The sequence below is a fragment of the Aphelocoma coerulescens genome, chromosome 6, assembly GCF_041296385.1.
Source record: "Aphelocoma coerulescens isolate FSJ_1873_10779 chromosome 6, UR_Acoe_1.0, whole genome shotgun sequence".
NCBI classification, from domain to species: domain Eukaryota; kingdom Metazoa; phylum Chordata; class Aves; order Passeriformes; family Corvidae; genus Aphelocoma; species Aphelocoma coerulescens.
In genome coordinates this window covers 20,321,951-20,394,039 of record NC_091020.1, presented here as the reverse complement: position 1 = coordinate 20,394,039, position 72,089 = coordinate 20,321,951, and the positions used below count along the sequence as shown (strand labels likewise).

The following is a 72,089-nucleotide window of genomic DNA, read 5'->3' as shown; positions in this document are numbered from 1 at the left end:
GCAATACAAAGAAATTGGTCAACAGTTTACTGTACTGTAAAAGAAATAAATGAGGAAGAATAAAATAAAAATTATTTGCCTCAAAGGTGTTATTGGGGAAAAACCTCTGCTATCTCTTCTTATTTCAGGTCACTGTAATATTTTATATGCTTTTGGACTTGCAGCACCTCAAACCTTACTTTAAGGAGCAACATAAAAGCAGCTGTTGCTACAGACTTGCTGGCGTTGAGAGTGTTAGGGCAATTTCCCTTGCTTGCAGAAATGGGAAAACAAAACAAAACCTTCACACAGCAAAACTCCCGCTCTAAATAGTCCACTCATCCCTGAATCACACACATGACTGTAGTTAAACATAAAGTCACATCTGTGAAATTGTTATACCAAAAGCAAGTAGTTAAATTCTTTTTTTTCAAAAAAATGTCTCTTACTGATATCTCTTTGAGAAAACAACATTTTAACAGAGGAATTCAGAGTATGCAGTAAGTATCATTAACTGAAATCAGGGGCAGGTCAGGGTGAGGTTTTTTTTTTTGAGTGGGTTCTTTTGGTTTTGTTTGTCTGTGGTTTTTTAAGTGCTTTTCTTCACAAAGCTTTGTCTTTTTCTCCTGCCTTCTCACTCACAAACTCCCTCCAGTTTTCCTTGCCTGGAGCTAAATCAATATTGAATCAGGATACAAATAAATTCTCAAAGCATGCAGCTGGCTTACTTTAGCCCAAAAGTGAATAGAATTTATAGAGATATACAAAGAAATCTCACCAGGTCTCAAACACAAACCCAAAATATACCAACAAAGCAAAAAACCAAACAAGCAAAACCCCCAGTCCTTGTTCTCAATTTAAAGCTAATTACACACTGCAGGTCTATCAGGTGAGGTGTCAAGAATGTTATGGTACAGCACAGACATCTTTGACTTGGCTCTGAGCACCATAGTGAATCTACTGACCCTAGGAAAACAGATCTGTCCATAAACTCAGAGTTCGGTCACAACCATCACCAGCCACCCCTCTACCCATCAGAAACTCAGGCCACACACTGATACAGCACAGAAACACACACGAGCTGCAGAGTTGGATGGGGTGAGTCAAAGTTGATTTTTGTGTTCAGGTGACACAGTCATATGTCAAATACTGATACCCTTCAAACTCTCCATCTAGCAAAGGCAAGTAATGGAAGATCTCCTAATATTTTCTGCTCCGCTTTATTGTTTTCTTGGAAGAATCACACTCTTCCATAGGCCAAACCAGCCTGTGGTCTTTGTGTCTGTAACTATCACCTCAGCAGCCGCACCACCAAAAGCATTTAATTTGCTCTGCATTGGGAGTCAGGAAAAGTTAACTTCCAAACCACTCTCCCCAGCCCTTGAGTTTCTTTTCCTTTTTTTCCTATCAGGCTGTAAAATCCTCTTTTTCTTACCTCCCATAATCTTCTGAAAGACCATGGGTGTCTGAATTTCCAGACAATATCACTTTCAGAGGTCTGTCATCATCTTCCTTCAGGAAGGACACCAGGCAGGGCATAATCCCAGCACAAAGGAACCATCTGCTGGTGCGGAGATGACCCCAGCAACCGAAACAGGTTGAGTTAGGATCAGTCACAGCTCCAAAGGGCAGGAGCTAAAAGCCACTTCCTGTAGCAGGAGATAGAAATGATGCTTTAATGATAGGTGTTATTGCTGAAGCAAATCTCCTGCAAGCCTGATGTCATCCTGGGGTGGTGGGTGAGTGCTGCACGGGCAGCACCTGAGAAAAATGGGCATAGCAGGTGCTGCTTGTATGGCACACATGGTGGTTATTTGCTAAATAACAGAATTACATTCCTTCCCCTCCAAATCAAACCTTTATCATGCTGAAGAAAAACAAAAGGCATGTTTCACAGGCCCCTATCTCTGCATTCTAGGTGTACTGGGACCAGTTGCCCAACTTTGTGCATTGGATCATGGCGAAAGCATGAAGTCAATCACCAATGGAGAAGCAGCTGGGGCTGTGCTGAATGCAGTGCAGATCCTGCTGAAGTAACAGCTATGGTACAGAGCATCCCTATCATCTGGAAGAGAGCAATCAGGCAATACTCTCCATCAAAAGAGTCTGCTCCTCTATTGCAAAATCCGTGAGCAGCTGAATACTAAAGAACTTAACTCTGATACTCATTTTAGCTAGTAATTAGAAAAAACCAGTATTTTTTATTTTTGGTGAACTGCAAACATCAATTATTGTATTATTATTCTCAAGGCCAGTTACATAAATAACATTGCATTTTATACAGTGAAAAATATGTTACCTCAAATATAAAATGTCATACAAATGCTACAAGTGTACCTTCTGGGCATGTGCAAGTTAAGGTGTCATGTAGTTACAGCCTCAAGCAGCTGACTGACAGAGAAGGTTGTGCTGGATTTCTCCCCCTCATGCTTCAGTCATTACTCAGAAGAGGGAAAAAAAGAGGGATGAAAAGTGTTTCTGTGATTGCATCTTGCTAGCTGGTTATTAGAACTCCCATCTTACTCCTGCCAGCTCCAGGATAATGCCCAGGGCAGGGTCATGGTGGCCATGAAGCCGTTCACCCTTGTTTTGTCTCTTGTGGTAGTATGGGAAGGAATTACTTTCTGTCAGCATGGCAGTGATGAAGAACCACAGAATCAAAGAGAGGTGATCTGAATCACAGAATCACAAAGAGAAGTCACGTGTAGTCACTTTATATAATCAGTCACCTTTCCTGGACTAAAAGCTCCTTAGAGAAGGAAAATTTTACCATTTAGGACCTGTGGTTCAGAGGTAAGACTTCCTCAGCCACTGGTGAACATATTGCAATGCCTTTACAAGGAATAATTAGGCAGAGATATACATTTATAGTTAATTATCATGTTAGGGCAGCAAGAGCAGAGTGAGTTCCAAATGCAAAATATTGCCCCCCCCCCTTTCCATATAGATTATTTTAGCCCCTCTGGTGTTCGCTTATCCCTCTTGGGAGCCTTTTCAAAGACTTCTCAGCTCTGAGATTTAATGCTGGCATTGCTGATGTGCAGAATTAAAAATGTAAAGCGTATTTACTACCTTCTGTTTTTAGATTAGCAATAGAGAAAATAGTCCTTGACCTGCACATAAAGCCAGAAGGGCCGAAGGGACACAGCTGCAGTGTGAGCAGAGTGAGGAGAAGAAAGCCCATTGCAGGGCAGCCCAGAGGGGTGGAGGCAGAAGTCCGTCTGGAGCTACAGGAGCAACTGGAGGAGAGAAAAGCTATGGATAAAAGCCTTGTCAAATGCTCATTGCTGGCATGGAGACCTGTTGAAGTGTTATTTCAGGAGACAAGAAAAGAGTGGTTCTGTCTATAGGCCAGGGAAAGGATTGGGTCACAGCTTTACTGATATCTGCAGTTGTTAATGATGCAGTGGTTTGAGGAAAGAGTAAAAACCCATGATTTTCACTTGATGCCTCTGATGTACAAAGCTAAAAATAATTAAAACAGTAAAGAGAATAAGAAGAGTGTTTTTTCCACTCTTACTGGAACATGATTAACAGCTCTAGTTCTTGCTTTTTGCAGTGGCCTAGAGATATTTTCCAGACACTCTTCTACCTGTTTTCCAATTTGTCTTGTTTACTGAGCATTTTTTAAACCCTCAAGGCATAACTATTAGAGCAGTACTTGCAAAAAAAGTATCTCATTACATTTTTGAAGGATTTTCTCAGACAACAGGGTTACCACACCACTCTTGCGTGACTAGAAACCAGAATAAATTCCTAGTATTTTAGCTTTATTTTATACTGTTCTTTTGGTAAATAGATCAGTGTCATTCACAGGTACATAACCTGAGGCTTAGGTGCCAGAAGCTTATTTGCCACAGGTTTAAAATAATCTTGGGACAGTGGTGGGTTTCTTTCATCTATGGTTTCAATTTTTGTCAGAGCAATTTCTTGCCTTTCCTGCTGTGAGTCACAAGTTTGTGAGAACAGAAAGTAGCTTCTGAAGTAATTTATGTAAGGGTTTATTTGTGCACCTTTCTAGAGACAAATCTGCAGAGAGGTTTGGGATGCCTTCTTTCCCAACTGAAGCTCTAGCCTCCCACTAATAACCTGTGATGTTACCATGAATTTGCTGGGTTTGTGACTACACTGGTGAGGGAGAAGTGTCAGTAGGGCAGTTCCTCTTAAGCTCATGCCAGTCCTGCTGAAAGTGACTTCGACTCCTTATGTTCAAGCATCTTTTGTTCTCCAAAGGGCATTCCTTTTCAACACCACGATCCCACATGATTTCTTGGACACTTTGGATTTTCCTTTGCATAATGGTGCAAATTAAGTGTCTCTGGCCTTCAATAAAATTGGGGTATGTGTGACTGCCTCTCAAACTGGCAAGAAGCACAAAAGTGAAAAAGGACAGATCGTGGACTGAAGTCCCTGGATATTTTCCACCATCCGGCTCTTGATGCTTGCCATAGCTCCTCGCTTCCCACGCCGGCTGCCAAGCAGAGCCCAGTCAGCTCCAGACACAGGGATAAGGGGAAGGCTGAGTAGCTGAGGGCTGGGGTGCAGCTCAGTGCTTCCAGAGGAAATATTCCTCTGCTCTAAGGAGATGCTGAAATAGTTGTACTGCCAGCATCTGCTTCCTCTTAGACATCTATTTTACTCCTACATTTGACAGATGGACCAGTGATGGGGAGATGAGTATTGAGAGCCTCCAGCTAATTTCACTGATTTGGAAACATAACTGAGAAATACATACATTTTTATCCCTCACTTCTTTCACAGGCGTTCTACTCCTTCATTCAGCAAGGGCTACAAATCAAACTTAGATTTTGTTTAGCAAGGAGTGGAGTAGAAGATAGAGGTGTGGCTGATTGAAACCATTTCACCTGTTTTCATGTTTCTGCAGGCCTGAATATTTCAAAGACAATTAGCAAATATATTCTTGGTGCAAAGACTGCTTCTGAAGTAGAAGGAGCTATTTTTCAATTTCCAGCTGAATTTCCAACTCTATTCTGAACATTCAGTAAACAGTTAAGATTTTTCTTGGATATCTCTCAGTTCTGTTGGCCAGGGGACACAATAATTCTGCTATTGTGCTTGCCCCTGTTCTTGGGCTTCCTGCAATTTTCCTGTCATACACCCTCAATTCCCAAACTTGCAGTGGAGCTATTCTCACCTCCTGCACTGCCTGAAATTCACAGGCTGTATGTGCTAGTGTGAGTCAGCAGAAATTACACTTCATCTGTAGGAAAGACAGTGGTGAAGGGGTTGGAGGTGATTCAGCAGAATACTTTATTGGCAATGTCACTCTGGAAATCACCACACCTGGGTCCTCAGGTTGAGGGCTTCACAATCACAGACCATTGTGTAAAAGACAGCCATCATAAAGGCTTTCTGCAGCAGTCTGAAATTTGCTATCCCATCATACTTAGACCACAAATGGAATCACTGTGGCAGGGCAGGGATAGCACCTAAGTGCTGTGAGAAATTTCACATATATTCTCCCTGTCAAACGTTCTCTTGGTTCTCACAAAACACAGCACTGTAGTTAGAAATCATTTGAATCTGATGAGTCAGTGCACATCGTATTATTCTGGCACAACTGAGGCACTAGCAATTAAACCTTATTCTCCAGTTGTTCTGCCTTTTTAATCACTGCCAGTTCTCATGTGTTTCTGGCTTATTGGTTGCTTTGAAGGAACTGGAAGCAGACAGCTGATCAGGTATCACAGATGTGCCATACTGATGTCAGTCTAACTGCAGAGTTAAAATCTACTGTCTGATCAAAAATGATTTGATTTATAAAATGAATCCACCATGGGGTTATGGTGCCACATTCATTAAAACAAGAGCAAAACAGCACTGCATACCAATATCATAAAAGCAACCAGCAGTTAACGGTGTGATTGGCTTAGTTAGTGTTTGTTATAAATTACAGTAATTAGCAGTGTAAACCAAAGTCAAAGTAATTTCTTCCAAAATGTAGCTATTTCTAATTTCTTTTTAGCACTGTATGGCTGGAAATAGCTCTTTATGAGGCTGAGGGTGAACCCTCACTAGACTGGGCTGCACAGATAGGCTGTTCTGTGGGACATGTTAGTCTGCATGGAGCTGGGGTGTGGCATCTTCCCTTCTGGTGTCCCCTTCCAAACAATTTCCTAGGAATTACATGATGCTTTGTAAAAGATGAATCAGTAAAGGGTCAACACAAGAACAAGAAACTCCTAGTTTGTGGCTTAAGGAATGCAACGCTTAGCATATTTCTCCTATTTTACAGCAATGACATGCTGTCCTCGCACTGCATTATAAGGTCAAGGCAAGATAATCTTTCCTTATCTCCTAAATATGTGTAATTCCCTGAAGAGAATTTGCAGATGTTAATAAAGACAGTATATTTTATGGATGTTCTAATTTTACAAAACCACATTTCATTATTTGTTTGTTTAGTATAAAGACACTCTCCAAATATTCTCTTTAAGACTGAAATTATTTTGAACACATCAGAACTGAAGTGCTGGGGTTTCAATGTAAACAGAAGAGACTGTCTGAAGGCCAAGTAGGGAAAAACGTGAGTGGAATGAGAGTGCTGTGGCCATGCGGGGGGGGGAGGGGGGTTGGGTCACATTCGAGAGCAGATGTGAAAGCTGCTAAGCCTATTACTGGATCTTAAACATGTAACAACTTTTCCCTAAATTCAGAACTGAGACTACCTGTGCTCTTCCTAAGGGGAAACAAGGCATTTCAGGAATAATTCTGTAAAAGCTACATGGTTATGGAAACCATTCAAGTTAGCTGATATGAAAGTGTGTCAAGTCTTGCTCCTCTCAATAACTTATTTTACTAAATTGTACTTCAAAATTTTCTCTTAAGTCACTGCTGCCAAACGCTTTGATGCTTTTGGTTTTCCATCTTTTTCCTAAAAGCCTGAATTAAAACCTACACATCTCCTTTCAAGATTCCCATTTCTCTCAAATAAAAGGAACAGAAAGAGGGATATAAAGATACCAGAGAGAGACTTAGATTAAATGGAAGTGGGATTTTGGTAGCTTGGCTCATTTCCTCCCTCTTTGCCTCTCAGGGACTTAACCACGAATGGGTCCTTCTGGAAGCACAGAGTTACTGAGTTTCTGCTCAGCACTTTTCCTTCCTCCAGGACTCTGACAGCACTGCAGGCATCCAATGCTGTAAGGAGCATTCATAGGCATGGAGCCAGTCAATGCCATCATCACCATTTCGGTGCTGGCTCTCCAGAGACCACACGGAATGGAGGATAATTCAGATGGAAAATTTGCCTTGTGGAGCACAGACTGAGGGAGCTCCTGCAGCCACTGGTGTCTTACACCCTCATTGTTAGATTGTCCCTAGCTACCTCAACCCCAGTAGAGGACACCCAGTTTGATTCCTTTTCAAATCCAAGAAAATAAATAAATATTTTCCAGGAGCACCTCCTACCCACGAGCGAATGTTCCCTTTGGAGCTAAGTGAAAATGCTTGGAAACAACATTTTCAGGGTATTTCACCATGCATTATAGACAGAAAACTGCCTTGCATATAATAAAAAAAGGAATATATTGTAACAGTCTACTGTTTAAAGTATTAGCTTGGCTTGCCCTGCCCTATGAACACTTAAATATTTTTAAATTGCTATTGGATAAAATACACAAGCAATTCCTGAAGCTGTCCAGGGGGAATATATTCCTCCACTTACCTGCAACAGGAGAAAAATGGAAGAATCTCTCTCTCAAATACATACACAATTTGCCTTTTCCAGAAAAAAAAACAGAGCAAATTTCTTTATATGGTTTTGCAGAGTTTCTATACAGTTCTTAGCTGTGAAAAGTTACATTTTTTCCAAGCATGTATAGATTTATTGAGTATTTAACAATGGCTAGAAACAGTCAACACTGAAGCATGTGTCTGAGCTCTTGATAAATAACTTGTTTAAATGTAGTTGAGGTACCACAAAATGTTTTCCCTAATAGGAGATAAAACACAGTCATCTGTTCTAATTGCAGTGATGCTGATGTAGCAAAATACGTATTCATAAATTCACTTTATCAGAGAGTACGGTAAGGACATGACTACCACATTTCCAAGGAGATCCCACAACAGATCACATTTAAACAACGTTTCAACTTCATTTTCAATGAACAGGATTTTCCTTTTAATTTAAAAATGAGACATCATCTGAAATGTACATACACTTACTCAAGCTGTGGATTAATGAGGCCCTGCCTCCAGCTGATGCCTCTATTATGGAGTTCATAACAGAAACTGTTTTATGCCCACCTCAAGCAGAGCTTCGCCTACTTTTGGTTAAAACTCTTCTTTTTAGAGAGCTGACAGCAAGGGTGAACACACTCAGTATATTCTTACAGCTTCATTTACATATTTTTTATATCAAAATTCTTTATCTAGGCTATCCCACCTCACCCTTTTTCTGAATAATTGGGCAGCGAGTATTACCCAGAATTGGGTAATGAAAAAGAAGTGTCTCAGGAAAAGATTGTACCCCCAGTAGCTTCCTAGGGACCAGCAGACTCTTGGGCACCACAGCCACCTAAGTCTACACAAACAGAGGGGGAAAAGGGGGGGTGTGTCTTCTGCCAGGCCACCCTATAGAACAAAGACTATTAAACCCCCAAAATATGCAGGGTCAGGTTGAAGGTTTAAAAGCATAGATATGAGGAACATGAGAAAGACCCACAATTTTAACTTATTGAAGAGTCAGAAAACAGGTGTGTTTCTAGCCTTTAATCTTTGAGAAATGAAGTGTATGAGGCCTTATAGTCTGCCCCCTGGACTCTGTGTGCTTTTGGGATCTAGTAGTCATATCTCTCAGACACTAAACTGGAACTAAATGAACCTTTAAAAAATAATAGAAGAGCAGTTTAAGAGGTGAGGAGAAATGCCAGAAGTGTCAGTGCTAGGCATCCTTTCCTATCCCCAGCCCACCAGCTCTGCTCAGTGGGAGGTTTTCCTTGCTGGAGCTGCATTAAAACCACTTTGTCCTGGACTTGATTTCCATGAGAAGTATTCCACATGCCCATGCCAGAGCTTGGCCCCAAGCTCACATTCCTACTGTCAGAAGGTACTCTTATGCTCCACACAACAGCTTTATTTCAACCTGCAAACCACAGACAGTTTTAAACTGAAACAGGGTAGATTTAGACTAGATAAAAGGAAGAAATTTTTATGAGAGTGGTGAAATACTAGATCAGCTTCCAGAGAGGGGTGGTTGTCACTGTCCCCAGAAGTATTAAAAACATGTGTAGATGTGTTGCTAAGGGGCATGGTTGAGTTCTGGAATAGACAGTGTCAGGTTTATGGTTGGACTCAATGACCTTAATGGTCATTTCCAACCTAAATGACTCTATGATTACTCTTGAAATCCACTGTAGACAGTGAGCCCTGATTGCTCCTTATGTTTCCCTCCCCTTCTAAAAAATTCTCCTGCATGTACCTCAGCTCAGTGCACACAAGTCCAAACTCTTCCTTCACTCCTTTGGATGCCAGATAACCAAAAAGAAAGAATTCCAAAACCAGTGTATTTTTTAATAAGGGAGAGACTTCATGTGAAGGCAACATTCTGTGCTATAAGAAACATTCATTCTCTCTACAGAAAATCATGAAAGGACCAGTGAGACAGTAGCTTCAAGAAGTGCTTTTTACAACTCTGTGCTCACCTCGTCGCTTCTTGACAAATATCTTTCTGGAAAGTTCTCTGAAGAATTCATTATTCCACCCACTGAGTTCAATGTATTCCATATAAAGCAGTTATATTTAGAAAAGTTGCAGTCAAGACCATATGATACCATCACTGAATTATGTGCACAGCAGCAACAATGAGTAATAAAGTTAAAAAGCAGTAAGAGAGGTCTAGCAGATGGGCAAAACACCAAAATAAACATTCTGATAGAAACACAGATTCAGCAAACCACCAAACCCAGCAGATTCTTGGGAGTTTGGCTTTATTTGGGTTAACTAGGTAAATTTGCTAAGAATGTTGTTATGCTATTATAATATTAAGGCACAGAGCACGGCCAAGGACAGTTGAACATAATCTGGATATCAGAGTATGAGGATATCAGAGAGAAAATGCAGAACATACTGTAGCTCAGTTGCACTTTGCCCCCATCACACAAACTTATAAATCCTTCTAGAAGAGCTGCCCTTTCCCACAATCCATGTCACTAAAATGAGATGCAGCAGTGGTATTTGTGTCCTCAGAGCCCCCAGCTACTGTTCCTCACATCATGCCTTCACATTTTGTATGAAATTGCTTTTATTTCAGGAAACTGGGCTCAAACTCAGGGAGAAAAGTACAATAATGCAAGTGTTTAAAAAAATGAGCCATCTTAATGGGACATGTAAATCTGGCAAATAACTTCTCATTAACAAGGTTTTGGCTCAACTGGGTTCTTGTTTCCTGCAACAGGATAGGAAATATTAGATTAATAATACTTTTGTAGAATTTATATAATAATACTTTTGTATTGCGGAATGTGGTTTCATTATCACTGGGGAATCCAGTGCCATTGCTAGTAGTGGCTTGGGTGAAGATTTTGAAATTCAGCAACTCCCTTTTTTCCCATATCTGAGGGCTTTGAACCTGCTCACAGATGGGTAACCTCTCCTTTTGATCAGAAAAAGACAGTCACAGGCTTTACTCTGTGATAATAAAAGATGATTTTTAAGTGGACAACCCTGCTGCACAATCCATTGCAATCTGAAAATGAAATGGATAGATTATGAGGAGCATGGTTTTCTTGTATACACAGCCTCTGTACAGAACTAACATTTAATTATATCTTTTTGTGCTAAGAAGATCTGAAAGTAGCCTCCAACTGCAATTATAACCTGTGGATGGCAGAACATATTTCCAGAGATAATCATCTGTTCTGGGCAGATAATGAGATTTACATGGCCTGAGACCAAGATTGAAGTTTAGCAACACTTAGAGAAATAATTTCTAGCATGATGATTTCTCAACAAGTCTAAATCAGTCCAGCTGTAAGGTGCATTTGCCCTGCCATCCTCCATCTCCTTTATGTTTCCTGCCTTCTGCTGGAGCTGTGGGGCCAGACAGTGACAAGAGCAGGACACTGTAAAACAGAGCTGCAAACCAGGCTCTTTCTCAGCTGGATTCAGTTTTCAGCAGAGCAAGGGGTTTGGTTACAGCAGTGCTTTTGAACCATGTGCAATCCCAGTACTTTCTTGACTGCTGTAAATGAATAAGCTGGTTCGTGCTGCAGCAGCAGCAGCTCAGGAGGATGGGAGCTGCAGTGTGCTCACCCTCCAGCCCCTGGTGCCAGAGCTTGCAGCCTGGAGCTCTGTGCCCACCGAGGGATTCCCAGCCTTAGGTAGAAACCCTCTGCACGACTGGGAGCAGGGCTGAAGGAGCAGCCTGTTTGCTGCCAGCTATAACCTCTGGGCCTGAGCAAAGTTTCTAATGTGAAAACTCACAATGAATAGAGTGTTATAAAAAAATATGGCATGCAACTCATGTAAGTAGTTTTAATCAGAAACAAAAACTGAATACTGTAAGAATGAGGAAATTTTGGTCACAGGAGACTGTAGAGCAGTTTTCTCAAATATGCATTTGTCATCTATGGCTGTCTCAGTCTATCAATTCAACATTTTCTAAATTAGGAGGGATTTATATAAACAGAACAAGGTCTCTAAGGTGCTGTTTATGGTTGGTCTGGTAGAAATATTTATGATCATTCTAAAATTAGTGTTTTTTCTAAAGTGTGCTTTTGTTTAATATTGCTCCTGACAGTTTCTATGGTACATATGCAGTTTTGTTTCTTATGAGAGAAACAGAGGCAACAGAAAAACCCACTGTAAATAGTGCTGCAGTGGTGGCTAATCAATGGAGGGTCATTCTCAGCTGTGAGCTGTGGACTCTGCTGTGTGAGAAGAATTCCCTCCTACACACTTTTCCCCAGGGCACGCAATCCTTTTCCCACGTGCCCATGCAAACCTATCCATGCCACGCAGGAATATATATAGGAGCAGAGTGCTGGGAGGAAGTGCTGGAGCTGCTGCCTCCTGCAATAGAACACGTGTGATCACACGGAGTGCATCTGCTTACTCAGATCTGGTGTCAGAAAGATAATTCATGTCCTCTCCACAGATATAAAAATAAACTGGGTTCAGGCTGAGTTCAACAATCTAAGGTTGCATATTAGCATTTACCAGTCTTCCTGGGAGGTGAGGCATTTTTCAAGTTCCCACTAAGAGGAAAGCAACCAGATAAAAGCCTGGTGCATGATGAGGGGCATGGTGCTCACACTGACGTGACTCATACTCATTGGTCGTGACTTCAGTGGGTTTTTCTGAGCCATGACTACAGCATCTTTTAGCAGGATTTCCTTGAGTCACTGGCCTGTCTATTATAGATCTATAGATCTGTGGAACCTGAGCAAGTTTACAGAATAGACTGCTCCTGTTCGTGTACGGCATTATGAATTGTAAAGTGCAACTGTGGGTAGACTGTCAACTCATTTCTATCTTCATCTCTCTTTTGAATAACAAAGCTGTATTAATAAATTGTAACCATCTCATTGCCAGATCTTGCAAGTAAACTCTGCTCCTAGTATAAAATCACCAAATAAGAACAATAAATGACTGAAAATTGTTATGAACTTCCAAGTCCCTCACCAAATTGAGTCATCCAAACAGTGTCCCTTCTTCCTCTGCCTTCTTCCATTCCCACTCTTCTCCCTTGTTACACAGCTAGGAACATAGATTTCAGAGCAAGAGTTAAGCAAGTTTGCTGTGGTCCTCCACTTGAACCACTTCAGCAAATCTCAACCACCTAATAAATTTTAATTAATTTATGACAATTTACCAGGAAGATGGAAAAACTGGCAAACTGTAAAGAGGACAACCCACTGCTACAATTCAATCTGCACGAGCTGACAAGATGAATGATTAATGTACTTTTGCAAATGGGGATGAACTTGTCCAAAATGGAAGAAGCCAGGCAGTGGTCATTGAAAGGGAAAGAAATGGATTCTAAACAGAATTTGAGATCACAGGGAATAATTAACTGAGCATTGTACTATTGCTGATAAATATCTGATAGTTGTGGTGAGAAGTAAAGAAGAATGAGCCAGACTCTTCTCTACAGTGACAGGACTGTGACAGAGGCAATGGGCAAAACCTGAAATACAGGAAATTCCCCTTAAACATAAGAAAACAATTTTTCACTGGGGGGTAGTGAAACACTGGGACAGGTTACCCAGAGAGATTTTGAAGTGACCACCCTCAAAGATATTCAAAGCTGGACCAGGCAGAGCCCTGGACACCAGCCCTGGCTGCAGCTGCTCTGAGCAGAGGACTTGGACTTGACAACTTCCAGAGGTCCCTGCCAACATCCACCTCTTGTGATTCTTCAGTGCCTACATGAAGATCAGAAATATGATAATAGAAGGACCAGAAACTTATCCATGGGACAAGATTCAAGAACTAGGAGCTGATAATAAATGCTTTCAGTAATCTGCAAAGATTTGACCATTGATTTGCTGTAGCAATTTGCTATTGTGGACATTCCATCAATATCAACTTTAAAATAAAATTAGACTTTATTCTAAATATAGTGATGGGACAAGGGGCAATGACTTTAAACTGAAAGAGGGTCTTTTAGTTAATGGTCTATTCTATATAAAGTATATTCTTATACTTCATAAAAACACATTCCTGAATGGGATCTATGTTCCAGTGACTTTAAGTATCTTGGTGCATCTTTCAGCTCATGATTTTCATTACATTCTTTTGGCCCCAGAAAATTGAAAGAATGCAAAATACATTTTTTTGCATAGCATTGTCATCATGTAGAAAAATTCTACAGTGAGAAGACCAGTGGATATGCTTTTTGAACATTATAAATGTATTTTTAAATAAATAAAAATACCTTTGAAAGAGAAGATACCGCACAAGAGAGCCCTGTACAAGCAATATTTTCCCTGGGTTGCCCTGTAGGATTGGTCTTCACAGGGAGAAAGTATTGGTGTATCTCTTAGGCTGTGGTTTTAAAAAGTTTTTAAGAAGGAATCTCCTAAAGCACAACTGTAACCATGATGCCCAACTTCGGTAATACTTGTAAATTTGTGGAAAACGTGCCTACTTCCTTCTGAGTACAGAGGATGATCAAGTGTCATGGGCACAGAACTGGAGTTCACAAAGATCTTTTGTATTTCATGCTAGCTCAGAACAGGGCAGCACGTGCAGCTGAGCAGCACAACTTCCAGCTCAGTGTGTCACTGGGACAGCTGACAGTGCCTGCAGTCTGTGGCACATGAACAGAGTGCCTTAAGAGCCTGCTTCGGTCCAAATATTTATCTTGCAGATACCACACTGATTGGGTCTGTGCAGCCTCTTTGTCCAGCTATAGTGTGGTGCAAAGTTTCAGGTTACAGCACCCACTTTGTTGCATGTCCAGCTTCTATGAAAAGCAGAATATCCTTCCCAACCCTCCCTCTGACTCTGTTAATTTTCAGAAGTGAAGGTGGTACAGTTTGTCAGCATCTTCCATGGGATGGCTGTGTAGTGACAGCCCAGGCTCCATACTGGCATGAGACAGACCAAGAGAGAGCTGGGGGCTGTTTTTCACAGCCTTCTGTCGGGCAGCCAGACCAAATCCTTTCAGACACAAAGAGGGCATTTTCAGAATAACTAATGTTCAGTCAGTGACAAGATAGACAAAGTGATGTGTTTCAGAAAATTGATGCTCAGGAAGGAAGATTGGAGACATCAGGGAAAGAAGATTCTCAGCTTTACAGAGCCATGTTAAGTATGTGCTAAATCTTTTCAAAAAGAAAAGAAGTAAAAGTTGGCTAAAACCAAGTATGTTTGACCTTTCTTTCCTATAAGCAGAATCTTAGAGTTGACCTGAGGCTTCCCTCATGAGAAAAGAATAAAAAAGATCTTGCTCCCTCTGGTATGTTATTCCTTTCTAGAGATGGGGAAGATGCTGTTAGTAATCTACATGATTTCAGCTTTTCACCCCAATCAACGTGGCCACAGACCTGCCCATGAGATGGGACTGCATAGCAGATCCACCCCCCGCAGAAGCAAAGCTGTGCATTGCCAATGCCTTGGAGCACTCTGGAACAGACCTTTGAGTCCATGAGAATCAAGGCTCAAAAATGCCCAAGGCATCTCACCAGCCTTTCCCTCTACTTTCAACTCAACTTTCCTTAACAGAAAACCAAACAAAGATACCACATACACACAAAGAGAAATGCAAAGAACATTTCCTGCGGTTACAATTGCATTGAGTCCCAGATCCCCTTCTCCGCAGCCCCAGACTCCCCAGCCCCCAAGCAAAAGTAACTGGAGAGGCTGCAGCAGCCCTGGTGCAAGAGTGCAAGAAGGGCACAACTTGCTCTCTCACATGAGCAAATTTCTAAATACCCACTGTGAGTAAAATAAATAGCAACATTATTTGCTGGGACTGGTGCTTTGTTTATGTAATTCACCCACAGAGTTCATTTTGTAAAAGAAGTGCAAATAAGCACTGCCATTTCTTTTTTAATCTGAATCTGATGACTGGCAGAGTCTGTACCAGTTTCCTGGGCTGCTGAACAGTGGGTCACCTACCCAGTATGGAGTTAAAAGAGTACCTCACAACTTGTACAAAATAATTGTTGTTGGTATTCTTTTAAAATTTTTCCTTCCTTCAAGGAGAAGTGCAGAGAGGAGATGAAAAAGAAAAAGAGTTGCTAACTTATAAAATTTGCTGATTTTTAAAAATGCTCCAGCATCTTACAATCCATTAAAAATTAAACCATTCAAATTTTTTATTAAAAAAGTTGCATTTAAGCCCCAGGGGAGATAAAATTTTTTAATCAGTCTCAGTTAGTGTTTAGTAACATGCAGATGTCTAAAAATATGTATTTACCAATAGGTTACCCAAGTTTAATAGATCAGACAGAAAATGTAATGTCTGTTAAATTTTAACAGTTATCTTCCAGCTTGTGTGGCTGCAGACTCCGAAGCCATGGCCAGAATCAAGTAGGAGTTCTCTGTGGGACTCACCTGATTTGAGCAATGGTTAGAGGGCATCTTTGAAGGACTGCCAATACAAATGATCCTTCCTGATAACATCTGCCTTGAGCATGATGAAATGGCTCTTGGATCCAATTCACTAAACAATTCTGTCCTCTTTGAACACCTTTCAAGTTAAAAAAAAAAAACAACACAAAAACCACAAACAAAACCCCCATGAAATTTCAATGGAAGTTTACTCTAATGATAAGTCTAGATTAGACCTAAAATGGGATTGCCAAAGCACTTTTTATGTTTTACTAAAGATATTTACTCTATAGTGAAGCTAATTAATAAATATCTGATGGGCTGATTTGGACACCTCGTGATGGGACTGAACAATCAACAGCGGAGTCTTTTCTCATTTAGTTTGCTTGTGCTGCCAAAATCAGCTCTCTGCCTCAGCTCTCCTAAGATGAATTTAAAGCAATGAAGGTTGTTTGCAAAAACAGTTAGATTTGCTTGCTGGAGCTGGCATGTAAAGGCACTGGTATTCTCATTTCCTCTTTGCCTTCCTTTCCCCAATATAGTAGAACCATTTTTTAGTACGCAGCTTATGCTGAAAGTACCACAGAGCCCAGATGTGGACAGCTACAACTGTGCAACAGAGAATTTTAGTCCACACTGAGCTTCAAAAGTCTTGTTCAGGTAGTACTTTGACAAATGAGAGCCTGAATGTGCACTGTACATACCTTTCTTTGCATCTGGAAAGGTGAAGGGAAACACTAGGTACAGTTTTTGGTCCATTTTTCTCAGTGTAGTTTCCTCCAATATGCAGATTTGAGAAGGTTTTGTCTGGAAGCTCAGTATAACCATTTATCTTCATTTGTGGCAGGATTTCCTAAACTTCTGAAGGCTGATCCTCCTGCTTCAGGAAAGGGAGCAAGGTCCTGGCACTTGGCAGTTTTCCTGTGTGCCCCGCGTGGTTCCTCCCCATCCCCATTCTGACCCACTTTAGATGACCCTGAGGCATGTCACCATTGCCTTGGCTTTGTTTTACCAAAAACACCACCTCAGATTGTCCTTTCAAAAAATAACCCCCCTGACAATTTCTCTTTAATGTCAGTATTTGAGAGGTTACTTGTTGCGACTGTGAATGTCAGTATTCACCCCATCTATAAACTTCGTGTATGACCCGGATCACTCCTGCTATCCTATTAGCAAAGTATTATCACATTTAAATCCAATTATCACTAATTCAAAAGAAAGTCAGCAGTGAAAGCTCTTCCAAGGTTTTAGAGGCTGGAGATAAGTGCCACTGGTTCAACTTTATGTTTGTTTATTTTTTATAATTAGGTGCTGACTTTATTCCTAGGACTGAGAGGATGAACTCATCTAGCTCAGGCACGGGGTCCCTAGGCATCACCAAAATGTTACAGGTATCTCTGAAGCCCTGCAGCAAATTTCAGACTCTGTGTTGGATATGCCATGGAGCAAACTTCCAGCAGAATGAAGAACCTCTGCTTTCAGTAAAACTAACAGCCACCACCAAGCTGTGTTAGCGCACACACAGTGCTTCAATTCCATCTGCCCGGTTCAGAAGCATGTGTAAACTTGGATTTTAGGATATGACACTTAAAGAACTAATGCAGGCATGTAAGGATGTGGTAATAAAGCTGTAAGCTTTTGTTGTGACCTCTGCAGCAGAAAGCAGAGATAACTTGTCTGGTTATAGGAGAAATACAACTCCTGACAAAATCCTGTGCCATATATGAACTACATGAAATGGTTCTCAAATGTGAGAACCTTCTTTTTCTTAATATATTTTAGAACACATTCTCCCACTAATATCTTCCATAAACACACAGGAAAACTCTGCTGCAGCACAATAAGCCATTTCTTGGCTCTGTGCTTTTTGTATTTCAACACACTTTCCTGGATTCGGCTCTCAGCTAAAAGAGATGTGCTATTTCTGCATTTAGCAAACAAAAATGTAAATACTCCACAGTTTAATGAACTAAAACCGTGTCATGAACCAGAGGCCTTCCCTTTTTCTCCTGCCTCCCCAAGCAAGCTTTTCAACTGGCCTTTAAGCAAGTTTTAAAACTTCTTTAAAAGCAATATTGCTGAAAAATTGAATCACAGTAGCATTCATTCTATCTTCATATCTACTAACTATTAAATATGGAAATACCTTGGGAGTCATTATCTGACAGGCAGTCCTATTGTCATTTCAGCCCCCTAAGAATATTTTAAGGTTTTTTCAATCTAACAACAGTAAAAAAAAAAGGGAACAGATTTTTGTTTAGGAAAAATATTTGTATGTTGCTTAAAACATTCATAGCAAGTGTAGGAAAAGATACCATCCTCCCAGCTAATCTATTAGAATTATTTTGCAGTGAGCCATGAGGTAAGGTGCTAGAATTTTCCAGAAAGCTGGTATGTGGACCAATAGGGTCACTTTCTCTATAAGAAAACACAAACTCTCCTTCAAAAAGCCAAGGTGATGCCTGTGTTGCAGACAACCCCGTTCATGTGATGCAACCACACAGGTCTCATCCACCGACACTGGAACCAAAGCCAACTCTGGGTGGTTACACTAAATAATAAATTTTCAATTAAGTTTAAGCAATGAACATTTCTATCCCAGAGCTACACAGCTGTGATACAAACTCAGACACAGAGAGGGTCCACACCACCACAAACACAAAACACAGACACTAAGAGTGATACTGCTCTTCCAAGTGCAGACCTTCCATGCAGCCCTGAAGTTTGAAGGGCTCCAGTCAGAATCTCCCTGTTGACTCTGAATTTGATTGGAGCTGTTAGTGCTCCTAGTTAAGTGTTTGCCATCTGAAAGCAAGCACCTCACTCAATTCTTCCTGAAGTGCCAGGAATAGGAAAGTTGTATGAAGTGTTTTTGTTTCAGTGGCCAAAATCCTCATTCTGCGTAATCAGTATGGCTAGAAATGACAGTAATATTCCAGTAGTGGATTAATGTAGCTCTGACTGGGATTAATTGACTGTGTCGAAAAGAAAAACGTTGATAAGGTTTATGTCCTCTAAAGAAACTGTTTTGTATATTTATTGTGAAGTAAATATATATTGCTGAAAGAAAGGAAAGCACCATATGTTCGGCCATTTCAGGCAAAGAAAAGCCAGCTGGGAGTACCTATGCCATACCTTTGGTATCTAAATGCCCTCATTTTTAGCACCTCCCTCTGATTTGAGGCTGAGCCAACCTACGTTCACATTGCTTCTGGTTCACAATGTCTCTCTCTCTTTCCCCTCATCCCCAAGGGTATGGAAAGCAGAGAAATCTGGTGCAAATTACCAACAGAGAAAGTTCAGGTGAGCTCCTGGCTAAGCCAGGGATGGACTCTTTCCTGGCCACAGCTTTTTCCTATTGAAGCAGCATCTGGGTTTTTTTCCCAAACATCCCTGACTCTGCCTGCCCTTTGCTGCCTTTTCCAGCATTGTTTCCTGGTTCTGTTAAATCCTTATTAGGGAATTTTGTCACTACAATGAGGGAATTTCATGGTGCCAATGTTCCTAACAGCTGCACCAGGCCTACAGCAAGTGGGATGCCAAACAGTGCAGACCTGACTGCACCTCACCAGTTGTTGAAGAGCAGGAAGGCCTGTTGTGGTAAGGAAGTGGTGGCAGACAAAAGGCAACTTGGTGAAAAGGAACAAGAGGAGCACCCTGGCAGCCTAGCACCTTGTTTTGACTCAGGAATAACAGAAGTTGAGGCTGGCTGCAAGTTTGTGTTATTATTATGCTGTCTCTCACCGACTCAGGACATTATCCTACTTCCCTCTGCAAAGCTTCCCATGAAGAAACAAAACAGTCCTGAGATAATGCTTGGTTTGTAGCAAAAAAACCCCATCATGTATAGAGACAGGCTGCACTTTCTTACTGTACAAACCAGAAGTCATTAGCACAGAGATGTGTGTCCCAGCTTCCAGACTTACTCTGCCAATGCAATGCTAATAGTCCTGGAGACTACTGTCCTGGGGAAAACTTTCTTTGGAAATATGAACAACCTTCTGCTTAAATATGGTAAAGATTTCAGTAAATAATTATTCCATGCATAAATGAAGTCTGATGCTTATTTAATAACACTTTTTAAGAACCTGAATATGGATCAGTCTTGGGGGAAAGTGATCAAGAACAACATATTTCTTGTGAGGGAAGGTGGGCTGCTCTAATACTTCTCAGCATAATTCTTTATTGACGCTATCAGCTTTCAACAACTGACTACAAGTCGTGGGTTTAGCACCCCTTAAGCATAAAAGCATCAGTGCCACACAAGAAATCGCAAAGGATGCCCAGAAACACAAACCAACCATATAAAGGCAAAGAAAGTCTGCTGTAATCACTGGCTGAGTTAAATCTGTACTTGTTAGAAATGTGTCAACTCAGCCAACAGAAGCTGGCAGCTAAGTGTGTGCAGCTCATTTTTCCAAAGGAAGGCCAAAGTAAAACTGGAGTGTGTTTATTCTGGCATCAAGACAGTCTCATCCCAGCTGAAATCTCAGCCATGTTTGTTCTATGTTCGGCATTATCTTAATTCTACTCAGTGTATTATTATTCCTTTCAGATACACAGACATTCTTGAAACAAATAATAACCTCCATCCAGAGGTAATGTTTTTGGGGAAGGTTAGTTCTGATGAGGTTACCTGAGCAGTCACCAAGCAACAAGGCAGCCACTGTCTGCTGTCCTTCAGTATCAGGAGCTTTTATAAAACATTGCTCTCACTTTTTCATAGGAAAAACCTGAAGCCTAGGGAGATTATCTATACTGTAGGGTCAATATTTACCAGTAGTGTTGTAGCCTCATTTGAGAAAATTGACAACATACCATAATTCCCAGGTAAGGGCTATTTGTTTTTAAGCCAGAGCAGTAACAAAGCACACCAATGTTTGCAGAAGTCTTGTCACACACAAACTATGCAGCTCAGGGAACAAGTTGGCTGTACTAAACCCAAAAGCAAAACAATCACTTTTACTTTATCACAGAGAGGTCTGTGCCTGCCTCCATTTATGCAGGCGTTATCTGGAGGAGTTGTCTGGGAGCTGCATTGAGATGGGAAGAGCATCGCTGGAGCCTTGCAAAAAGCTATGGAGAGTGAGTGGAATATTGCTGTGGTTGGGATGAGATCCTGGGAAAGGGACATGATCTACCAAAGGTGGGTGGGTACTGCTGTGTGCAGGCCGTGGACAGTGGAGGTGACACCTGCCCCAGGAGTTGAGAGTCTGCTCACCAGATAAAGAGGAGCTGGGCAGGTCTGAGGGATGCTGGTGAGGCTGCCTAAACCCAGGTGAACATGAGCTGTGGTCACACCAGGAGCTGCTTGGTGCCCCCAGGCTTGACCAGAACTGCTCCTGCACCTCCTGGCTGGCATGGAGGGATAGTGTGGAGCCACCAAGCTCTGCCCAGAGCCAGGTTCTATGTCCAATACGTCTTGTCTGCTCCCCATGCCCTGCAGGGCTGCACCTGGGTGCCAGCTGCTGCCTGCTGTGGGTCACACAAAAGCCCTGATACAGAGTCAGGTGCTCTGCACAAAAGCCCTTTCCAGATCTCTGGAGCTTCAGGGGAGTTCCTTCATCACAAAACCCCTTCATTTTCCATCAAATCACTTGCATTTACTCACCAAGGTGTATGACTGTCTGAGAGAAGAAAAAAAGAACAGGAAAAATAGAAAAAAACCCCTAAAAACTGTAATTACTTTATGGAAAAATCTCATAGAATACAAAAATGAAGCCTGAGTTTTATAGAAAGAGTCCCACAGAAATTATAATGTGACGTCTACAGAATTTTATCAAGAATTATTACTTGTTCTTTTCATCTAAACCTGTATTCCTGCTAGAGATTTCTGCAGCAAGCCTGAAAAGTCCACTTATAAAGCAATAAATTATCATTTGGACCTTACATAAAGATTTCCAGAGAAATTACTCCTTCTGCAAATCAGCAATTTCATATTAGAACGAGAGTTCACCTTTAACATTCATTATTATTGTTCTAACTGAACATTTTTATAAAACATTCTTTTGCTACCTTGCACATGCACTTCAGTGAAGTACTGCAAGATAGGAAAGATAATTACCTTTGTATCTTTGGATGGTTACCCATTAAACACACCTGTAATGGGAATGCACGTTGTTATCTAACTTCCCACAAACATACTTATGTCTCATAGCAGGAAATGAGTTACATTCGGAGCTAGATTTGTATCTTTATTCATAGAATGCCAGCTGTGATGAAAGTATTAGAGCCATTAGTAAGCAATTGTCAGTCCCAATATACCAGTGGATGTAACAGCCTGCTATTCCTAGGGGGGAATTCAATAGCCTGCTAGGTTGACATAACCACGTACAGCATCCGGCTGCTGGAAAGGACTTTGGCACCTCAGTGGTTCACAAGAGACTCATCTCCCAGAGAAGGCAGACACACAAAATGTATGAGAGACTGAGGTTAAAATATGACATAATTTTGTAAATTGTATTATCCAGACTTATCATGCATGTATCAGCTTTGAATTTAATCTCAGCATTAGCTGACTATTCCTCAGAGGTACCTTGCCAAGAAGATGTACTTTCCTTACTTTCCTATTTGATTTTTATACTACTAATCCTAAGGGAAGCTTGAAAAAGCAGAACACTGGTTAAATCCCCCTCTGGTTTTGCAGAAAGTTTGTGGAGGTTGGAAAAGGGCTTAGGAAAGGATAATTTACCAACAGATACATAGCTTTCAGATCAGATTTAGCAACATGGCCAGTCTTAGGGAAACAGGACAGGCCTTGCTACTGAAATCCTTGCAGAGTTATTGCTGCATCCATGACCCTAAAATTTGCATGAGATGCTGCCTCTTGGCACCAGCTGCTCAAGATGCTGACGCTGTGTCCTCAGCAGTAAACTGGCACCAGGGGGGTGAGCAGGCTCCTACGATGTACTGTGGCTCATGTGGCAGATGAAGCATTTCCATTTGGTAGTCTGTTCTTTTTGGTTTTGTTTTTTTATTTTGTTTTCCTGGCACCTGATAGATGAGTTGGCTTTTGTAATCTTCTGAATCATGTGATCACTCATTATCTTACTGAACTGGTAACAACACAGGACTTGGGAAGGCACAGGGGAAGAAAAGGGTACTTTACCTTGTCTGCCATTTCCCTTCCCATCCGTCTGTTCATGCTCAGAAGTCTGACTACAACAGAAAAGTGTGTGATCCTTGGGGAGTGGGCTCAGCCAAATGCGCTTTGCTCATGGAGGCTCAGAGGCAGTTGCTGGCACAGACAAGGCCTAATGCAAACCTAAATCGGCAAAGTCAGAAATTTTAGGTAAAAAGAACATAAACTCTGGTTTCTTTCGCTTCATTCCCCATCCCTTTGCAAGCTGCTGTGGTAACCTTTAAGACAAGTGTCTCCAATGAGACATGACAGTGAGAGTATTGGAAAGGCGCTTCAAGAACCATCCAAAATAGAGCTTTTGCTTGCCTGAAGCATGCCTGTGATTGCCAAGTCACGTTAACACACTACTCCCAGAGCCTTGTTACTGAGAGGCTGATAGCCTTGGTACAAGAAATTGTTCCTTCAGCTGCAAATCCAGTCCCGCTCACAAACAGGCTTTGGCTCCGTCCCGGAGCAGCAATGTTGGGTTACCTCTGTCCTCCCCCTCCCCGGATTGTTACCAGAAGACTTGAAAGAGCACAAACAAGGGAAATTATCTCCTCAAAATCAGCAATTTCACACTTGAATGAGAGAGAGTTCACGTTTTACAAAGCTAAATTAAATAAAGGTAAATTAAATTATTGTTCCATTTGAACAGTTTTACAATACTGTGGGACTGGGACTGAAGGCACAGTCCTCTGCCAGGAGAAAGCTCTTGCTGATGAGCCAGACCACCAGCGGGTCCAGAGCCCACAAACCCAGCTTTAGAGAGCGAGTGCCAGACACCAGGTTACTCTACTATAAGTAGTTTGACGTTCACAATGCACAAATCCAATGCACAAATCCCAGCATCAAGTGGAAGTTCTACTGTGCTTCAAGAAAGCATTATTATATTAAAAGGTATGGGATATTAGGCGGTCAATTGGAATTAGATAGAGAAAACATTTAACAATGGTTAAAAAATTTATAATGCAAGACTGGATAGGTTTCTGCAGATGAAATACTTTCAGGGGTTTTTAAGAACAGATTTTTTTTTTTTTTTTTACATTTTAAATTGTCAACACACTTCTGAGCAAACACTCCATTCACACTGAAGTGAGGATTTATGTGGAGATAAAGCCTTAGGGGCAGATTCTTAGTGTGAACTTGATTCTAGTGTGAACTTGCACCTTTATGATGGAGGATGGCTCTGCTTGTTTGAATAGATGTCCTTCTGCTACTGCTCTGAATCACTGCTCTTAGTGCCGACAGTATACACGACTCCAGCAAGCTCTCCACATGAACTCCATGCCAACCTATCAACAGCATTTCTTGCCTTGGACTGAGTCAAAACAAGTTTAGAGGACAACTGGCAAACACCTCATCTCCTATTGAAACAGAGGGGTATAAAAAGCAACAGATGAAGTGATTAGTGGACAAACACCCAAGTATTTCAGAATAAATTAAAAAAACAGTTAAGACTGGAAAAGTAGTCTTTTTTTGTTGTTGTCTTAGAAGTATTTCCAAACTATGATTTTGATGAAGTTAAAGATGATGAGTTATACAAGCCCATGTTGAGACACCAATAAAAACACGTACCTGCAGAAACCGCAAAAGTTAAACATGCTGGACAATTATTTACTTCATTCATTCAGCCTCATCATTCCAAACTAAACATTCAAAACTGGTCAACAGTTTTGGAAGAGAGTGTTTGTAAGGAAGGCACTGCCTGCAGAACAGTGCCAGGTCTGTACCCCCTGCAGCAGCCGCATACTCAGGGCAACTGCACACCAGTGATGCAGAGTCCTGGAAGGGAATGGAATTGTCAAATGCACCCCAGGGAATTTCATCTAGAGCCAGGGGAGTTATACTGGAATGTGAGTAGGCACAGTTAAGCCCAAACACAGAATTGGAGCAGCTAATTTATGGTACTGTTAATTCCTAAGTGAATAGGATGCATGTAAAAATGTTTAAATATATGCTGCATAAATACCCATGGGAAACAGACACAGAAGTGCTCATGCTGTTTTTTTTCCTTCGTAGCATATTCAGAACCACAGTGTTCCTGCAGCTGATTATGGTCCCTCCCTCAGACTGGAGAGTTATTGGTCCATTTCAATCTATTTTCTTTGTCTTGACCAAAATCACTTCATTAAAAAATGAGAGGTTCCTTGAAAAATATGCATAATATTCGGTGCAATAGTACTTCAAGGCAGAAGGGAAAACCTACAGGAATGCTGTTTACCTGAAAACAAACACCTCCTCAATTAAAACTGAAAGTATTTGTGTTTCAAGGGTATTATAAGAAGTAACTTAATAATAGGGCAATTTAGGAATATACAGAGGGGCTAACAGCTTTATGTGGTTTTGGTGTGCTTTATGCTTTATATAAACATTCACAAAACATCCAAGTTTGAAAAAGGGGAGAAATATTAGAAAATAAAAACTGAAATATGCCTTTTCATTGTGCAGATTACAAGTCTATGCACAAAGTTATGATTTCCATAAATAAGGAAAGAACGAAGAAGTTTGGGGAATGTATTTTGTAAACCACCAAGTATATAAATAGTTGTATTAAAGTCTTTGCCAATCAAGTTGTCAAATGGAAATTTCTACAGTCAAAACTTGAGTTCTGTAATGACAGCATTTTTACAAGTTGGCAAGTATGGGATTCATCCAAAGCCTTCTGAAATCAGTGAACGTTTTCATGGGCTTGAATAAGTACTTTAACAGGATATGCTCCATAATGCAAATGACACAGTATTCTCAACACCTATCTCTGCAAAACTGCTTGAAGCTTTATAATCAAAGTGGATTGTTTTCAGCTTAGAATTTTTCAGCATATTAAAAAATCAAAGCCTCATTGAGGCTCTAAATGCATATTTTTCAAAATAGTATTTTTCAAGACTTTCTATATTTCTTTTACTGATATGAAAAAAAAAACCAGCTAATAAGTAGAACAGAGAACCAAAAGTCATGAAATCCAGGCTGGGTTCAAACCTAAGCATGATTTTGTGCAAAATAGCCTATTATTCAGTGATGGAGATAGTTTTAAAGTGCCATAGGAATGGTCTCCTCCAGCACATGAAAAGCAAAGGTTTTTCTACTAACAAAATCTGCAAAAACCAATTAAACTTATTCTTTCTTCAATTATCTGCAATCCAGCAGAGAGTTTTGCAGAACAAATGGCCTAGAAAGCATTCATGAGTTTTCGCTGGCTGGTATGGCTCCTGCAAATACCCACTAAGAAACTACATTTACAAATATCTCCATATGTTATAGAATTGGAAATTTTAGGATGCCTTAAATTTCACTTGTTCACACAGAATTACTATCAAGTGTGGGATGTGGACTTGAATATTAAAAAGTAAAAGTAAGAATTGGTGATAAGGTCTCTTTCTCTCACATAATAAACTGGCATGAGGAAGTAAATCCCACACCTGATGTGAAGGGCAAATGAGTGTGGGACCCAGAGGTTCCCTGCCTGCTCCACTTGGTGGTTATTGGGCTCAAAGCCTGACCCAACACCAGTGCACCCCAGAGAGAAGGCAGTTACTCCAGAGAAAATAATCCTTTCAGGCTTGTTCAAAGGTTTATGAAGGTTTGAAGGCTAAATGCAGCCCAAAGACTGTAGTGCTGATATTAGGATAAAACATGTAATTTTCAGAGCTCAGTAAAAAAGAAAGAAGTTAGTGCAATGTAATAACTGGACGATTTTCCATGATGGCTTTCAAAGTATTCTCTGTATTTTCAGCCAATAAGGTATTTCTGGCTCTGGTTATTTTTGCACATTGCTCAGGCAAATTGCACACTGAGACATGAAGAAGAATGGTAATTTAGTTGTTGGACTTGCCACACTTCCCAGAATGCTTTCCCATTAACAGTCCCTTTTGTCCATGGTTCATACCTGCCTTTTAAGCAGGAGGGAGGGTTTCAGGCATGACTCCTGAGCATGATTAGTATTTTGGTTTAGCTAACAAACCGTAAGACTTACAGAAAACAGAGATTTTTATCAAATCATACAAACATAGAATGGCTTGGGTTGAAAAGGACCTTAAAAATCATCTAGTTCCTAATCCCTTGCCATGGGCAGGGACACCTTCCACTAGAGCAGGTTACTCATAACCCCATTTAGCCCAGTCTTGGACATCTCCAGGGATGGGGAGTCCACACCCTCTCTGGCCATCCTGTTCCAGTGCCTCATCACCTTCACAGTAGAGAACTTCTCCCCGGTATCTATCTAACCTTCCCTCCTTCAGCTTAAGGCCATTTCCTCTTGTCTTATCGCTTCATACCTTTGTCAAAGGTCCTTCTCCAGCTCCCTTCAGGTACTGGAATGTGCTGCAAGGTCTTCCTGGCAACTTAGCTTCTCCAGGCTGAATAGCCCCTACTCTTTCAGCCTGTCTTCATAGCAGAGGTGCTCCAGACTTGAGATCAACCTAGTGGCCCTTCTCTGGACTCGCTCCAACAGGTCAATGTCCTCCTTGTGTTGGGAGCCTCAGACCTGCACAAAGTACTCCAGGTGGGGTCCCAAGATAAATCAAAATAAAAGTGCAGTTGGGGCTATTTTATTTTCCTGAGGTGAGGAAGTAGAAGGCCATGGTTCCCACTGAAGCAGAAGTGAAGCCTTTATTCCACTTGGAGATGATTAACAAGAGCAAGTGCAGAAGTTAAAAGCTCATGCAGCACTCATGATGGTGGGAGAACCCTGCCCTGATCTCTCTGAGTGACTCAGTGTGCTCACCTAGAGGAGGAGAGGCCCAGCCTTCCTCTGCCTGATTCAAACCACAGATTTAGGAACTCAGGGGTTACAGACAACAAAAATTCAAGTCCTGCCTTCAGAAGACTGGAATGCCAATTCCCCCCACCATTGGTAAATGCTCTGACCACCTGAGTGTTGAATGGGACAGACAGAAAAGCATGACACCTTCCTCACTTTGTAAATCAAGTATTTCTCCCCACAAAGCTCATCAGCTGAAATTAGCTATTAAATTTTATCAGCAATTGTCGATCAAATGAAAACCTCCAGTAGGGTCTGAATGCACAAGAGACAATTACTATAGGTTTGAATAGCTGCAAGTATGCAAAAGCCTGTAGCTGTATTTTATGCATGCTCAATTTATAAAATGTAATTTCTGATGTACAGTGTTTATATATCTGTATTTATCTTACTGCAACAATCAGACACCTTTGCTACAAAAGTAAGTCATTAGTGAAATAAGCACTTAAACGATTGGCTAGAGGTAATACTGAAGGTCAGGAGCAGTTACAAAGTAGGACATTGCCCTGGAGTTACCTCAGCTTTTAATTTCCTTCAGCCATAACCAGCCTGTGCTCTGCTTATGGGCAGTCTGGGAACCCCACCAATAAAACCACTGAAACAAAACAAAGCCAAAAAGCCTGCCCTTTCATACATAAAAAATGAACAAATCTGTTTTCTTTATATGCAAGTTGCCAACATGTGGTTTGGTATTTTCTGTGGTTGTCTCTTCACATTCTGCCTATGCTAAAATAGTGAGGGAGATGGGAAAGCTGTTACCCAGGGTTACAAGTTATAATGGACATGTAATGCCCAGCATGTACCATATGTTAAGATAATATGACACTACTTTATTTAACTGCTTTGGACTAGTAATATTCAATAATTGTGATGAAGCTCTGATCTAAACAATAAATTTCCATATTTTTTTTATGTCACTGCTTTTAGGTTTGATAAGCTATGTGAAAAATTCTTTGCTATTACCAATAAAAAGCTCTAAGATGGTGTTTGGTGCAGATGTTTTGTCTTTAATCTGCAATAATTGAGATAGATGAAGCAATGATATCAATGTTGCACATTTCCAAAACTGTCTTGATTTTAAAAACCCAAGAAAAGTCACCAACCACTCAGCTGACAACTTGGTAGTAGTACCTGATCTATCCAAAACACAAGCAGCTCCTGCTTCCTGGTTTTCTCATTTTACCCTCAACCTAAAAAGAAACTGGGGTTCAAATTGAGTGAAGTAATTGCAGAGATACTTATATGGACCTAATTAGGGAAGAATGCTAATGGCAGAAATTTAGCACTCCACGGTTTTGCATTTAGGGTATTTTAAAGGACAGCTCTGTCGTCACATAAAACACAACATGAGCAAGTGAAACCTAAAAAAGGCAGATAAATTGTGGCTTTCTTTTCATAATTATTTTCTTCAAATACATTACTAGTATTTGACCTACTAATCCTATCAATTTGTTAACAAGCCTACATTTCAAATTTATTTGCTCACCTCCACTTATCAATTTCTAGCAAAACTCATTTGAAAAAGATTGAGAAATCATGAATGGAATACAGAGCCAAGATACCCAGTGAGCTTCAGCTGGGATCTAGCCTGCATTAACTAGGTGACACAAACAAGTGGCAATGACTTCAAAGTGAAAAACTGGGAAGCATTCAGAGCTGAAGGGAAGGGCTGCAGCTGGCTTGCTGCACTGCCAAGCCCTGCTGCAGCCTCTATGCTGGCTCAGCAAACAAGGTCTCCCACCAGCACTGATCTGGCTGGCTCAAAAACAGGTCCCTCTAGACAGACTTGAGATAGATTCTGTTAAACTCTTTAGCTTTCTACATATTGTTCAAAAGGGTGGGATTTCATATCCCATGTCCAAGACAAGCCTTGGCTTCTTTCTCACCTCCTAAGTGGGGCTCAATTCTGACAATCAAAGCATGAGAGTGCCATCACAAATAGAAATTACGTAAGCATGGGCTGTGACAAGATCAGCAGGGAAAAAAGCAAACATCCCCAAGGTAATTCAAATAATAAGCTAGTGGCAACAAAAAGGAACAGCAGATTTAGTTACAATGACTGATCTGAAGCTTGCAGTGTTATCCCTCAGGGATTTTTGTTCCAGGATATCTTCAATATGTAGCTTCTGCCTAGCTCCTCAAAAATTAGAGAAGCAGCACAGCAATTCTCTCCACTTCCCCCTGCCACCACCTTGAACCACTGTTTTTAATCAGCCTTCCTTTTTTTCTCTGAAGAGGCAGAAATATATTTAAAAGTTGCACCCTACAGACAAAAGTCATTATCTTTTTGCAGCAGCTAGCTATGTATCCTTCCTTAACATTAGAATCACTTTGATTTATGAAAATGTGCTGCAAGTAGAGGATTGACATTGCGTGTAGCTAGGATAAGGACAGACAAGTCAAATAATTAATGAGTGCTAGTGACAACTCAGTTCTAAAATGCCTGTTAAATTCCCCTAAGTTACCCTTTGTCTTGAGAAAATACAAAATAAAACCTGGTATCTAGTGAAGAAAAAGAAACCAAACCCCTAGAAAAAACAGTCACAAATAGCCAAAGGGGTGATTTTATAATCTAGGGAAATTCAAAGTGAAAGCTTCTATTTCTTTATCATTCTACAATTACATACCTACTGTATTATGAATGACAGTAGATCTTGAACATGGTGAAGGGCAGCAGAACTATACAAGGAATGCAGATTGTTGCTGTAAGTAATGACAGGAGAAATTAAACAAGAATTGGTTGTGCTGCATGAAAGTAGCAATTTCATCTTCCCAGTACACCTACAAGTATGAAAATGCTAACTGAATGTATGATTAAGCATAGCAGCCATGCTTATGTCATATAGAATTAATAAGCCCTAATAATAAAGCCAGCAACACATTAACTAAGAAATCCAAGGGTAAAAGATCAACTGAGAATACCTTTGCACCATAAAATAGAAAAGTCTCGATGCACCAAGGTGCCCTGAAGACAGGGAAGAGAAACACAGAAAGCTCATTTTTTCTTTTGAGCAATGATGTGAAAAACAATGCAGGCAATTACACCTTCAGATTCCCAGCTGCAGTGTACCCACTGCCAACAGTTACAAATGAAAACCACACACAACTACAGCTACCACATGCGGGTGTAAGCAAAGAGATAGAAAAATTCCAACGCTATCACTTTCATGTAAAAACTTACTCCTAACGCATTTCCCGTGTTTTTGTTACATGCCTACAGCAGTTTATGCAAAAACAACCAGGGAATGAGGAACAGGAGACACAGCTGTTGATGTTGCCTCAACACCTTTGATTATAGGATGGTGTTTAACATTTAAAATCCCATATAGGAAAATAAAACAGTCTTCTAAACTAATTTCATTGGGATTTTAGTTCTGTGCCTGAGACTTCTTGGCCAACATTATAGGCTGTTGAAGAAATTGACTTCGCTTTTTGGAATGAAGAATTAATGGGTGTTAAATTTGTCAGTGTAAGAAATGCATTAAAACATCCCCTGTAAGGATGTGAAACCCATCACCAGTAGAAACTGGGCCAGCATGGGCTAGGAGATGATCAATAGGATGAAAGCAAACATCCCCCTGGTAATTCAAACACAGCTTGGTTGTAATACCCCAGGAGATTTCAGCCCCTATCTGGCAACGAACAAAGCAATTATTAACTTGGAATCCTTTTCACATATTTACAGTAACTTCCAGTAGCACAAGCTACTGGAAAGAGAGTTTTCACCTTCCAGAATGTGCTATTTGATGTAACAGCTTAATGCATTTCAACCAATATGCAGAAATATGATATTGAATAGATTCTGAATCCTAAAGCAAAACCACCCAAACCAAAACAGAATGAGCTTCTTTATAAGCAACAGGAACAAATGTCTGTTATTACTTTAAAACTTTCAGTTTGAATGAATACCAGCTGCTTTCAGTACTTGGGAGAGCTTTTCTTCCATGGTAAAAATTGCCAGAAAAGTCAGAATTTCAAAAGAGAATTGATGAAGAACACTTTATTGATATCAGTACAATTAGACAATGCAATAAGCACTACACAGCAGTACATGTAGGAAAATATTACTGTTTACTCAAATTTTAGCTTTATCTAACATAGCTATTGAATTAAAGAAAAAAATTTCAGTTCTTAAACTCTCTAAAATATTGTACCCTAGAAAAATTAAACCTCACCATCTAAGGAAATGAAATTAGGTTTCTCCAACTAAAAAGCAATTCCATCAAAATGCTCTCTTAATAAAGTAAATTTCTCCTATTCTGCTACTGCGTTCATCTATGTTTTACACATACCACAATTTATCTGATATGATTAAATAGCTTTTCTATTAAAATATGTTAAAGAATTAATATTATGCATTTAATATCACAAAACATGTCTTTTCAGGGTGTTCAAGTATCTGAGCAGGATACTTCTCCATCTTGGAATGTAGAAAGTTTAGGGAAAAGATCCCTCTTTAAAGCAGATGAGCAAGATGACAAAATTAAGTTCCTTCTTTGCTCAGTGTGGCACATTACTCCTAATCAAGGCCAATTATTAAAACTCCCAAGCAGTACAGATGCTGCCACCATAGTCTTTGTAAACCAGGAGGGTGAGGTTACATAAATTCACCAGAAGACAACCAAACCCAAGACCCACATGTTTGAGTTTAAACCCCATGGCTTTCAAAAATGACTGTGCTTTAGCTACTTTATATCCAGCTGGATTGATTTTCCAGAGGACAAAACATAGTTCTTGATATCCACAGTATTGCTACTGACACAAAACAAATAGCAAAAGAAATTAATGTTCTAGCTCTCTGCTAGAGCAGAGATTGAATGTACACTGAGTAAACTCACCCATTGATAAGATGTTTGAATTACACACACACAGCTACAAATAGCTCTGTTCTGGTAATGCCAGTGGAGGCTAGATTGTTATTATCCATAGTACAGAAGCAGCCAGAGATCCTGGTGTGAAGACAACTAACAACTCTGAGAGAACAAATTAATCTCTCCTGGTTAATAAGAAATCATGCTATAGAGTTAAAGCAGAAAATAAATAAGAAGCCCTTAAATTAAACCTGAACATATCTACAGAATCTAGGACGACTCTCATGGGAAGAAAATACAGCATCAGAAAGTAAAAGTCTATTCATCACTCACTGCAAGTACCAAATCATTAAACTGATGTCAGAAAGAAAAACTGTAAATGAAGCCTTGCTGTAGTAGAACACAAAACACACGACATTCATTGATACATCCTATTATTAGGCATATAGTTATTAACGCTAGTAGTGCAGAAGAGTCCAGAACTTAGTTTGCCCAACTTATGTGAACTTCTCCCACCCTTCCAGGGTCTAATGAGCAACTACTTCACCAGATCATCAGAAAAAATTTCTCCATCTTCCTTGATCTGTTGTATTTTACATAAAGCCATTGGGGTTTAAAGAATTCAGGAAGAACTTAATTAACAATTTGAAAGGTGCAGATCGCTAGGGGCCATTTTTGCTCATTAATTTAACAACAAAACCTACTTCACTATTAATTAGAACATTTCTAACACAAGTGAAACAGCTGTGTCAGTCCAGACCATCTTGTTATTATTTTCTTATACACTATGAATATTTAAAAGTGCAAGGAATTTCAGTAACACATATACCAGTACAGACCCTGAAGTAAAAAAATAAATTAGAAATAGACTGAAAAGTTACTTGACCCAAACAAATTTATTGGAAGAGAACTAGGTGCTCTAGAAGGAAAAAGACATTATTGTCTGACAGTCAGGACATGAAAACAGAGGCTTTGAGGGACCTTTAAGATATTTTATCAAGAAGGGGTTCTGAAAGAATATTAAATACCACAGCTATGATTAACAATGGGTATAATATTTGCTTCTGGAGCAAGTCAACCAGTACCAACACCAACTATAACTACAGAGAAGGAATCTCACCACTTTTGGCCAAAAAATCAAATATTCTAAGCCCCAGCACCAGCCATCTGATCCCTGGATGAAACAGGACAAGGCAAGCCAAGCTTGCTAATAAGCTCTTTCCAAATATCAGTCTTGAGGCTGTTGACTGGTCAGAGATCAGTTAGAATCAATCTCCTCTCTGAGGTTTTGCCAGAGTCTTTTACTGGTCTCAGAAACACATTAGGGAACTCTCCATGGAAAGAGAAGACACTTTCAAACCCCAGCACTAGTTCCAAGAAGCTGCTTCTCCTTTCTCCATATTTGTTTGCTAAAAACCAATTTATATTTGCTGACTTTGCAAATCCGCAATTATTTGTGATACACATTTATATGACTTTTTTCTTCATTATGTGCATTTATAATATCTACTGTTAGTTAAGAGGAAAGTCTGACCTCTCATTAAATTGTTTCAATCTTCATCTTTGCTGCCATCTGTAGGTTACTTGAGTGGTACAAAGGTAACAGTTCTGTGATAAGGACCTGTGATGAAAGCACAACGTTCTTTGTTACCTGTCCCTTCTGATTTTAATGTTCAAATTAGGCAGAAAAAAAAGAAAGATAAAACATACAACAGCTTGTGCCTTCGCCTCTTCTTGCACCTCCAAGTAATCTTGTAACTGAGGTAGTAAACAAAATAAGGAAAATTAAGTTAGAATCACAGAATCATAGAATGGCTTGGGCTGGAAGGGGCCTTTTAAAAGATCTTGTGGTTCCAAGCCCCTTGCCATTGGCAGGGATGCCATTCACTAGATCAGGTTCCTCAGGGCTCCATCCAGCCTGGCCTTGAACACTTCCAGGGATGGCGCATCCACAACTTCTCTGGACAACCTGTTCTGGTGCTTCACCATCTGTCCACTAAGAAAGAACTTCCTAACATCTCATCTAAAACTGCCCTCTTTCAGTTTAAAACCATTTCTCACCATCTGCCCATATCAAAAGTCCCTCTCCCTCCTTTTTATGAGCCCCCTTAAGGTACTGGCAGGCTGCAATGACGAGTCCCCAGAGCCTTCTCTTCTCCCCATGGAACAACCCCAGTTGTTGGATCCATGAGGAAGATCCACGCTATTTTACAGCATTATTACACCATGGGATGCACCAGAATATCTGTAATTTTGACTGTAAATATGAAATATAAGTCTTGGTGTATGTCTGGTTGTTGAAATGTGGTTTCTTTTCAGTGAGCCATGCAATGTTTTAGCGGAACGGTTATGGTACAGAAAACTTTTCAAAAGAAAAATAAACCCAAAGCAGAGAGGTTGATCATAATGGGTTTAAAATTATGACCAACTTTGAAAATCTGAAATCATACAAGTGAGGTCAGAAATTGAATTATTTGATTTAATGACTGGACAATTTTGATACATAAAAATAGATACTTAGTAATGAACAAGTTTATACAAACCAGATTTCTTTTGTACAGTACAAAACAATGATGAAGATAAAAAAAGATTTGCTAGGTTACAGGGCAAGACACAGGAACAACAAAACATCATTGAATAAAAGTTTTAAAATTATCAGAGGCTTATTTCATAAATACAGTGCAATGCTTTCATTTAACAAATACAAAATTTACTATTTATCAACATCAGGAAATATATAAAATGTCTTTGAATGACAATCTGATTTAAAAACTGATGCAAATACAATAGCATTTTTAGAATTCTGAGGTAATATTACACATTATCTCAAAAAAAGCTCCAATAAATAAAACTAAACAGAAGGCAAAGTGCAATTCAGTGAAAATGAGAAAAGATAAAGCTTTTATTTTAACAACAGTAGATAAATAGTTATTAAAAGTGGGTTTAAGCCTTAAAAAAATATTTTGGCTAATTTGCCATGTTTTCAGATAAACTGTATAGCTATTTATTCATAAGCCAGCCTTTCATGAATCCAATTCTACAGAGAGAGGAATGGGGGTAGGTGTTTGTTTCCAGGTTTCTTACTTACATCCATATTCAGCTGTTAGAAATTTAACATTGCTTGCAGCTATCTAGTTCATCCAGTGCAACAGGGAAAGCTTAATTTGTTTCTTAACACCTGAAATCCTGCAAGTTAAGATTTATTTTAAAATCTCCATTTGGGACATACAATGTAAAAATGCAGAATTTTTCAGCACTGCTTTTAACACTCTTCGTGCTAACCTAGTATAGTTCCAGGCTAAAGTCAATGGAAATTTTATTATTTGTATCAAGAACAGCACAATGAATAAAGTGCCAAATATTCTAAAATATCCTAATATTTATCTCTGCCTTTAAAATCAGTAAAATCACCAGTAACTTGTCTAGGAGAAAGGAAAAAATAAAATTTACACTTAGTTATTGAAGAATATCCACAACAGCTTTGAAAGCATGAATTAGGCAGATTAATTTGTAAATCTGTTGATTGTATGTAAATAATACAGAGAGAGAAAAGAAGACTAATATAGTACTTGAGAACAGACACTACAAGATATTTATGCATCCATGCCCCAGCAGAAGTCAATGGGGAAAGCTGACAAATTAGATGCTGAAGTGTCTCAAATGATCTGGGCCTTATTCAGCTGAAAGAAAAATCTACAGAACACACAGTAGCTATGCATATTTAAAAATACAATACTGCATGCTCATAAATTCTTTTCATTTAATGAATAAAACCCAGACTTACAATTATTTAAGTATTTTAGAACCATTTCTTCCCCAGCTGCTAATTTACCAACTCAGAGCAGACATACCAAGAATTCTTCTCACGTAGTTTGTGCAGTGAAAAACACAAAACATTGTTTTTAAATGCTGGTCTCCAAGTTAATGAAAGTTGAAATATTTTTCTGCAATGTTATTGTATTCACTTTTGTCAGAGCTCATTTACGACTTTCAGCAAAGTTGCTGCAAAAAATGATAGCATGATACACTATATCAGTTTTCCATGTGTTGTGGATATAATTCTCTTCCTAAAGCATTTCACCAGATGCAGAATTTATTTTAAATATCTAGTTTTGTTTACTATAATGCTACAGTAGATCTGGCTAGTTTGCTATTAAGAATGAACACACAAGTTCCTTAATACTTGTAGCTTGAACTTGAATCCCCTCAAGCTGAAAAAATACCTTTTAACTCTCTTGTACAGTCAAGTGTAAAAGCTGAATATACATCTAAAACCTCTTATTCATAAAAATAGTTTTATAGCAGTAAATGGCACTATCAAAACCCTATTTCCTCACAGGCAGTTATTTACATACTTCTTAGACAGCTGGTTTCACTGAGAAGGAAAACCAGAATAATAAAACTACATACATTTTATAAAGACTGACATTCCTATTTGCCTCTGTGAAAAAAATGGCTACATGCTGATGTTATTTTTTTCCTATTATTAATGTTAATTGAAAACAATCTACCACTGGGATTAACTAAGAGAAATATTCTGTGTATTATCTCCCAGTGGGATACCTTGATGTAAAGGAATTATGATTAAAGTGCTATTAAGAAAAACCTAAAACTTGGGAATTGTCTTAGTTGGGTTTTGTTTTTCAAACAGACGAGCGTTTGTACAAAGAAAGTTACTTTCTGTGACAAAGCAAGCAGTAGATGTATTGCCATTCAGGAAAAAACATACACTTCATATTTAATAAAAAAAAAATTAACTAAATGAGATAAAACTGGCACAGTATCAAGAGACATAACAATGAAAAGCTTAAAGGCACAATCAGAAGAGAGTGAATGCTACATAAAAATGCTGTTCTTGGAGATTTAATCTTATTCTAGACCAAATCCCTCTGCATTTGAAATGCCAATGATCAGCTTTTGCTTCAGTTCCTTCTTGTTCTTGTAAGGAGGGAGACAAAGCTGGTTGAAGCACGTATGGGCCACAGGTAACCTAAAATAATTTTAAAAATACCCAACAAAACACATTTAATAATAAAGCAATAGAACCAGAACACTGTCAATTGCCTACACATTTTCAGTTAAATATTTTTTAAGTCAGAAATCCTGTAAAAGGAGCATTTATCCTAATGGTGGTTCAAGTTCTGTTGAATGCAGGTAACACCACTGCTGGTCATAAGTACGTAAGGTGAATTTGTTTGCCTGCAACTCCCTTCCCCATCTTAATTTTTTTTCAAGTTGCAAACATTCCCTTCCAGATTTTGGAAACTCCAAGTACTACATGACTTCTCTAAACACAAAATTTAGGTATAGTCAGAATCCACAACATGGAAAAGAAAGCTGGGTCCTGCAGTAGGTACAGACACACCTAGAAGAACCACAGTTACGTGTCTGTGAGGATACAGAATACAGCCTGGTAGAACACATCTTTACAGACCTAAGTGGGGAGCTCTGAAGAAATGATGAAATGCTGGAAAAATAACAGTTCACAAATTCTGGTCTCAGCTATATCAACACTTTCAGTTCCAAGTTTCTCCTGAGAAAGAGCCTGAATATACGTATTGCAGGTAGGACTAAGGAATGCCTGACTGAAACACTGGAAACTTTATTTCTCCCTAGAGTAGCTTGAGTTGATGAACCACAGGTGATAAAAAGCTACAGGAACTCCTTGCCCTTTAAATTCTCAAGTGACTTGGAGGACACACATGGATATAAGTCAAGGATATAGACTTCTCCTACAGCAGATTACTTGAGGGGCGGAGACAGGAGAAAGACAACGAGCTGAAGCTCAACCTGACATTTGGAAAACACACTGAAAAATGTATTAAATCAGGACATACCTATTTTATTATGTGACTCAAAAGCCCTCTAGATCTCTTTTAATTTAATCCCTCAGTCTTTTGAATGACCCCAACTTGGCCTTTGATCACTGACAAACATTCTCAAAAGGGGGTGGAACCCCCAAGTCTTGAAACCCAAGCTACTTTCCTCTCCCTGCCCTTTAAATGATCAGCAAAGATCTGTTAATTGGACTGGAGTCATGGCTTCAGAATTTGGAAAGTTGAGAAGCTTTTATTAATTTGACAATTTTTATCGCTATTAAATTCTTTGATCCTATTGTGTGAGCAGTATGATGATGGTGTCTACATTCATTCCTGTGCAGGCAGTCTGACAGCAACAATTATCTTGCAAAACACAGACCTACAGCTGTTTAAAATACACACTATTTCAAAACACATTTTCTCATTTTTAAGAAAAAGAACAATTTACAGAAGGAACATAAAGAGTGATTCAATGTTGACTTGACTTTCTTCATTTTTCATCTGATCTTCATGTTCCTTTAATGTTACTGGAACCAGTCATTAGCTCATTGAGAAAAGGAATAGAAATACCTCAGTAATGACATAAATTCAATTTAAAAAACCCTCAAAATTTATTATGTTTATGCATTTAGATAACTCTTCACAGAAAACCCAGCAAAATTCAGACTTTGAAAAATATAGTTCCATTTAAGTATTTTGATTACTCTAAATGTTTGAGAAATCTAGATAAAGCCAGAAATTACTGCTTCACAGTGAGCGTCAGAGCAGCAAGTTTTTCTATGCAGTTTTCAAATCGCTTAAACTGACTTTCTCCAGTCTTAAGAAGAAAAATACTAATGGCAAAGTGTATCCCAAGTAAATTCAACACAAAATAAAATGCTACCAGAAGCGTATGAACTTGGTATGAACAAATTAATCACAATGAAATTGCAAGACTGCTTTGCTCCTGTATCTTCTGAGCACCTTCTGTACCAGCCACTCACCAGAGGCCCTAAAGGAATGCTGCATCCTCACAGCCACACGCTGAAATTCTTGTTTAGACCATCAAGACAGAATGCAAGCATTTTCTGCAACTGCAGAGGTTGTGATAATACCATCAAACTCAACAAATTCAGAAAAATTCATGGTAGTTCAAGGTATATTTTCATTAGGTCAGGTGCCATGTTAGGAATGATTAAATACATAATTTATTTGAATTGAAAACATGTAAATAATCCCTATAAATAATTACTGTTCTCAAATGTAAACATTCACTGGAAAAACAACTTTTAAATCTATGCAATCAATAAATGGGTATACTTGAAGGCAAACTAAAGGAGTCCATGCAGTTTTGTCCTTGCACTCGTTTACCAAAATATGAATATTGATCTAATACCGATATCCAACTGAGACAGACAAAAACTCTCCAACAGTTTAGAGTTCCAAAGTGTATGTTTATTTGGCGCCAGGCACTGCGTGGGACAGCTCCCTAAGATGCAGGACCCCGATCCAGGCAAACATGAGAGCTTTTATTTCCAAATATTATGAATATCCGAAATACAAATGCATATTCATAACATTAACACCTCCCATTTGCCGCTTTGTATGGAAATGAGCTTAAATGTCATTAAGCCTCCCTAGTGTGTGTCCTGAATTGAGTCGGTGGTCTTGAATTGGGTCAGTGGTCTTAAAAAGATGAAGTAACTCATCTTCCTCATTTTGACCTTTTCGCCTCTCTGAACTTTAACAATCCTAATTACTTTAGGGGCCTCTAAGTTTCCTCCTGTGTGACTTTTGAAGGGGTTCCCACCCAGGGAGGAAATTGGTAATTGTCCTTGTTCCCTACACCAACTTATCACTGTTTCTATTCCTCGTTCTAAGCACAGCTAAGCAAACATACAAATGACAGATCATCTGTTATTTGGTAATCAGTTACTAACATCTTAAACTCATTTCAGGTCCAGCTCTCTTAACTCTAGCTGGGCCCAAATTCCATCCTATCCAAACTAATTTCAACACAGCTAGCCTATAACTAAAATCTTAACGTTTCTTCTAAATCTATGTTTCAGCACATTAGTTTACTCTTCTTTAAAAAGATATTCAAGAGCAATAAGGGCTCTTAGGAAACAGGTTAATGAAAAAAAAATTAAAAATCCAAAACATTACTTACCAATTAGTGGATGTTTCACTCTTTGAAATCTTGAAATTCAGATCAGCCATTCCTCCCACAGGTACTCTATCACTTCCTGTAGCAAAATGTAACAGCTTCTTTTGAAGGTCAAGAGAAAATCCAAGTACTACATCCCAGAAGTATCTATGCTCAGGGCAGAGGGAGAAGAAAATGTTGAAAGATGCAACATAGTAAAAAAATAGTATGAAGATGATAATAAAACCACAAGTTCTACATGATGAGTATCACTTACCAATAATTTAATTAATATATAGGATATCAGTAGTACCCCAATACACAAGGTTAAATTCCCAACAAATTGACAAGTACAATGTTTTATTAATTTTGGAATGATGTCTTACCAAAAGATGCCTCAAGCCACTTATCTATAAAAATATAAATGCCTTCTATTCACTAATATAAATGTCCTTAGTATCAAAGAGAATTGGGTAAAAAAAGTATTTTTAGAAGATCGGATAATAAAAATACTGAGATTTCATATGCAGGATTTGGAGCTTTTCTTTTCAAACTACTCTACTTCAATGTGGTCATAATCTTTTAAGGATATTCAGTAAACACATACCATTATCTGATTCTTCCTACTTATGTTAATTTAGTAGTGTACTTGTGTTACTTGGAAATAGGTTTCTAAAACTTCAGTCATTCTCAGATTATCCTTGACGAGATTACTGCTGGAAGTCTAACATTCCATGATGTTTTAAACTCAGTAATTAGAATAAAAACCCAGTCCTACCGTATAGTAAGATCAGTTTTTTGGTAGCCCTCATACTGGGTACTTCGCTGTAAAGCAGACATATCCAGTTCAGGACTGCCACACACAAGAATTTCAACCTCCTCTGGACGAAGTAGCTGCCATAAATCAAGGAAAAAATGTTTAATTTTTTTAAAAAGATGAGAAATTATGCTACTAGATTAAATTTTTATTTTGTCATTATAGAAAAATTAACAGAGTATCATTCATTTTAAGTCTCTAACTTGGATACACACTGATTATAGAAAAATTAATCCCTCAGCACTTTGAAGAATCTCTTACTGCTGTATATAGTAGAAAGCTTAATTACAGGGTAACACAATATTTCAGCGTATTTTGCTCTTCATTTCTTCATCATTCTTACAATTATTACACTGACTTGCCTGTCATCTGATCAGACTACAAATGGGTCAGGAAGAAAATGAAGTTTGTACATATGGAATCCTGAGGGAGGGTCTTGATGTCAATTTTGATTTCAACTTCCACTTCATTGACAAGTCCTAGTGTGGGTAGCTGAGCAGCAGAAGCTGACAGGACTTGACTCTTAGTTGTACACACTGCTGTGCAAAGTGAATCCTTGTAACAATAAACCATGTTTAATACCCACTAAACTTACACCTGCAGAACCTACTTATTCATTTACTACCACTTCATCAAGCTGCATGGACGCATGTCATGGCATTTCAATGGAATCTCACTGTCCTTCCAGAACCTTCCCTGTGGTTGGGCAAAACTTGCTTTGCTGCCAGGTGTCACTGGAATTTAGAAAATGCCAGGCAAATTGAAACTGCCTCTTCTTTCTCAGTGCAAAAGGGATGCTGTAAATTACAAAATCATTCCAACAGCCAAACAGGACTGAAAGTAGAAGAATGTTTAATCTCAACTTCACTGAGTGTTCTTCCTGCAAAAAGCAATAGATGTTTTCAGAGGAGACACTCAGGAGCCCTCAGACACAGTTTTTTGCAGTTCCTAAATGTAGGGAATACAAAGAAACCTTGTAAACATTCACAGGAGAGCCTGCGAAGTGTCTGTGAATACATAGTAATAAACCTGTCTTCTGGAGCTTTATCTCTTTTCAATAAAACACTACAGAGAGTAGTTGATTACCTGATTCATTTCTTCTACTTATGTTGGACTAATCAAGTCTGTTGATCAATCAAGACTCTTTCCAAGTCTTAAAATCATCCAGCGCAATTTGTTTTAATTTAGTTAAGTCATTGTCAAATACTTGAAATAGAAGTGAAGAGTTATGTTTCACTTTACTCTTACCAGTAATGCATATGAAGCACAGACACTATGAAATCCATAATAGAAAGCTGCAAATTGTTTGTAGATTGATTTATTGAGAAGAAAATCAACATAGAGCTGCACATATTCTAAAAAAAAAAAAAATTGTTACATTATAATAATTTTAATCAATCACTTGTTCTGCTTTCCAAAATTGTACTGAATTATGAAAAATGAATGCATTTAATTTTAGATACCATTAAATTGGTAGGCATACCAGAAAGAACTACAGCCATTTCATTTTCACATTTCATTAATGAAAACCTAGGCTTATAGAAAGGAGAAAAAGGACAAACTTAAATCTGCAAAGTATGTGTAGTTAATATACACTGAAGTACCTTTCCTATTCCGATTTGTGACTGGAATTTTATCTCCATTTGGCTTTAAGTTGTAAGATTTTATAACACCAAATTCTTCCTGAAAAACCTACAGAAAAAGAGGAGTCAAGGTCAGCACTGGAAAATAAACTCCTACACTTACAAACAACAAAGCTTGTATTAAGTCATGTATTTCCTCTCTCTCTTCAGCGAATGCTGCAATTCTGAGAATTGTGAGGTTTTTACAAGTTAAATATTATAATTTTCAACACATTGCTCAGAAAATTAGTATTCAAAGAATATTGACCCTGTTTCATAGTGGCATGTCAAACTGACCTGCAGTCTCTGGAGCCATAGAGTTTTTCATACAAAAGAACAGTATAGGAACAGCAATTACAGTTAAGAAGGTATTTGTTCTGATGTAGTTCACCTAGGAGCTAAGTACCACCAATATGAAATTTCATTAACTCGTACGTGTGTTCTGAAACAAGGAGTAACTGAAGAAGACTTCCTTAACTGAACTAGCAGTTACAACACACAGGTCAGGCAAAACTGTACAAACAGGCTACTGCTGAAGTGAGATTTCCTGGACAAAATGCATAAAAGAACCAAGTAGGCTTTGACTATCTTCTGTGTTAGACAGAAAAGGGATTGTCTTGCAGCCAGATGAATTTCACAAGCCTGGTCGTTGATTGCAAGGTGGTGGTGTCAAGGAGAGCAAAGAGCTGGAAATGCACCAGCAGCTGGCCAAGTGACCCTGGCCGTGAGCACTGGGATCCACCCATGCTGCCAGGGAACAACAGCTCAGAGTCTCATCGTGGAGCCAGAGACCCTGGGCAGCGCTGCCCCTGGAGCAAGCGCTGATCTCTGTGCAGTTATATTCCAAACCATCAGCAATCACACAGCAATGAGCCACTCCACTGCCTTTTTAACACTGGGAAAAATCACTGAACGAGGTTGAGAAGCACTTATGGTTGGTGCACTTAATGACCTGAAAGGTTGAGTAAAAATCCTCTTCAACATTGCCTTCATAGGACAGAAGTTCACTTAGTCCATGCGCCAATTCCTGCAATACGAAAAATAACTTGTTAGTAAATCTACAAAACTAAGTGATGCACTTTGCAAACATGTGCCAGAAGCATTGTTTTATACAGAAAGTATCTTGGAAAAAGCCGTGCATTTAAACTGCATGCTATGCTAGAAAACACTGAGATTTTCTGTTTTCAGCAGAAAAAAAGGAGACTTTATCAGCCTGTGCTGAAAAAAAAGCTGTTTTCAAACAGTTCATAACTCAAACATTAAATAAAAATAAATCAGGTTTTATATCAAGAATTTCTCCTCTTAAAAAATGTAATACTTACAGGCATAATCTGAAACAGGTCATCTAATGTGACACCACAGATGCCTACAAGTGTGTTATGATCACAGGGAACAATGGGAGGACTCAATAATTTCTTGTAACAGCAAGGTGGGAAACGAATATCCAAGGTGATGCTGTTATATACAGCAAGTCCCATAAGCTATATATGTCAAATGTTAAGGGCAAATCTGACACATCCTTATTATAGTTAGTATTTTTGCAATTTGGAAAAAATATTTTAAGAGTCATGCTCAACAATGAGAAGGAATGGAAATTATTTAATTTTTTCTGGACTGACAATTTAAAATGCAGTTTTGCATTACAGTTAAGCAGTGGTTAACATGGTTCAAATGATGCACATTGACAGAATGCTTGAGAATCTTCTTCATAATAGTCTATACAAGCATTTCTACTATAATTTTTTCCGAAGTATTGTTATTAAAACAGAGAAAGATCAACATGTATTTTTTAGTGAGAGCTCAAAAAAGCAGTATTTCTTTTAAGTAAATCTAAAAGCATTAAGAAAAACCTGCACTGGTACTTCAGCTCATCCATTAGCACATTTAAGTGCATCCCATGAAACAAATTTGAAACTATCTCAATTCAACTTCCCACAAGAATAGAATAGTTCTGTTAGAAGAGACCTACAACCATCATCTGATCCAACTGCAATCAGTAAATGGACACTATTACCTCATCTCAGTGGAGCTATAAGCATATACTACCACAAATCATTTGTCTCAGGTTTTCATATACAAGCGCAATAGAAAACCTAGAAAATAAACTTGTGCTCAAAATAGCATGTGGCTTCCATTTTGTAATAAAATAGGCAAAAGCCACATACTGCTCAATGGGGACTTAAATTAAGTACTGTTGCACACAGGCATATTAACATCTACTGAAAGAAACTCAAGAGGCTTAAGTACATAAAAAATTACAACTTATACACAAAGAAGTTGCATGTTTAACATTGATTTAGCATTTTCTGACTGTGAAATGTACCACATACCCACACACCACCATTTTCTTCCTATTTTTAGTTCACTTGCTTGAACAATATTGAAAAAAATACATTTTAAACGGAAAACAGGTGCATATACAACCTTTGAAGGAGCTCTAGCCAGTGCCTTATTTCCTCCCCACACCAGCTCATCGAATGGCTGTCGTTCGGAACATTCTAGCGGACAGAAAAGGATACGGCTCCAACCAGGCGGAATTCCGAGTAGTTATCACATTTAAAGCTGCTGAACCAATGGCAGTGCGAGTCCTTGTGGTAGGTGAACATGCCTGCACAACGGCAACGTGGCCCTTAAAAAGCCTGAGCTTTGTAAGAAGTCACACAAAGCCTCCCCTTTCTTACCCATGCACCCTTAGAAGTGCTCCTCGGAGTGCCCACATCTCCGTGCTCATTCCCAGGACCCTGCTCCCACCACGGCAGGAGTCTGCAGGAAGGTGCTTGGGAGGGAGCACCAAGGACAGTGCCAAGCCTGAAGCAAGCAAGAGGGCTCAAGCCTACCAGCCCTGCTGGGTGCTGGCGCAACACATTCTTCAGGGCCCCCAGTTGTGGATATTCTCCACTGTCTATACAATCTGTTTCTTCATTGCACTCCAGCATCTGTACTGCCATAAACATTATCTGTCTAACCAAAAATTTACTTACTGCAATGTAAACCCACTTATTTCCTCCTTTCTTCCTAGGTCAGTAGCAGATGACAATCCCTAAAAATGCTGGCATGAATCCCATGATACAAATACCATAAGCTTTACCTTCTTGGAACAGAAAACTGTAAATGGTTTATGTTATACACACACTATCAGCAAAGGGGTATGTTTCATACTTTCTATCAAAAAATTATACCAGAAAAGTTAAAAAAGCCCCAAACCACATGTACCCTAAAAAAGCCACTCATGGGTCTAAATGACAAGCTAGATCCTACTCAAATCATGAGTATAGACGAGTTTGACTGCTATTTGCATCAGATACAGAACATTCTGTTTTAAAGAGTGGCAGAAAGTAAAATCCTACATAATGAAAGCAGATAACAGCTCTGAAATGCCTAGGAAGTATTGCTCAGAGAAGCAAGACACACTCCACATAAGCGTGCCTCTAATGCAGAAGTAATCGGGATAAAACGTGATGGACCGTTTCAATTTGTTGGGATGGAATGGGCCAAGTTTATTATTGTTGTTGCCATGGTCTGTACAAACCAAAGCAATGAATACTCTAAGCACATCTTGCAAGCAATAGCTCACTGCATCTCTGTTTGAAGATAAAGTTGGTGGAAAATACTTAAATGAAAAAAATAAAGTCCTTTTGATATAAAAAAACAAAGACTGAAAATCCAACTTGTCTCAGGGACATATAGTTCTTATGACAAATTACAGATAAAAAATTGCCTTCATGATTTTCCCCCCACTCTCCTGAGCAACTTATCTTTTGAACTCCAGCTCAAAAAGGTGCACATCACAAAAGGTTTAGACACTGCCATTACCAGAAACAACAGAACAGCTGCATGTAAGGCAGAGCAAGGTTCACACACTAAAAGATTATAGGGATGCTGGAACAAAGTAGGTTTTGAATCCCATTTATTAATTGTCCAAACCAAGATAAAGAAAGCATTGCAAAACACACAAGCAGGCAGACAGCGGAGTTAATTAAGAATTTTTAAATTCCACAGCTAAATCTGAAGAATCAGTTAACCTGGAAAGGGTAGTAACAGTGACATTTTCCCTTCCAAGCTTCTGACATGTTATTTGCATCTTCAACATTAAAGACAGCAGAGGATACAGTCCCTTTCCAAGGGACAAGAATATTTCTGAACTCCTCCCACACTTGGCTGATAGTCGTAACAATGAAAGAATTTACACTTTAAAGTAAGGATGCCTGCCAGAGATAGTGAAAAAATATATTACTCTGAATGTTTCCAAACTCATCAGTTACCAAGCTCTGCTGACAGTATTTTTACTAACAGAACTGTCAAACTTACAGAACGCTTTCTGCAGGATAAATTGTTTCCTATTAAGGTTGCTATCACCAATGTCATGTCTTGACACAGACCCCTTTTTACTACAAAAAGGGTACAGGCAAATAACAATCTCAGCAGATATGATGACATATTTATGACTTAAAATTCTGTAGCTTTAGAAGTAGTCCTATAAACAACAAAGGACCATGATTTTAAGGGACATGAACACTTCCAGGCAAAGACAGGCAAGCTCTTGCATTTACCAATGATTTTCAGGTGTTATGCTCAAGTCGCTGGAAACCAATTTAAAAGCCATCCTGGTAACACTTCAACCCACTAAGTCATCAGTAATGTATCCACGCCCCGAGGAAAGCTCATTAGAGTGGTGAATAAAACTCACCCAGATCCATCTACATCACTATAACACAAGTGGATGGAACTGCTTGTTTATGACTGCTCATTCATGTCTTACAATCTCCTATTTAACCAAAAAGTCTTATTTTTTTTTCCCTTGGCCATGACACGTCATTACAAGCTCACAGGTCCTGGTAACAGCAGAGGAGGCTTTTTCATTCAGGCTCACACCTGCCTATACTGTCTCTGCTCCTAACTGAAAGACCTTTCTTTCCTGGGATTATCTCAGACCCCTTTAAGAATACTGGCCACACAGATACCACAAACAGACAATATGATGACAAAGATTCAAGTAAAAGCTAACCTCTACCTATCCTAATCACAGAAACAGTACCAGAACTTGCAGGCACTCTCAGTGCAACTATCAGTACCGAAAAACCCCCATTGATACATGGGAGACCAAGGTCAGCAGTTTGCCAGAACTGACCAAAGTAACAGCATCCAACTGCAGCTACTTACAAAAACCAGGAAAACTCCCTAAACTAGCAATATGAAGACAACTGAGGGCAGAAGGAGAAAATGCAACATGTGAAGAAATAGTGAAGGATGGTAGATGATAAACCAATACATTTGGCCTTATCTCCACTTGAATATTTGCTAAACCATTGTGTTGGTTTAGGCTGAGATAATTTCCTTCATAGCTGATAGCTAGTACAAGGCTACGTTTTGGATTTGTACTGAAAACAGTGTTTATAATGCAAAGACTTTTCTATTACTGCTGAGCAGTGCTTACACAAGAGTCTGAACAAATTTTCACATTGTACTTAAGAGTATTTATGAGGACTCACCATAATCTGGGTGAAAAATCTGTCGAATCAGAAGAAGAAACCATTCTTTTGTCAGGCCACCCATATCAAGACCAGCTTCTCCTACAAATGTGACTTTTAACTTCTTTTTCAGATCTGCCTTCTTCCTTGCTAGCTATTGTGAAATAGGTAGGGAAGAAGAAAAAGAAGATTTAACATATTGTCACTACCTCTAGCCATAGAGAACACACCTCAGCCTCTATTCTACTGCTCTTGCTTTGCCTAAACTATTAATTTGCATAATTTTCTACTATTAGGTCAAAACTATATCAAAACAATGACTGAATTGCCGAAGCAAGACGATTATGACTACTTGACACCATCAACTACTTTGCACGTGGTGTCACTCTCTGGGCTTGAGAAGAAGTTAGGTGGAGTACAAATAGACTTAACAAGCAATTAGATGTAATGAATTGAGTCTGTCTGGAATATTTCAGACCTGTATAATTTTCTACCTTTTACAGAAGATGTGCTACCAGGAAGAAATGACAAATTAAAAAAGTAATTAGACACAATTTGGAAATATTTAGAAATAAGGGAGTAAGATAAACTTTCAATATTTGGACACCATTTGGTTCTGTGTAAGATTCCTGCCAGCAAGTATCAGCTGCTTTTTAAAACTGTTTTTCAGACAATGGTAACAAGCTCTTTTCATTGCTTTTCCCTAAGAGACAGCATTTCACCACAAAACCCCTGCAAATAATTATATTACAGCCTTTTACAATTAACAGTGATCTTTCAGACTGAGTCCCCATACAAGTTTTCTTTAAAACATTAATTACTGTCCAGCTCCAGAGCAAGTGTTTAAACCAGTCAAGAGTACTCATGTGATAAAATAATCTCCATGTTGCTAGCAGCTCAAGTAAATTCCTATTACACAAATTTTGTAACTATAGTTATTGGTGTTATTTGAAACAAGCTATTATCTGAAGTCATTTTTCTTTGCAAATTGTTTTTTAATATTTGAAATAAAAGTAATACATCTTCCCTCTCCACATGCCATTCCCCATAATTTTGAGAATATGAATGTATAATATGTTCTTACTCATCTCTGAGATGGGTAGAAGAAAGCACCAGAAATAAATAGGAGAACATTTTGACTATAAAAACTTTTGAAATTGCTCTTGGTTATTTTAGTGTGGTAAAAAAACTACAATGCCTGAGAGAAAGCAATACTACCAATCATATTTCTTCATAGGAGAAAAGGCCAAAATAGACAGGTTTTAATATAGGAAAATAAAGCTTAAACTTGTATTTTCTGACATGAGTAATCATAATTTGTGTGATGTTGTTTTCACTACCTGGACTTATTCTTCAGTATCACCAGGCTGTTCTCAGTGTTGAGAAAGAGACGGAACTAAATTTCATTAAATAATGTTAATTAGCAAGGTTCAGTGGATACTGAACAATTGCCTACTTTAATGGAAACACCTGTTTCATTTCTAAAAAAAGGAACAATTACATTCAAGAATGTGATGAATTAGTTAAAATCAAGTTAAGAATTCAAGAAAAGAAAGCCTAAAATTATTCTTATAGGATAGAGAAGGAAAAGAATAAAAAATTCAAAGAATTAGAACAGAACAAACCTCATTAGTGATTAGTCACATCCTATTCATGCTGCTTCATGGAATTAAGTCCTACACAATCTGATAATTGTGCACTGTATTTTTAACACAAAAATTACTAACACAAATACAGACCATGTGCAGAGCATGTATATTTGTTATGGGCTTAGTTATGGAGCAGTATGAGCATAGGAAATGAATTTCAAAATGTCTAACCCAATCTGTCTGCAGCACTGCAATTTTGACAGTAATGAAGTTCTTTTTATTTAGTATTATGTAGTGGTATTCCCAATCTCTTAGTGCAAAAGATTTAAATATGACTTATTGAATTGAAATCTAAATTCAATAGCTACTCTGCAGCAACACACAGTTTAATTATATTTTTTTGTTACCTCATCAAGTGAATCACTGACAAGGTGTGTCCTCCTCACTTTCACATTTAGGAATAACATATTCATGTCAGGCTTCTGTCTTCGAGAGACTTTATCCACAAGGCTTTGCTATTTGAATGAGAAGGAAACATTACACGTGCAATATCTTCATTTCAAAAAAAGGTGACACACTTGTTAACTGTAAAAACTGCTCAGTATCGTGCATTAAAGACATTTCCCTAACATTTTAACTGCTTCAGTATCTTCTAGGAGATGGAGAGAAATTTCTTTCCTACTGCAGATACCATTTACACTATGTTTCAACTAACTTATTGGGAGGTTTAACAAGCAGGTGGCAATTGTGCAACAATTTTTGTTACTTCCCAAGTTGTTAAAAATATGCCTATAAGATTCTGTAAAGTGGCTTGTGCTTTAATTACCTATTCACAAGGCATATCCAGCAAGACCGGAATGCCCAGGTGGGGGTGCTGCCACACAGAGCACTGAGGAAAAGAGTATCACCTGTCACCTGTAGAAAATTACCACTGAGGGAGGCAGACAATGCCTCTTTCCGAACTGAAGAGGCTGCCCAGAAGCAGTACCTCTTTCATGACCTGAAAGTATACAGTTGAATCTTGGTCTTCCATGACAACACACCTTCAAAGAATAAAATACAAAACAGTCCAAAATTTTCACAGAATTTTTCTTCCTTAATCATCTTGTTAATTTAACATGCTAGCATGTTATGCTGGTTTCTCAAAAGAAGAAAAAAAAGTAAGTCAATTACTTCTTCTCTACAACACTGCTATCTATAAGGATCCTGAAACTAAGTACACAAAAAGAAAAAAATACTGAGAGAACCCAGCATGGACATTTGTAGACTATTCATAGTAAAATGGTTTAAGTTCTTTTTCAGGGAAGTCAGAAATTCTAGAAGTTGTAATGACAGGTCGTGTAATATCAGTATGACAAATACTTGTGGTGGGGATGAGACACAAACATTTATTATTGAGGGACTTACCCGTGCAATACTTATCATTTGTTGTTCTGAGTCTCTTTGAATAATAACTTTTTTTGCTGCTATAGAAATAATAAATGGGTATTGACAGAAAGAAAACCTAACAAGAGAAAAGAAGATTAAATATTTTCTTTTTAGCATCTAGCATATTATTTTCATTTTAAGAATACAGGAGTGAATTATCATTCAGTAACTAATCCCTCCACTGACAATAATTTGCAAATAGCTGCTTTTTTTTCACTTTGTTTATAGAGATAATTGATTCAGTAGAACAAACTGTTATTTGCAAGTACTGCTAGAAACTGAAATTAATAATACTTATCTTTTGTCATTTGGGTTTTGTGTGGTTTGTTTTGTTTAGTTGGTTTTTTCCTTCTCAAGAAGAATATCAGGTATCAGACAGAAGCGTAGCCTGAAATACCTGATTCAGTGGAGCAAATTATGGTCTCCAAGTTTTCCCCAACCGCTGCTAGAGGCAAGGAAAATGCCTATGAATGTATTGGAGGCTAAAGTATGTCTTTAATAAGACACAGTTAGAAGTCTATGCCAGTAATTAATAAACTTACTTTATTATCATCCATATTTTACGTATTTTCTCCAGTTTGAAAAGACAGAATGAGATTTATTCCAGTCAATCTCACATCCACGCAGTAGCAAGTAAGCATTAGCTATGCTTTTCAATAAAATACAGTATTTAATGTGGATCTACATACACATAAACAGTATGCATATCATATATACAGACACTACCTATCCAGTATATTTAATATAGATATACATAGCACAGACACAGTGCTTTGAAGTACTACTCAAACAAGAAACATGCTGTTATTCCTCTTACCTGTGAGAATTCCCATAGCATTGCCAGTTATGATATTCTTCCATAAGATCAATATGATCAAGCGTAGAATTATAGAAATCCGTATATGAAATAATAGGAGGGCTAATCAGACTATTTGCAGCATCTAAAAAGAACACAGAAGTCTTTTAAAACAATGCCTGGATTCAGCATATCTCATTTCTTGGCATCACAAGCACCAGTGATCTCAGAAACTTTAAGCTAAGTCTAAAATAATAGTGAAAAATTAATAACCTAGCTACAGAACTTAGCTCAGTCTTAACTACAGAATTACAACTACAACATAACCCCACAGGACATCACATTAATTGCTGTAGAAAACAGTAAATCCCTAGTTCAGCCCATTTATGATAAGGGAGCATCAGTTTGATTCTAGCTTCCTAACTGACATACACTCAATTAAGGTCTCATGGATAAAGGATACTATGTTCTGCTGAAATTGATGAAAAAAGCAGTTTGATAAATGAAAGTGTTTAAGAAATCCATATTTCAAGCAGCTATGGCTAGAAAATCTACATTTTTTCCAGTATACCATCTAAACCTGCACAAAAATTAAGTATTTGACCAAAGGAAGAAAGCCAATTCACATTTAAGCTATCTCATTATACAATGACATTCACAATGTCAAATAGCCAGTAAGTTCTCTATTAACACTTCAGCATACTTTAATTTTGGTCTGTCAGACACAAAGTAGTGTCTTTTCATCTACTAAATAACTCTTTTTCCAGAATTAAGGAGCTAGTAACTCTTTCATAGATGATTATAAAACACATATCTTGTTTTAGATAATTTAGCTTGTGCACCTAACTCTGCAGGATTGTGCAGAATACTTTTGAGTAAAAGTCTTAAGTTGACAGTGAAAAAATTTTAATTCCAATTTTAATTTTCATTTCTGGTTTTGTCTTCTCCTAAAAAGGAGAAAGAAAGTGCTCTAATCACCATTTGGCAGCAGTTGAGAAGGTTTACAATTGCAGTAGTCAAATTTGCTGTGCTCTATGCTGAACCAAGCAGGGATTTACTTTTTTTAAGCTGTAGTTTTGGATATGAGAGGCACATGCATTGCCTAACTTTCTTTAGATGCTAAAGAGTTCCGTGGGGGTAGGTGAGTTACAGAGGAAATTCTGGCAGCTACACATTTAAGGGTTTCTTTTATAAATCTAAGGGAAGCCTTAACCATTGGTCACTTGTGTAGATTTGTCTGAATGCTCGATGTCGCTGCTGTACCAGGGACGGCGAGAACAACGACACAGAGTTAGGTCCACAAGAAGAGAACCCTTTACGAACTTACAGACTCATTTATGTATCTTAGTGCACTAGAATAGCATAAGGTTATCGGTCCCTTGATCAACCACCTCCCAGAATGATTGGTTGAGACTCCACAACACCCATTTCAAAATATTTTCTCCAATGTACCATAACAATACTGCATAACAAGCTTGCAAGTGTTAGATAAAGTCTTGGTTTACAAAAACCCAAACTGTTTTCAGCTAGCCTGCGTGAGAAAGCAGAACTTTCACAAAATACTCAGAAAGCTGGAGAGTTTCTGTGCTTCTAGCTTTTCAGTATCCACAGATCTTCAGTTGTCACAGGAAAACTGTGCACAGCAATTAGCCTCTACTGGAAAGAGAGTAGGAAGATTCACAACAGAAGACTGTTGCTTACTACTCTTTAGCCTTTTATTGTAGTTTGTACTATGCCACAATCATTGTTAGTCTCCTCCAGAAGAGGAGCAGTAAAAACTATCCTCTCCCAATGTGTTTGTGTGTCTGTATAAAACAAACCTTATATACACACACAAATATATATATATATAAACATACAGATGCATACAGAATTCACGCAAAATACCTACTAAATAAAGCCAGGACTTTTGTTGCTGATGGAATCCACCAGGTACATTTCACCATAGGTGGAAACTCTTCAGGTTTTGCAGGAAACAGCCGTAAAGAAATAAATTGCAGTAACCTATCCACCACCTGCTTGAACCTCTTCTGTGAAATCCTAAAACAAATATGCTGCACTTAGTCGCTTGTGATTACTGTCTACACTAGAGTTTGTTAACAGATTTCAAAGCAACAGAATCATTATCTGTTCTTGACTTTAAGTAAACAAACAAAAAATCCTTATCTATTTCACTCCACACTCTGAATACTAAGGAATTCTGATTTGAGATACTTGGTCCTTTTACATAAAAAGTGGTATATGCTTCATATGCTTGTGCCAAGTGCACATTTTAAATTATGTGCTGCACCAGTTCCATAATAGCACAACAATACACATATATGTGTAGGCAGGTTAAAATAGCCTATGCTAAACAGGAGCATTCCTATTTTAATGGCTTCCATTTCTAATAAATGCTTTAAGACTAAAAACATATGTCTATTGCATCCTTAACCAAAAGTGGACACCTTATTTGCAACTGCAGTTCAAATGAAATAATATTTTACCACAATTTTAAGCATATCTGGACATAGGGAAGGGGAGGGAAATTGAATTACCACCCTTGCAGAGAAGAAAATCCTTAATTAAGATTTCCTAGGAGATATGGAAATTGTGAATATGGCCAAACTTTTTTTTACCTCAAACTGAACTTTTTGCACAGTCAGTACATGGAAGACAATCTTAGGGGCTGGTCTTCAGGCAGTTATCCCCATAATATTTCTTTTTGGGAGGTGTTATTAGAGTTATTTCAATTAATTACAAATCTAATGCCCTAACCACACTCTCACCACCTCTATTACACTAGGAAGCAAGGACTCTAGTTCCTTTGTGGTTTCTGTACAATGTAGTAATATTACAGTATCTTTTGCAAGTTATGCAAGATAAAACTTTATTTAAAAAAAGATCATAAAGATGTTTGTTTTAATAATACCACATAAAAATATAACTAAAAATTTACACACAAGTTATTTTGCACGTGTTATCAAAAAATAACTCTGATAAGTTATTTTGTGATTAAGGCTTCTTCTTATTAATATAATAATTTTTATACATTATATACATTTTGCATCTATAAATCAGTATCACTTAGTGGACTATGTCCATATGTATTTGAAAGCAACATAAACAATCTCTTTAGTCAATTAAATCAACTTTCATATAATTTATAAAACAGTCAACATCAATGGAAATACAGTAACAATCGTAATCCTAGAAATGGAATTTGTCATGTGGGTTTTTTTTTTTTTTTTTTTTTTTTACTTTTTAGACCAGTGCACTAGGAAATGATGGTCAGCTTCTGTTAAGGCTGCTATCTGTCTTAGCAAGTGAGCATAGATGACATAAGTAGAAGTGTTACTAAATTGAGGATTCTGAAAAAGATTAAAAAAAGTGTTAGGTTAATAAACTGCATAAAGGGAAAAAAGTCATTAGGATCTTATGTTTGTTGTTGCCAGTACAATTACACATGAAAGTAATTCACAAAATAGCTGTGACAGTGGTAAAACTATGGGAAAAAAACAACTCACAACTTCTAGCCAAATAAAAAATACCCAACTGCTATACGGTAAAAGTATGATTTTTTTTTTCCTCCAAAAGAAAGCCCACAGTTAGCCCAAAGGCAGTACTCAATATTCTAGATTAATTTTTACATTGTAACAAAAACTACACTCCTCTGAGTGATGTCCTTTTCATATCAGTAATACGAATTCTTATAGCTCCTCTCTATCCCACATAAATCCAAACTAATTTTCCCTCTATTCCATGTGTTCACACATTCCCACGTTTCAGCAGAAGATACTCTTTTTAATTCACAGCTAGTATACCACCCCAGAGAAGAAAACTATTGTCTTGATAAACTAAATTGCCATTTGATATTCTCAAATAACAGCAGAAACCACTTCTTGTGTGCAGAGGTGTTAGTTATCTACACTGGCAAAATGTGAAGGGGAAATCTGCTACAAATGCAAGCCATCTATAGCAGTAAAGGTAAAAGGTGACCACAGGCAGAAATCAGACAATGTAGTCAGATACAATGGAGAAAGTCAGCCAGGTAGATTGGATAAAATGCAACACTGGAGAAAGTTACAGCAATATCCGAAAGCGCATATACTAAAACTTTCAGAGTTACAGCATCCTAATAAAGCAAATCTGGGAATGAGGATGACATAAAAACAAATAAGTAGGTAAAATATTTATTTTTTCAACCCAGAAAATAAGAGCAAACAATTACTTGCCTATTAGTTCATAGTTTTAATCTATGCAACCTTTCCCCATCAACTGTCTTCCCTTAAGCTCCCATTCCCATCATGCATTACACTTTTCCCATACTTTAATACATTCTTACAACAGTAAATTGGATGTGAAGTATCTCAGCTATAAAAACTTGTTTGCACAGTATACTGGTTTATAGATTATACGTTAAGCACACAGGTACTTACATAAAAATACAGTATTTTTCTTACCTGTAGAAGTATACAATATGCTCTAAGATCATCTTTTGTTCGTGGCCTATGAACAAATGAAATAATAAATAGAACCATATCTATCCATAATTTACAGACATTAGGAGTCATGAAATCATGGATGACTTTATTTTTCTTTGCCAATATATACAGAATACCATATTTAAGAATCTTCACTGCTCTCAAAAACTGAAAAGGCCATTTAAGATTCTGACAATTGTCTAAAGGCAGCAGGCTATTTATCATGTTTAAAAACACGAGAGAAGGCCAAAAAAAAGTCAGAATTGAAGAGTCAGAGATGTTCCACAGAGGGAATTCCACATAATTTTCTATCTCGAGTGACACCACAGAGTTGTTTATTTGCCCTTCTTTGGTATATCCTGCAAGAATTCTCCATACACTTCTACCACTGCAGCCTCTGCACTTCTTTGTGTTTATCAAGGTTTTTACATAACCACAAGTACAGGCAGCAACAGCACAAAAAGCAGCATAAGTTGGAGACAAGGGTAGCCAAGACCTGGGTCACATGTGAGTCACAACAAGCCACTGTCTCTTGCTATACCTTTTTATGAATTACATTATGCATTCTCACTTCTATTTCTTCATGCTAAGACGTCACCTCCAAGAAAACCTCCTGCTTTTGGGCTATCCCCTTCTGCATCCTGCACTGTTCTTTCTATGGTGCTGCCACACATGAACACTATTGTGGAGCAAACTGTCGATAGGGATTTGTCCTACTTGCTGTGGGGGGTAGATAATGAGTGTTAAGTTTTACCCTAGTTAAATTCCTTAATTCATCTTGCAATTTAGATGTCCAAAGAAATGCCCTTGCAACAAGCGGCTGAGATTTGGAGAAGGAATGTATGGCTGGGTATGGATCTGCCTCTCAGAGGTTAAATGTCAGCTTACAGAGTTCAAGATGTATTTCAGCAGGTTTGCCAAAAGGGATTAAGTTCTTATGTATCAAATAAGTTGTATCACAACATTTTCTTTCTTTGTCTGAAACAACAAAGACAAAACATATAGCAGATTTAAGTGCTGGCACAGCACTGATGCAAACATTTATTATAATTACCCTGTCCATTCTTGTAGTAGACCATTAATTATTCCTTTTAGGACTGACTTCTGAACATCTTGAGGCTATCAAAAAAGGAGAGGAAAAATCATATCTGAAGTAATTATACATATTCAATACCAGATTTTGTACAAACAAGCAAGTTTTCTTTACTTGCATTTCAAGACAGCTAAGAGATCTTTCGTGTTATGATGCTGAGCTCCTAAATATCTTCCTCACAGATATACTAGCTGAGTCTGGGGTTGTGCCAATGGTGCCTTTCAACACTTAAACCAACTTAAAAACTCTAAAGTATAATTTCTAAATTACTCCTGTCCTTTGTATATTAGGCACAGGGCCTACTTTTTTACTATCCCCATCCTCACATTTTCTTTATTTCCCCCCATGCAGTGTCCCATCACAGCCATGTCATATCTTTAAGATATGTGGTCTTTAAGAACTACCACAATATAAACTATGCTTTACTAGTAAGAAACATTTCCTCCTCTTTTACTAGAGCAGCTGTCATGATTCTGTGGTAATTCTCATGGGATCATTTAAAGTATGTTTTGAGAGATTCTTCAGAAACCGTGCCTATCTGGGAAAAACTTTTGATATAAATGGTATAAAACATGAATTCTTTTCTTCTACTTACAGTATTTAATAAGGCATCATACACAACATTCACAAATTTTGCATCGATTCCGGAGTCCTCAATGGTATTAAATGGAGAATTGGTATCTTTCTGTAAGTTAGATAATAATGAAGCATTTTGAATATTTTATAGCTGTCTTTGAAAATGTAAGTTTAACAGCAAGCTTAGGAAAACACATTCAGATATAAGTATTTTCATTATCAAAACATAAGAATGTAAGTTTCTTTAATTAGTATGTTAAAGATGGAGCAAAACAATAGTAATCCTACACATACTTATATAGTCATTCTATTTTTAAAATATAAGAGGGTTTCAAATAATGAATTACATTGAATTTTCATCTTTCACATTTGTTGTTGATCCATTATCAGACAAAGGCAACAAAATTTTAAGCATTCAATATTTGTTAAATAACCAAAAGTCATGGGTTAGGCCCTACCATCCATATCAAATATCATAAGCACATTTTGCTCTGTAATAGGCAGGAAATAATAATTTAGCATGAACTCAGAAACATAAATATAACTATTCCCTAGGAAAACCAAGTATGCCATCGTAACACATGAACAGCTATAATAGAGCCCATATCACACCTTTTTTTAGGGATAGGGAATTTCTGTTTCCAGATTTCCCTGGGCCCCCGCATTAGCTTGGAGGTTTTAAAACTGTAATTTGTGTAGAAAGTACCTACACAGTCACAGTGTCACAAAAAAACCTACATACTGCAATTTTAAAGCGTCACAAACTCAAAATACAATTGCTTAAACTGGAATCAATAAATCAATGCAATAACAGATTGTCTACAAAAGGCAGGTGAGGCCATGAAAAAATGGTCTTAGTGGTCTTGAATACCTGTCTGCAAGTCTTTAACTGATACTTTTGTAAACATTTTGAAGATAAAAAGCACTGTAATTACTAAAAAGCATTAGGAATTATTTTCTACCTTAAATGCAGCATTTATCTCCAAGAAAGAATCAAAAGTTGTAGAATAAAAATTATGTACAGCTTTCCAATCTCCCGATGCCTTCGACTTTTCCACATCATCCCTAGAGAAAATGTAATCAAATACTGGTAATGGTTTGATCTTTCCAGCCACTTAGACTTTAAAATGCACTGTAACTTTCAGCTTTTCTCACTAAGCACACTTAGAAGACAGACAAGTATAATATCCGTAGCTTTCTAACATCTTCCTTGTCATTTAAAGATCATGGTATTGTAAGAGAACAAAAGCATAGTTTGTGTTTGATACACCTGAGCAATGTCTTCTATTCAAAATGCTAATTCACAGTGTCACAGTTCAGTATGTTAGGACAAATAATTAGCAGAACAGAACAGAATTAAGCTGCAGCTACACTGACATGATAAAGTTTCTCAGAGTAATTTTAAGTATGAAGGCTCCTAAACTACTCAAATTCACTAGAATTTCTACCAAATTTTATTTCTTTAAAAATTTTTCAAATAGAACTTAATCTCAGGCACATGACAAGGTAGTTACTGGTGACAGTCAGCATGGCTTCACTAAGGGCAAACTGTGCCTGACAAATTTGGTGGCTTTCTACCAGTAGGGTAACAGTGGATCTTGGAAGGTGGATGATGGAAGAATGGTATCATCTACCTGGACTTGTGCAAGGCCTTCCCCTGAAAGCTGCTTCCTTTTGCTTTGCTGCAGGCTGTGAAAGAGATCCCCAGCATGGGGAAACCCAAACCCAGCTCAGCACAGGGAGCAGCTGCCAGATCCAACTGAGAAGCACCTAGCCCTGCCTGGAGGTTGGCAATCGTGGGAGAGGGGAAATGGAGAGGTGGTAGGGGCTCACAGCTGGGGATTCAAAGGAGCAGGACAAGGGCTAATGGCTTTAACCTGCTGGGGGGTTGATTTAAATTAGATATAAGGAAGCAGTTTTTCACAATGAGAGTGGTGAAACACTGCCACAGGTTGTCCAGAGGCAATGGTCAATAGATACAAAAATCTGAATATGGAAAAAAAATTCAGCTCTTCAGATCAGACCTGAGTATGAGCAAAGGATTACCTCTTTGCAAATTTTCCTTTATACCTCTTTCCTTTCCCACCAAATATACACTGAATAATCAAAAAGCATTCCTTTTCCTCACTGGAAGCAAAAAATTTCAAATGTGGAAGAGAGAAATAATTCCCAGTATAACCAAAACACCTAAGACTGCAAGGGATTTGCTAGCCTACAATAAGCCATACATTTTTTTTTTCCAAAACTAAACAATCACTGCATTTCTAATTCTAATTCTGAAGTATATGTTTTGCCATTTTCTGTGTGGAACAACATTTCAAGCTAGAAAAAATATTTTGATAGTTTTCACAGTAACAGCGTTATCAATCCCACCATCATAGCCAAAATAACTCCTTGTCAGTCTTACTGAAACATTAACAAAATCAAATGCATGAATTAGGTCAAAATGAAAAGAATTCCAAAGAAAGAAGAAAATACACCTCTATGAACACCAGTATAACTTACTGAAAGTCTTTCACAGTTTTGGTTCGAATTGGAAGGGAAGGTTCAGGAGGAAATGGTGCTTTCAGTTCTTGGGGTAATGTGTCTATAGACATGCGCTGCTTTTGCCTTACATCGAGGCAAAGAGGTGGCAGGTCTCTCCCTTAAAAGAAAGGCAAAGAAGAATAAATACAATGCATCTAATACAAATATATAGGTACTAGGGAAAAAAGAAAACTCACACTGTTTGATTCTAATTCTTTAAAAAAGTATTCTTCTCTTACCATGTGCACATGCAGACATGATGGAAAATTTGGCTAACTGATAAAAATAGCAGTGTTACCCATTATTGTATTTACAATATAGATTGTAAATATTTTATATACAAACTGCAACACTGGTGCTCCTTACAGCTAAGGAAAATCTCACGCACAACCACACCAAAGTGCAACTGTCATACAAGGACAAGACTTCAGTCTGTTTTTCTACACTGTGAGATACAATTTTAACTAGAGCTGACTGTGGATCATCGACAGCTTCTTTAAAGAATCTCTCCAAAAAACTAAATGGGAAAGGCAAATTTTTTTTGTCTTACAGAGAATCGTGGTGAAACAGAATCTTTGAACACTTCTCAATAAATTTGGCTGCCTATTCTAGTACAACTGGCAGTGCTTTGCCAAAGTCTCTATTCTATTCCTTACTTTCTATTTGATCTGAGACTGATCCGATTAGAGTGGCAAGACTTGGCAACAGCGCAGCTACTGTGAGAGGAGAGATGGGGCTGCCTCTGCATCCAACACAGCTCCAAAACACACCCAACCATGGGCCAAAGCTGAGCCCAGCAGTGACACTGGTAGCACCCCCCTGTGACGATATATTTAGGAAAGGGTAAAAAAAACTGCACAGCAGCTGAGAGAGAGGAGGGATTAAAAAAAAAAAAAAAGGAAAAAAAAAAGAAAGAAACTACCCTACACACACCCATGTGAGTGGAAAAGGAGAAGGAGGAGGTGCTCCAGGGTCTGGAGCAAAGATTCCCCTGCAGCCAGTCAAGAGCCCATGCCTGATCAGGCTGCTGGCAGAATTGGCGAGAAGTTGAGACTGGGAACAAGGGAAAGTGTGGTAAGCAGGGAAGGGGAAAGTGTTTTGAGTTTTGTTTTGTTTAACTGGCCATAAATTAATATCCTCAAGTTCTGCCTATGGCAATAATTGGAAAGCGGACTCCCAGTCTTTATCTCAACCCACGAGCTTTTTCATCTCATTTTCTCCCCATGTCCTGTTGAAGAGGGGAAGCCACAGAGCAGCTTGGTGGGTGTCTGGCAGTCAGCCAAGGTAAACCCACCCAAAACATGAAAAAAAATTTCCCCTGCATTTCCAACATGCATTTTACCGACAGCGTCTCCGTAAATATCCTCAAAGCGCTCTTGTAGTCTGATTTATACTGCTCATCTTTAAAAGCATTTATATGAATTGTAACATATGTTTGGGATAAAAGACACTATATAAAAGTGTCCTCAAAATTCAAACATATTTAATGAAAGTTCTCTATGAATTGTCTAAGACCCCTCTAAGCCTTTTCAAAGATTTGTTTATAAATTAACTAAACATCAAAGTAGTATCACTACTCCACTGCCTACTCCATTTATCACAGCAGGCAAACAGATGCTAAAAAAATCCCACGAATCCAAAAGCAGATTCTTTTCACTCATGTTCATGACAGAGACACTGTCCCTGTGACTTAACTCAGCCACCATTCATGAGATAACAGATCAGACCAGCCCTCAATCCTCTGAGAATGGCATCGATTACAGATATGGAACCTTGCCATTCTCACAGCTGGAATTTAAACTATTTTAAGGGAAGAGTAGTAACTGAAAAAAAACAAAGCTGGCACACAGATAATAAATTAATTTGAACCAAAGTGCCAAACAATCCATCCAAGCAAATGTTCTCTTAATGCACATCATTCTCTAAAAGCAGGATGGACTGATTTTAAAGAATCTAAGAATTTGTCTTATTTTTATACTTTATACTTTTTTGTATTTTTATACTTTATATATTTTTATATTTTTATACTCTGAGAGTAACAAGCTTTTTGATTTAACTCTCATTCTGTCATCTCAATTTTAAATGGATTAAACATTGAGTTATAACCAACTGAATACACTGAAATGAGGAAAATATTCTTTCTACTTCTGTAGAAGAGACATCTGCTGGCAGATGCTGCTTCTCACTTCAGTAAATTGAGGCTGCAGGTGCTACGCTGGTAACTTGCACCCTGTCAGCAATGCAATTTTCTTTGAAATACAGGCAGTTTGATTTAGATATACTAAAATTGGTTTTAATAATATCTTTAACACATATGGTCAACTTCAGTATGCTTTGTCATCATTCAAGTTTATTAGTACATAGATTTATTTGCTCTTCTGCCAGTAAAGAATACTAAAATCCATCACTTGAGTTTCACTGAGTAGAAATGGGAAAATTTATGTATTGAGTTGATAAACAGCAATAACACAATATTAAAGGACAATAAAAACCAATAGTTTCTGGCCTCTTGCCCAGTTACATCAAGTAAAGAAATTCAGCAATTCATGACTGCTTAAGAAATGATCAAAAACTTTGGTGAAGAAAATCTTGTTGATACAAAGCAGAATTGAATAGTCCAGGGACGGTCAGGGTAAATGAATACAGCGCCTATTTTCATGGTGACCAACAGCTGCTGGCAGATGAAAATTTTCAAGGAAGATAAGGCAAAGAAACTTGTATTTGTAACATTAGAAAATAACTAGACCAATCTATTTAATACATACATTTCATACCAGATCATTGTTACATTAGAAGACTCATTACATGTGGCAGCTATATAGCACACAAAGTAGACACCATGTAGTCCCCCTATTTTTCATGCTGTTTTTACCAGCATTAGCTTTTCCACACCTTTGTTTTCAATGAAATTAATGTTCTTTGAACTTGAACCTGAAGTATTACCAGTATACGCACATATATATATCTACATATGTTCAGATATAGCACGTGTATAGATCATCTGCAAAACACCAACCAAGCATTATTCCTGAATGCCAGGTTACCAAAAGCAGCATTTTTAACTGATAAATTTATTTCAATTGTTAATTTCTCCACAGAATACACATACCACCTCAAAATATTTTGAATTCACCTTTGCCTGTTACTAAAAATATTCTGGTTTTATACAGGCAGGTTACTCTGATCCTGAAACTACCAGAGCATCTGCTCAATTTAACACACTGAGGTCTATTTCAAGAATATATCCTTGACTATAATAAATATTGCCATGCATTAGTGTGGTGAAAATTAATAACTAAGTACTTATGAGGCAATAATCACAACTGGGACAGCATTATTCACAGCAAAACTCAGGGCACGTCAGCAGAGTGGTGTTTAAAGTTTATCATTCTTGCCAGATACCAAAAAAAAAGGAGGGGGGTCAGGGGAGAAGCAGATTTCTGGTACGTTATGCAGCAGCGGGAGAATTCTTTACCGGCCATCTCCAGCCCCTGTGGTTTCCTTTGTGTAGTACACAGTGATTTGAACTAAGCACAAATCCTGTCGGAGGTATCATTCAAACCTTTTTTGTTTCAATGATTGCCCTTGTTTTGGAAGTAGAAAGCACCTCTTTACTCCATAACAAAAACTGCTAAAAAAAAAGAAATCTTGCACTGACTTTTAGTTTTGCAGTATAGCTAGCACTAATAAAAGATTATTTTAATAAGAATCTAGTGCTGCAAGTTATAAGCCACCTTTTTCTGCACAACTTTGACAATACTTGTCAATAGTTTTGTTTCAAGCTGACAATACCGAGATCTCTCAGTGCAGTCTCTTTCTTGCCTCAAATTGTGCTCATAAAGACTTAGTGAACCACAGCACAATAAGCCTAAAGGGAACTTGCTCAGAGACAAGATCAACACAAACCTGACAAATGTTTGTACAGCCTTTTATGAAAAGTTCCAAATTACTGAAATTCCATATCCTAGCCCAAAAACCTACTAAAAATTCCAGGTCATCATAAGATGATGGTGTGGTTAGACCTGGAAGGCTTCATGATTCTAGCCTGCCATATTGAATACAGAGCTCCACTTTCTAGCTCTTCATCAAGTATTGTTACATCATCATAGCACAACAACCCTCCTTCTCACCTATAATGCTCTTCAGAACTTACCAGTTGTTGCCTGTGCATTTTATTTTGTGCCATCACTGGCCTTCATCTTCACTGAAAAACAGCAACTGTCTCCCTGAAAAGCCTTATGCTTGCCTCATTCCCGACAGCATTCAGATGGCAATAAAAAATTTTCTTCAAAGTTCTGACAATTTCTGGAGACACTGCCTGATGGCAGCTAGACAGAGTATCTGCAGATAGACAACCGAATCAGTACCTTTCTCTAAAACTTCAAATGGTTATTTCATCCTCCAGGTCTATTTGTTTTTTTCTTATCCAACTTTTCTCTGTGACACAACCTCTACTGATGGCTATGGGCTATCATACATATCACTGCCTGTACAACGTACAACACAGTGTAATTTAATGAAATCTAGATTTCTTGATTTTCTGGCCCAACCACAATACAAATACTGGCAGAAATTTGAGCACCTTCTAAACTTGGGAACTAAGTAACGCAGGTCTTTGTTTTTCTTACCGTTTTTGATGTTGGGTAAAACAAGTCGTGTAGGTGAATTTCTGTTTCCAATGCCTTCCTTCTTTTGGTTGATAGTTGTGATGAAATTGCTGAAAGTGGAAAACTGATTTTTGGCTCCTTCGTCCAACCCCTGTAATTAAGATGACAGTATGCTCTAAAGGGCGAACACATCACTGCTAGAGTAATCTTACCAGTGAGGTATTACACAGAATTCTTAAATAACTTTTATCTTGAAATCAGACCGGTAATAACTAAATAAGACATAAATAATGATCCTGCAAGTTTGTTTCAAATTGATTCAGGAGAGGTAACATAAAATTCCATTGCATTAAAAAACTCAAGTATTAATTTGCAGGATATGAAGATATCCTTGGATTACTGTGAGGAAAACCCAACACAGTTAGAATGCTGTCAATGATATTCTAACATTCTGTATCCTAATATCTATCTACTTTTATCTTCCTCACTACATCCAGCTCAGTTTGAACACATGAAAGTGTCACATATTCCTTTTTCCAAATAGTCCTAATATATTGAAGTAGTTTAGACAAATTTCCCAAGACTTGAAATGTGGGGCCAAAAATTCTAACCTCTTAAAAAATGTAAATACTGCTTAAATTTTAATAATAATTAAATACTACTAAGCAAATAATACTAAATTTAAGACTACTGGGCAAAACTCACTAGTGATTCAAAATGGTCAGCATCTCCTGCCACTGAAAAAAGGCTGACCAATAGACATTTGTTCACAAAGTGCTGAAAGACACCCTGCTTAAGCACCTGTACATGCTGTCACCAAGGAGCTTGCACAAGTCTCTGCTAGGAAGAGTTGAGCCCTAATGTGTTTAACAGCAAACAGAAGTGAAATCACACATCAGACTTTCAAAGGATTGTGCCAATTAGTCTGTTTGGCTAATCAGCACCCGGTGCTATTAGATATAGTTATTTACTACAGAATTTGCAAAGCATAGGTGGGGTTCAGAGGCTTGCTCAAGATGACAGAAGTCTCATGATGGTTATTTTAATTTTCATCTCAGCTCCAAGTCACCAACCGATATCAGGAAAAGGTAGATCAACTCAAAAAAATATACACACTCTTCCTGCACATCACGATTTGCAACCTCACAGTAGCCTAAACACTCACTTTCTTGGTATCTGGCATCTGTGCTCTCAGTTAGAAAGATGCTTCTGCACAAATCAAAGCTTTAATTCGGCAAATGAGAATGCACATTCTAGAATAATTAAAGCAATATCCTATCAAAATTTTTGAACCAGTACATTTCCCTTTCCCCTTAAGGGACAAAGATATGCAGCCAAAGTTCTAAGGAAAGCACTTCACTTCCACCACAACATCCTGAAATACCACCAGAAGAGTAATAACACAACCCATAAACCTACCACACCGCAGTGTACACAAGCTGGTACACTGCCAGGAATTTTAAATAACTGTGGCACATACAGCTATTTTTCTGTGGCTTATAACTCATTAAATTATAAATTTGAACAATCAGCAGGACTTCTGGCTTTAAAAATATCAAATGCCAATTTCTAGTTCCACATTCCCTATATGCAACAAACATTCCAAAATAAAACGTAATTACCAGTGTAATTTTCAGATTAACATTTCCTTTTAGTCTATAACCTTTGAAATATCATTAAGATGATTCTTAAAAATCACCTGGCACATGACTGGAGAAGAACAGACCCTGGACAAACATTAGTGACTGAAAAAGGACTTTTAAAGAAACCCAAGTGTGAGGCTAATCTGCTCTGTCATAAAATGTGTGCTCTAGGCAGAAAAGCTCTGAAGCACAGACTAGTCTAATTATGATTATTAGGGAATAGATAGCAGAGAAAATTGAGAAAAGGAGTTTTTATTAAGTAAATTACTGTGCCAGCCTTTTTGACAGACTTAGCTTTCTAGGTTTTACTCCAGCCATGCCACTGAAATACTATGGGTGAACATTTAAAAAAAAAATTCCTTCTTAATGCCACCTCCCTCAGCAGTGATCATAAAGAACAAAAATTGCATCTCCTCTTTAACTCCATCATCCCATTTCAACAATATTAGACAAACATATGGACAAAAGCTTTATTGGAAGGCCCTGGAGGAATACTGGGAAACTTCATGCTCATTAATGAGAGACGCTGACAACTGCTGAGGGAGTAATCTAGGGCAAGTGCACAGTACCATGTATTTTGTAGGAGGTCACTGAGCTTTTAGAGCCTAAAATTTTACAAACTCACTGCCATCAGAAAACTGAACATCTACAGTCCCCCTCCCACCCACCATAAGGAATGAATATGCTTAAAGGGAGTAAGTGGACCAAAGTAATCTTTAGTCCTGTTTTAAGAGCATATTAATAACCCACAACTCTGCTGGCTTCTTAGTGGAAGTTTTCCAAAACATTAAGCCCTCCATAAGACTGGAAAGCTACTAGCATTTATGAAACTGTATTTTTCATTACTGAAGTTAGATGAAATGGTGAAAGCAAGTCAAAATGTTTGCAAAGAGCACATACAGACTGCTTTGTCGGAAGATACAAAAGACTATCTAGAAGAGTTTCTTGAAAATCCTGTGTTAGCCCTAACATTGCTTACTCTTATGTACCTGGCAAGCAAAGACTAGTGAGGATGAAAGTATTTTCTTCCCTGTCCAAGAACAGACAGAGTACACTCAGATCACCAAAAGGCAACTGAAATTGCAACAGCCTGAACGAGAAGCAGGATTTTCCCTTCCATCTGTAGCTTGAAAGGTGTAACTTTGGACTGGTTTTCCTTTACAGAAGTCTCTATTTGTTCCTATTTATTAGGGAGCAAATTATTTAGCTTTCCCCAAGTTTCCTTCCAGAATCTGAATGCTGACACCCAGACTATCATCCCTTTGGAAATGTCTGTGACATATGTCCACAAAACTCTCTCTCTCCGTGTAACACGCTACTGAACCCCATATAAGGCTCTTGGTAAATTCAAACCCTGCCCTGCAGTTGACAAACAACCACACCCAGCCAGGTCTGAGCTCCTCTGTAGCAGCTCCATTTAGACAGCTTCTGCCTGTGGGCGACAGTTCAGAGGTACACGATGGATGTCCAGCTACAAAGAATTCCAGATTCTTTAAGGCAGCTGGAATGCTACATGGCCGTGCAGGGGCAAACATTTTTAATTAGCTGAGCTAAGTCTAACACGTTTTAGGCCAGCACTTGTATCTTTATTCTAGGGGACTGACATTTGCCATTTAAAGTCTAAGGTGGAGATATTCAAAGGTAAAAATAACTGCTGGGCACTCGTCCATTACTCCCACCACACTGGTATTTGAATCACAAGAATAAACATATTCTTGCACATTCTGACAGATTTACAAAGCTGAAAGTCTTTCAGAAGATTGGAAGGTTTAGGCAAAACACAAAATTGGCAGAATTGCTCCAAGGAGTTTGCACACAATTACTTAGTTTAACACCACAATTATTTCCTGACAGTCATAAATGTTATATGCTCAATCTTTTCAATTAAAATTACGAATTTAAATAAATGATAATTGAAATGATATTTTTTAGTGAGTCAGATGCTTATCAGAACCGCTGAACTAAAATCTCCTAAGTGTGTTACTACAGGATTAGTAACATTTTTGTTCTGTTGTTGGACTGAAGTAACTTACCACAAGTTCTAATGTTAAGCTATGTATGATATCCAACTCATGCCAGGAAAATTTTGTGTTTTGTAATATTGTATGGTCAGCAGAAAGAAAAGCACAACTCTGGTATAATTAAAAACCTGAAAAAAGGTTTCTGAAATGAAGTTATTCTGGCAAATACCCTTTCCCCATTTTTTCCCTGCATTAACTCATTCATCATTTCATCAAAATGTTCTGTCATCTTTGCTTCAACACAAAGTAAAAACCGGAAAAGATTTTTTTAAAAAAAGCTAAAAATACAGAAGTATTTCCCAGCTACCTCTCTTGCCATTAAGTGCATTAGAGCTGAAAACCTCCACCCCCGAGAACCCTTAATGAACATTCACGATGCTGCAAACCCTCAGTCATGACTAACCCGACAGAGCAGACCGTTGTAAAATGTTAACTATAAATGGATGGAGAATTTATAGCTTCATTATGTCATTGCTTACAGATGCACTTGTTATTTTTAAGAAACTTGAATGAAAGCCTCTCAGCGGAAAGGAACATGAAAGAAAATGAGGATGATGCTTCCCCCCTTCCCTCTCCCCTCCCAAATAAAGCGGCAAACACGGCAAACGAACATGGAGTGGCACAGGCGGGCCCGCGGGCGGCTGCCCGGGCACTGACGGGACCTACCCCGGCAGCTGCCGTGGACGCCGACGGGATGGGCGGCAATTTCTCTCTCTCCTTTTCCTTTTCTTTTTCCTTCTCCCCTTCTTCCTCTTCTTCCTCCTCCTCGCCGCCCTCCTCGGCTGACGGGGCCGCGGCGCTGCCCTGGCTCAGCTCCGCGCCCGGCGGATGCCCCTCGCCGGGGCCGGGGGGCAGTTCGGCGGCAGCCGGCGGGCTCTGCACCGACATGGTCCCGCTCCCGGCCGCCTCTCTGCTCGCGGCAGCCTCTCAGTGCCCAGACCCCGCGCCCTCCTCTTCTCCTCCCTCCGAGGAGCCCCCGCGGGCACCCTCAGCTCCTCCGCTCGGCGCGGGGCCGCCGCGGCACTGCAGCAGCCGTGCTGCTCCCGGGCGCCCAGACACCCCCGCGCGGCGGGGCGGAGCGCAGCGCAGCGCAGCCCGGCCGCCCCCGCCGCGGCCCCGGCGCGCAGGGAGAGCGCGGGACGCGGCGCAGCCGAGGCGCCGCCGGAGCCGCTGCCCGGGAGCCCCTCGGCCGCCGCGCCACCTACAGACCGCGGGCAGCAGCAGGGGCCGCCGCCGCCATGCTGTTTATAGGCGGCTCATGGAAACGCGCCTGGCGACCGGGGCGCGGCGCGGGGAGAGCGGAGGACACGGCGGCGGAAACTCCGCGGCGCCGGAACCGGCGCGGGGCTGCGGCTGGGGCTGGCCCCGCGCAGCCGCCCTGGCAAGGGGTGCCGGGCCCGGTGTGGGGCACTGACGGGACCCGAGAGTAGTGACGAGGAAATAGACGGGTAATAAATATAAACATAAATATATATATATATATATATATAACAATACAGCGGGGTGAAGGGCCCTCGCGGCGGATACCGCTCGGCATGCCCGCGCCCCCGTCACGCCGGGTGGTGCTCCTCCCGCCCAGGCCGGGCTGTCAGTGGCACCTCTCACACCGCCCTGTCGCCCCAGGGCACATTCCTCGCCGCTTCAGGTCACGCTCCGACGAGTGAACACAAAAATCACCGAATCTTTAAAGCTGAAAAAGCCCTTCGAGATGATCAAGTCCAACCTTAGACCAAATAACACCGTGCCCACTACACCATGTCGTGGAGTCAAAACCTTATTGCGAAGGACTGCACCGTATCGCGAAGAATGAATGTGTGAGTGTGGCGCTGTCTCTGATGGCAAAGCCCGAGCGGTGCCAGGGGTGGGCAGTGGTGGGTCCTGGCCCTCCGTTTGTGCCCGTCTCGGAGAGCCTGAGGCGGTACCCACTGTCAGACCCTCAGTGCAGCTCCGTGGCTGCAAGTGTGTGAAGAAAAACCATCTTCAGAAGAGGTGCTGTGTTGAACTGGTTGCAATACAACATCTAGACCAGATTGTAACACATATTGGCTGTGAGGTACTGTCCTGCCACCTGGCTGGGTATGTGCAGCTGCAGGAGCTTGGTGCGTGAGAGGGGGACAATGTTGTGTACCCCAACCTACATCCAATTTAAGTTCTTCAAACCACTAGCTGCCAGACAAAACAAGTTTCCTTCTGAGCACTCTAATTTTGTGTCTGAAGAAGAGTTTCTCAGCTTCAGGAACAGAGTGTGAATAGCATTACGGACCACTTGAAACAAATCTTCAAAATTCTTTTTCAGATGGAGGAAAACCATGTGATGTTTTTTCTGAGCATTGGCACTACGCAAGTAGCTCCTGTAGGAGCTGTGGGAAAGATTTGTGTAAGAGTCATAAAAGCAAAGGCACAATAGATACTGCAGTGTTAATCTAACACACTGAAAAAGGCTTTTCCTTTCTGAAGAAACTGGCAGACCTGGAGGTTTTTTAGGTTTCATTAAGAAATGGCTTTGTCTCCTTACGAAATTAAATATGCGATCTGGTTTTCCAAGAAGTTCACTCTCCTCACTGTGCTTACTTCCCAGTGGCTTTCAGCAGTTTGCCTGAATAAGTGGCCTGTTTCACTTAAACAAAGCCCCCCAAACACTCATTCATCTTTTCCCTTTCCATGCCAAGAAATAACATAATGATAGTAATTTCAACAGCTTCAGTACAAGCAGCTTTACACCCAGTGGCAGTCCCCAGCTAGAAATAATTGGCACAACTGTTTTGTGGAGCTGTGCCAGCTTGAAACATGGAAGGATTTGCTCC

At 38.8% G+C, this 72,089-nt stretch overlaps 1 protein-coding gene and 1 long non-coding RNA gene across 8 annotated transcripts in view; both read right to left on the bottom strand.

Moving 5' to 3' along the window:
• Positions 1–1,734, bottom strand: part of LOC138112482 (uncharacterized) — a 9,132-nt gene extending 7,398 nt beyond the window's left edge. The window contains exon 1 of the long non-coding RNA XR_011151754.1: positions 1,415–1,734. This is a non-coding gene — a long non-coding RNA (uncharacterized lncRNA). The remainder of the gene's footprint in view (positions 1–1,414) is intronic.
• A 33,416-nt stretch (positions 1,735–35,150) lies between these two features.
• HECTD2 (HECT domain E3 ubiquitin protein ligase 2) lies at positions 35,151–70,387 on the bottom strand. Of its 7 annotated transcripts, XM_069019663.1 has the most exons (21): positions 69,952–70,372; positions 65,643–65,772; positions 60,994–61,132; positions 59,451–59,553; positions 58,508–58,597; positions 57,874–57,938; positions 56,799–56,844; positions 55,597–55,706; positions 54,248–54,396; positions 52,378–52,501; positions 51,540–51,636; positions 50,540–50,647; positions 48,565–48,697; positions 45,595–45,683; positions 44,398–44,556; positions 44,028–44,102; positions 43,058–43,145; positions 42,702–42,808; positions 41,415–41,530; positions 40,661–40,804; positions 35,151–37,682 (listed from the first exon to the last, which is right to left on the bottom strand). In XM_069019663.1, exons 1-21 carry the CDS (start codon positions 70,171–70,173, stop codon positions 37,562–37,564), a joined length of 2,415 nt encoding a protein of 804 aa, XP_068875764.1. In that variant the 5' UTR covers positions 70,174–70,372; the 3' UTR covers positions 35,151–37,561. The 7 variants fall into 7 exon arrangements, 6 of the variants coding, with proteins under 6 accessions (XP_068875764.1, XP_068875765.1, XP_068875767.1 ...); XM_069019664.1 differs by lacking the exons at positions 65,643–65,772; positions 69,952–70,372 and adding an exon at positions 65,168–65,255; XR_011151753.1 differs by lacking the exons at positions 35,151–37,682; positions 40,661–40,804; positions 41,415–41,530; ... (1 more) ...; positions 44,398–44,556; positions 45,595–45,683 and having other exon boundaries at positions 43,060–43,145; positions 69,952–70,379.
• Positions 70,388–72,089: the final 1,702 nt, after the last annotated feature.

What these genes read in the sequence shown, in the direction of transcription:
- HECTD2 (XM_069019663.1), bottom strand. Translation starts at nt 70,173, where the DNA reads ATGTCGGTGCAGAGCCCGCCGGCTGCCGCCGAACTGCCCCCCGGCCCC. An exon ending in GATTTTTCACCCAGATTATG is followed by an intron (nt 45,684 to 48,564) that starts GTGAGTCCTCAT and finishes GCCGTTGTGCAG; the next exon opens with GCATGTTCACCTACCACAAG. An exon ending in ACCTGTTTCAGATTATGCCT is followed by an intron (nt 44,103 to 44,397) that starts GTAAGTATTACA and finishes TTCGTATTGCAG; the next exon opens with GAATTGGCGCATGGACTAAG.